Source organism: Ixodes scapularis, unplaced genomic scaffold (genome assembly GCF_016920785.2).
Source record: "Ixodes scapularis isolate PalLabHiFi unplaced genomic scaffold, ASM1692078v2 PGA_scaffold3__209_contigs__length_174095766, whole genome shotgun sequence".
Lineage (NCBI taxonomy): Eukaryota > Metazoa > Arthropoda > Arachnida > Ixodida > Ixodidae > Ixodes > Ixodes scapularis.
In genome coordinates, this window is record NW_024609868.1 from 90,111,419 (window position 1) to 90,175,515 (window position 64,097).

Genomic DNA, 64,097 nt, shown 5'->3' on the forward strand with positions numbered 1-64,097 from the left:
GGTCTGCAACAAAGATTTATTCTGCATCGTGCGTGGGTTTTGAGGTTTGGCGAAAGGAAGAAATGTCGCAACCATTTGCTCAATAGCAGACGACACGGAAATATAGAGGTGAGCCGCCAGTGTAGAAGGAACTCTGTGTTGGCCACGGCGCCCATCACAGTTTGCAGAACAATTCCACAGGCTGCCTTGACAGCAGCACGGGTCTTGCCTGTGGCGTTTCAACTTATTTTGGCTGTGATAGAGGCTGTTCCTCTATTTATGAGCGCTTCTTCCAAGAACCTGTAGGTTACGATTTCCGAGTTTTTGCTATTGACTTACCGGCGTCGTGTCGGTGTCCCGGGTAAGGGCCATTCATCTCCACGATGATGCCATTGGCACACATGATGCCCTGATACTTGATGGCGTGCACACGCTTGTGGCCAGAGAAATAAAGCCGCTGGTCCTCCGTGGGTCGGCAGATGGGGCGGGCCGTTCCATCAACGAAACCCCAGCAATTCTGAAGAGGTGCCCCCTTCGCGCGGACCGCCTGCAAAAGCAAAATCAACAACGCACTTGCATTTTTTTTTTCTTTTTTGTGTTTTTAATTTAACTTTACAATATGCTTACCTCGGAGAACTCGTCCAAGCTTGCACGGTTCAACCACGTGTGAGCTGACAGATCCGCGGTCAGCTGCCCGAACGTGGACGTCAAATGGTTTAGCACCACGGTCGTCGCACTTGAAAGTGTCGAAGAGTGGCGGCCAAACATGCCTTCCAGGTCGCAGAGGCGGTTGGGGTAGGAGAGTCTCCGCAGAAGAATACACAGAGCTTCCTGCCCGGGGATGGCGACGTTCTGGGCCGTCCTAATTGTATGAGGGACTCGCAGCGCGCTACACAGCTCCATTAAGTCCATCTGCTCAAAACGAAACTGATGGCGGAAAGCTTCACTATCTATGTTGAGCACATCCAAGTAGCCTCGCCCGGACCTAAACCTCCGCGGAACGGGGTACTCCATATCCAGAAAGGAGAGTTCTTCAATTTCGTCCCACCTCAAAACAGCTAAGGCCAAGGGATCCTCGAAAACACACGTCGCCATGGCTCAGGTTGGTCACTCGCTCGACTCGCTCACGCCCGTGCCACCCGTGCTTTCTATGGCTTCCCGTGACAAGCCACGGGGGGGGGGGGGGGGGGGGGGAGGGGAGGGGGGGGGGGATAAATTGGCTTGTCTTTAGTTGGCTAGATGTAGCTTGCTGCTGCATTTCTCTAATTTCTGCAACTTATAAAACTTAATTGATGTTTTTTTTCATTCTATTAAATGTAAGAACTGTTATTTTTCCTTCAGTGAAACATCTTTCTTTTATTTCGTTATTTTTCGTTTTGGAAATTGCAAATCGTTTCCACTAGGGAGTGCCCCAGGGCCTTAAGTGACCGTATCGGATGTATCGTCTTCAAAACGGTCTACTAAACGCTCATTCCTGTTCTGTGTATCGGTATCGTATGGTTATCGTATCGTTATAGGGTATCGTTATAGGAACGATCTACTAAAACTCTCTACTAGCTTGAGAAGCATTTGGGTAGGGGGCCCGTGTCCAATCGCTGGAACGACGACAAAAGCCGAGCCATAACAATGTCTGGAACTCGGCGCGTGTCCTGTGCTTTGCGAACCCCAGCGCGTGGCCATGATAATCATTGGCGGCATATAATCGGCTCCAGATTACGTGGCCGCTTGTTCTGGCAGCGAGCTGAAAGGGTGAAGGCTGCTCTTTTTTCTTAATTTTTTTTTTCTGTGACTTCTATTGCGTGGGGTGAAAAACGAACGTGTCTTTCATAGGTCATTAACGTAAGGGATCGGTTGTAAGTGGTATCTGCGCAAAGTACAAAAATTGTTGCATCGCCCTTTTAAGTGATTTGTTCGGCACACAAGCGTCAGTACAGGTTATGACTTTGTCAACATTGCCTGAATCCTATTCTAATTGTAGCATAAGATATCGAAGGTGTCTTCCCGGGCACAATGTCGGCCCATATCAAAATCGAACTGGGCGGTGTTTTTAAATACAATATTTAGCATTATTTCGCGCATTTAGTTCCCGGAAATTAGCAGCACATTCGGGAAGTTGAGTTGAGTGGTATTTTTTTTTTATAACTCGGCGGAAATTATCAAACCCGCGGCGTTTCTGTAACCATCGGTTCGAGACAGATTGTCTGTCGCTCGGTTAACAAGTGTTCATTCAACGCAGTAGCGCACTTCAACGACCCGCTGATCAATCTTGCCTTTTGCTACACCATTGTAAAATTTCGTTACGGGCTTGATTCATCGCGATATGTGTCATACGCCTTCCAACGATAAGAAGTGTTTCAGAATTGAACTGTAAAAAGTTGGTTATATTATATATTATTTTTGTTTTACAAGAAATTCCTGCCTCACTCTGAGCACCTATGCATTCAACCATAATAAGGTAAAAACGCAGCATGAGTAAACAACGGCCAAGGGGAGCACAGCGTCATGCACGAAGCCCGAGAAGCCCGGGCAATGGGCGCCTCGGAGTCGCGTCCAGCCGGCGCGTCGGCAAGCCGGCCGTGGCCATGGGGCAGGCGACGCGACGTGTAAGAAGGCACACGGCACACGGCGAATTCTACGAATCCCAACGAGCCAGTAAATTTATTGGAGTGAGACACGTGACAGCGTCTCCCAGGCGTTCATTCTAGATATAACCTGTCTCTATGCGACACTCTAATTGGCCCACTGAGTCGTAGCTTCCACAGTTTGCTAAGTCATACTGAAACGGGCTTATTCGTGTGCCCATACGCAACCAGCCAGGGATGGGCAGTATTTCAAGTACAAGTATTTGAAATACGTATTTCAAATACTTTGTGTATTTTGCATTTGTATTTAATTACAAATTGGGTAATGTATTTGATGTGTGTATTTAAATACCAAAACGTGGGTATTTCAAATACAATTGGAATTAAATACAATTTTGTGGGCGAAAATACATCCCTCAAATTTATTGTCACTGTCCAGAGCAGGAAGAAAACTACGTTCTGCACCGAATGCAGTGTCTGTCAATCAAGCACAAGCGTTTAGTGACTTTGTGATTATGGTGCTAGTCTAGGGCAAGAATAGTGACGAAAAACAAGAAAAAACCGGAAATGCCTCTCAGAGGAAAATGTAATCCTACGCCGAGAAACGCCAGCCAATCGTTTTCATGACGTCACGATTCCGTGGACCAATCGCGATCCTTTTGAAAAAAAAAAAAGAAAAGCCCAACATGGCTGCTGGCCTTAGCAACGCGACGCTAGTTTCTCGTGATAATTATTCTGCTTTTTTGCACCGTGTTTTACGTGCCCGAGGTTACGCCACGAAATCTTAATGGTATCGGCTTGCGTTTGAAGCAGTTTTTGCGCGACAACGTGAGAATCCAGCGACGCTATCGCCAACGAAAATTTCGAAGCGGGCGCGAGGCTTAGCACTGCTGAGAGGTATGTTAGACGGTATGTTAGACAGTATCTTGGACAGAAAACGAATTGGGAAGACGGTACATTGGACATGACTTTCTTTCTTTACTAAACAGCTATTTCGTTGACAAAAACGTATTCTAAATTATTTAAATGTCCTGAATGAATTAAATAGATATTGTAGTAGTTTAAGACACGTTTCCTGGAGGAAGAAAAAGCAACGTTGCTAGCGAACTACTTTCTCGACGGCGGACGCACTTCAGATGGGCGCAATGCGCTTGTGGCTGGAGCTAAAAGATTGTTCTTAGGTTGCATCCGACTATAGCTAAATAAGTGCCCGCGACAACCTGTGATGCTTTCCAGCCTTATTTCCATCCATATTTTTTCCTGGAACATTCTAAATGCGCGGGTCGTCCAGATTTTCGTAACCGGTGCGAGTTTCAACAATAAAAAATTCTCTAGCTCGTGCTGTGCGTCTTGGTCGTCTCGGTTCTTTGTTGGTCTATACCAAGATGTAATCAACAAAAAAAGCTGCTTGAAGCTCTGTACTTTTTGCACCTATTACGTCCAAGCTGATTACATTTTTTTGTGATTATATTTCTATTACGTTACTAGAGCCTCGCACACTAACTCCCGAGTGTGCGATGCAAAATTAAAATGAGATACCCAGAAATCCATTGCAGGTGTCCTGAAGTCGCTGACGCAAATTTTGAGGAATGTATTTGGAAAAGTATTTGGAGGGAGACCAAATACATTTGGTTGTATTTGTATCTTGTACTTCAATGCTTTTTTGGAAATGTAATTAGATTTGTAATTAAATACATTTTTGACGAAGTATTTTGTATTTGTATTTCGATACATATTTGCATGTATTTTGCCCATCCCTGCAACCAGCAATGCAGCATAGCACTACACATTGCGCCATCTAGCGACTGAAAAATAAAACAAATTGGGTAGGCCAGGGTGGCCCGGGTCGCGAGAACTGCGGGAGGGCGAATTTATAAACCACGTGTGAATGTGGCATTTCGGATCGGTGTGAGCCTTTTTGGAATTGTTCTTCATAAAAGTAAGTCTCAACTTCACGTCTCTATGACCTTTCCGGGTTCATGTGACATCTCGTCTAATCCTAGAGTTTCCCCCAATATAAACTTTGCTACTGCTGCGTGAAAGAATGCCACAGTCGCTAAAAGTGACTCAAGCGTCGAACTTTACCGCTTCCCTTCAAGATCTTGGGAGTGGATTACTGCAGTGCGATCACATCAAGTAAGTGAATTTTACTAGGGGTGGGCGTCGATTAAAACTTTTGAACCGATTAATCGACACCCTTTAGTCGATTAATTAAACGGTTTCGTTCATTCACAAACATAAGATTTTTTTTTCTGTTGTTGACATGTGATAACTGATAAATGGCGCAATGTACAATTTCGGATTTTAAATCAACTTTGATGTGTAGTTGAGTACAGTCAAAAGACACCCGCACTCGCAAATTACTACTTTACCTGCAGAGGCACGGGTTCCCTTGACATTTCTCCGGATATATAGAATACCTTCGATTGTTCACAATAGTCTCTGCTACGCTAAACGGACACTTGCACGGCTTTGATGATGCCGGGGCACGTACAACCCTCTCCCCTTGTTTACAGTTACAAATCTCACCCCTACCGTTTACTTTATGCCAATATTCCACCTAAAGGTTTGACTTTATACAGGTGTACTCGTTCACGCCTGCCTGGTGAAAGCGTTGAATGTTTACTTTTTTCTTTTTGTGGTCAACATTTAACTAACCGGTTAAAAAAAAAATTAATCGCGATTAAAGCATAAATTGATTGTTCAGTAGGTTAATCGATCAAATGCCCAGCCCTAAATTTTACATTATTTGTTGAAGTGAACAAAAATAGATGTGCAGACTTGGAAAGTGGTCTGACAAACTTGTTTTGCAGACAAACTCCTTTTGCAAAATAACATATTTATACAAGTTGTTTTACGAGTCTCTGAGACAGCCACATAGAGATATACAGTACGAAAAATCGGACCGATTGTTGCTTCGCTTTGACGTCGAGAATCAGGCGACCAGGTCTTCAAGCGAGATGCCCGTCGACCTGTTCCGGCACTCGTAGTTGTAAGCGTGCATTTGGTGGCGACCGCGCGCGCCGTTCGGTACGCGCGGTCGCAACCGTAACTTTTTAAACCTGCGAGTTTTCAAATAGTGGATTTTCATAGAACTTTTTTTTTCGGCTACCAAATTTAATGCTGAGTCTGTTGACAAAAGTGACGGCGTGCAGAAAACAGGATGCAAAAGTTTTCTTTAGAAAAAGCTCATGCGAAGCGTTAATATCCTCCTCACACGCACACTTTTTTGCCTATCGCATTTTTACACCAGGCTTGTGTACTGTTCTCTAGCATGCAGAATTTGTTTCTAATTACCCACATTTTATTGGAGTGTCGTGGGGGCGTCGGGAGAAGAAGAGGACGTTAGAGCGAGGCGCGAGCGGGGGCCAGCCGGCGAGGAAAGAGGAAGAGCGTGCTGCACGAGGCTGGGGCCGGGCAGGAACGATAAAGCCGTTCTGGCTGGCCTCGCTCATGGCGATCCCCGGAGCACTCCACCAGCGAGCTTCGGATCAGAACCGGCGGAAATGGCGAGGCCTGGCCCTATCGGCCTAGGCCATGACAGTGCAGGAGATGTTCCGCAGCGAAACTCTGGCTGTGATAGCCTGGAACAGCTAGCGTACGCAGCGCGTGGGAAGGACGATCCGCATGCGTGGACACGGACTGCGACTGCGAGCTATGAACGACAGGTGACAACTAGGGTCGGCGGGTCCGGACTGCCGGCTCTCGAAGACGGGCAACCGGGATGTACAGTAAACCCATTCGCTGCCTTCTCGTTGCGTTGTGTCACTTCCTGGGAGACGAGCGAGTCACAGACCGATTGGGCGGTGATTATTATAGAGCGACCCCGCAAGTGGTGAAGACAATTCAAACAGGTGTCCCAATGACAACTCTAGATTATGCTCTAAACACTTCGACTTATCAAGGCTCCCGATGGTCCTGAAGAACCGCATAAAAGAACCAGGGACATGGCGCGCACGTGCACACGGGGACTGCCGAAATCGGGGTCGCCGCCGCTCGCCACGGCTCGACGGGCAGACTGCCGCCCCATTAACAGACACCTCCGCTTGTGACGGTGAATGCAGCACTCTTGTGGCGCCGCCTGGCCATTGCCGGCTGGCTATCATGCACTTGCGTGATATCGCACAATGTGAAGGACCTCACTCGAAGCTTCGATCGATCATGACACCGCCTTTGGTGAACTTCCTAAGTGATGACTCACTTGCGAAAGGTACGGTGAGGTGCGCGGAAAGATAAAATTGCGGGTGCTGATTAGGGTCATGCGAGTCACTTAATTTTATCGCAGCCCTGCGAACGTTATAGTTGACGCAATCATAAAATTCTGTGCCCACTGGCACCAACTTGGCAACAGGAGCCGAAATCCACACGAGCCTTTCTATGCCACAGAGAGAGGAGCCCTAACCGTCTGGAGCGCTTCCCCAACTCCGACGTTACCGTGCCGCCTCGAGGCGCCATCAGTCCGTTGGCGTCTCGCCGTCTGCCGTGAAGCGAAGAGCGAACGCCGAGGAGAGACGAAAGCGAACACCCCCCCCCCCCTCCATACCTAACCCCATACCCCCTCTGCCCCCCACAGCTGGTTGAGACATTGCGGAGGGCGCTGGCAAGGAGGACCCTGCAAGAACAAGTACCTCCCTCCCTCCTCCGCCCTCCCCATGAACCGGCGCGTTTACATGGCGAAGGAGCAGGTGAGCGACACCCAAACCAACCCTGAAGGTGTGAACCCCACGCAGTAGTTGCAAAGCAAGAGTCTCCTTGCCCACTAAGACGGCCCGGGAGCTCACGTGACCAACCCAGCTAAGATAATACCAGCGCTCACCGCGACTCATCATGGCCATGGCCCTCAGACTCACGTCATCACGCAGACTAGTGCGATCACCGCACTCATATCCACCCTAAGACTCACGTCTTGATTCAGGCTCCTGCTCATGAGCCTCGAAACTCACAATCACACTCAAGAGACCTCAAAACTCACACTCACGAGTACTTCACTTAGAGCTCAAGCTCACACACACACTCAAGAGTTTTCAGAATTCACAATCGAACTCACGCTCATGAGTTCGCAGGTCCCACGCTCGCGCTCACACTCATGAGTTCTCAGAGCTCGCGATCACACTCACGATCAGACTCACGCTCATCAGTTCTCAAGACTCACACTCACACTCATGAGCAGTGGCGTACCAACTTGTTTTTGAGTGGGGGGGGAAACCGGACCCCCCTGTTCGCACATTTTTACTAGTAATGGGCCAAACTTTGCCGAATCAAAAATTCGACGCCGAATCTGGGGATTTGGCGTAGCAGACTTAACGTTGATATTTAGTTTTTCTGAAAAAAAAGGGCTTTATGTTTTTTTCTTAACTTAAATAAAACACGTAGTGCCTATTGACACAGTTATTACTAAATAAAATGATATTCTACAAGATAATTGTATCGGTGTCACTTTTGGTGTTTACTGCCAATTTTAGTGTCTGCTTGCAGAAAGTGGCGTGACAACGAGGTTGGGTAGTAGCCGGCGCAGTTACGAATCGCACTAGGAGAGCTTTGGTATTGAGGCTTAATCAGCGCACGAATGCAAGTGTGTTTACATTGTTAAAATAAAGGCAATCACTGCCTTCCGACTTCCCCTAGGAGCCACCGTTTTGTGCGCGAAAACGAATGCAACGTTTGGTGAGCCTCCACCAGAAAAGATAACAATATTGTAAATATGCATGTTTTCCGATTTGAGTCACTTGACGTCAGCTTTGCATGAAAGTGTGCGTTCCATATTCGCAACGTGCCGTCTTTAACCTTTATAATGACGGTCTTTGATGTTAGGAGACACACGGACGTTTAGTAAGATGTGAAGTGTTAGAAAGGTCGGATATGCAACGTCGATCATTATATGTTCTGTTTATTTTCATGCCGATATATGAAAATCGCGAAAAAACGCGAAATAAAAAGCAAGATTATTCTGTTTTGGCACAAACTACTTGTGAGTCGAAAACAGCCTTCTTTTAATAATAATAATAATAATAATAATAATAATAATAAAAATATTTTTATTTGCACGTACTGGAAGGGGTCCATGTGGCAATGTGTGGCGCTAGGCAGACAGGTCAAAACCCTTACGCAGAGTGCCTGCCAGCCCGCCACCACATGTGAAAAGCAAAACGGACATATATATGTACAGAATATACACACTACAGAAAGTACTTAAAAAGGAAAGAAAAGAAGGGGGAAATATGTATCACATTATGACGAGGATGCCACCTGCATCCAATACATCCTGGCCAGCTCTCGGGACTCTACCCGTTTGACAGCAGTGGGCTGCGAACACTGAAAGCACGAGGGAGAAATACCGGGTATTTCTCCACGGCACGCGCATCCCGCGACGAAAACGTCAGGCTTTGCGATGTGCAAAAGCCTCGCGTTTTCGTCTCGTGATGCGCGAGTGCCGGAGAGAACAAAGGGGTATTCACACGAGGGAGAAATCCCAGGGATTTCTGCACGGCATGCGCATCCCGTGACGAAAACGTCCGGCTTTGCGATGTGCAAAAGCCTCGCGTTTTCGTCTCGTGATGCGCGAGGGCCGGAGAGAACAAAGGGGTATTCACACGAGGGAGAAATCCCAGGGATTTCTGCACGGCATGCGCATCCCGCGACGAAAACGTCAGGCTTTGCGATGTGCAAAAGCCTCGCGTTTTCGTCTCGTGATGCGCGAGTGCCGGAGAGAACAAAGGGGTATTCACACGAGGGAGAAATCCCAGGGATTTCTGCACGGCATGCGCATCCCGCGACGAAAACGTCAGGCTTTGCGATGTGCAAAAGCCTCGCGTTTTCGTCTCGTGATGCGCGAGTGCCGGAGAGAACAAAGGGGTATTCACACGAGGGAGAAATCCCAGGGATTTCTGCACGGCATGCGCATCCCGTGACGAAAACGTCCGGCTTTGCGATGTGCAAAAGCCTCGCGTTTTCGTCTCGTGATGCGCAAGTGCCGGAGAGAACAAAGGGGTATTCACACGAGGGAGAAATCCCAGGGATTTCTGCACGGCATGCGCATCCCGTGACGAAAACGTCAGGCTTTGCAATAAGCAAAAGCCTCGCGTTTTCGTCTCGTGATGCGCGCGTGCCGGAGAGAACAAAGGGGTATTCACACGAGGGAGAAATCCCAGGGATTTCTCCACGGCACGAGCATCCCGCGACGAAAACGTCAGGCTTTGCGATGTGCAAAAGCCTCGCGTTTTCGTCTCGTGATGCGCGCGTGCCGGAGAGAATAAAGGGGTATTCACACGAGGGAGAAATCAAAGGGATTTCTCCACGGCACGCGCATCCCCCGACGAAAACGTCAGGCTTTGCGATGTGCAAAAGCCTCGCGTTTCCGTCTCGTGATGCGCGCGTGCCGGAGAGAATAAGGGGGTATTCACACGAGGGAGAAATCCCAGGGATTTCTACACGGCACGCGCATCCCGCGACGAAAACTTTAGGCTTTGCGATGTGCAAAAGCCTTGCGTTTTCGTCTCGTGATGCGCGCGTGCCGGAGAGAATAAAGGGGTATTCACACGAGGGAGAAATCCCGGGGATTTCTCCACGGCACGCGCATCCCGCGACGAAAACGTCAGGCTTTGCGATATGCAAAAACCTCGCGTTTTCGTCTCGCGATGCGCGAGTGCCGGAGAGAACAAAAGGGTATTCACATGAGGGAGAAATCCCAGGGATTTCTGCACGGCATGCGCATCCCGTGACGAAAACGTCAGGCTTTGCGATGTGCAAAAGCCTCGCGTTTTCGTCTCGTGATGCGCGAGTGCCGGAGAGAACAAAGGGGTATTCACACGAGGGAGAAATCCCAGGGATTTCTGCACGGCATGCGCATCCCGTGACGAAAACGTCAGGCTTTGCGATGTGCAAAAGCCTCGCGTTTTCGTCTTGTGATGCGCGAGTGCCGGAGAGAACAAAGGGGTATTCACACGAGGGAGAAATCCCAGGGATTTCTGCACGGCATGCGCATCCCGTGACGAAAACGTCAGGCTTTGCGATGTGCAAAAGCCTCGCGTTTTCGTCTCGTGATGCGCGAGTGCCGGAGAGAACAAAGGGGTATTCACACGAGGGAGAAATCCCAGGGATTTCTGCACGGCATGCGCATCCCGTGACGAAAACGTCCGGCTTTGCGATGTGCAAAAGCCTCGCGTTTTCGTCTCGTGACGCGCGAGTGCCGGAGAGAACAAAGGGGTATTCACACGAGGGAGAAATCCCAGGGATTTCTGCACGGCATGCGCATCCCGTGACGAAAACGTCCGGCTTTGCGATGTGCAAAAGCCTCGCGTTTTCGTCTCGTGATGCGCGAGTGCCGGAGAGAACGAAGGGGTATTCACACGAGGGAGAAATCCCAGGGATTTCTGCACGGCATGCGCATCCCGCGACGAAAACGTCAGGCTTTGCGATGTGCAAAAGCCTCGCGTTTTCGTCTCGTGATGCGCGAGTGCCGGAGAGAACAAAGGGGTATTCACACGAGCGAGAAATCCCAGGGATTTCTGCACTGCATGCGCATCCCGTGACGAAAACGTCAGGCTTTGCGATGTGCAAAAGCCTCGCGTTTTCGTCTCGTGATGCGCGCGTGCCGGAGAGAACAAAGGGGTATTCACACGAGGGAGAAATCCCAGGGATTTCTCCACGGCACGAGCATCCCGCGACGAAAACGTCAGGCTTTGCGATGTGCAAAAGCCTCGCGTTTTCGTCTCGTGATGCGCGCGTGCCGGAGAGAATAAAGGGGTATTCACACGAGGGAGAAATCAAAGGGATTTCTCCACGGCACGCGCATTCCCCGACGAAAACGTCAGGCTTTGCGATGTGCAAAAGCCTCGCGTTTCCGTCTCGTGATGCGCGCGTGCCGGAGAGAATAAGGGGGTATTCACACGAGGGAGAAATCCCAGGGATTTCTACACGGCACGCGCATCCCGCGACGAAAACTTTAGGCTTTGCGATGTGCAAAAGCCTTGCGTTTTCGTCTCGTGATGCGCGCGTGCCGGAGAGAATAAAGGGGTATTCACCCGAGGGAGAAATCCCGGGGATTTCTCCACGGCACGCGCATCCCGCGACGAAAACGTCAGGCTTTGCAATATGCAAAAACCTCGCGTTTTCGTCTCGCGATGCGCGAGTGCCGGAGAGAACAAAGGGGTATTCACACGAGGGAGAAATCCCAGGGATCTCTGCACGGCATGCGCATCCCGTGACGAAAACGTCAGGCTTTGCGATGTGAAAAAGCCTCGCGTTTTCGTCTCGTGATGCGCGAGTGCCGGAGAGAACAAAGGGGTATTCACACGAGGGAGCAATCCCAGGGATTTCTGCACGGCATGCGCATCCCGTGACGAAAACGTCAGGCTTTGCGATGTGCAAAAGCCTCGCGTTTTCGTCTTGTGATGCGCGAGTGCCGGAGAAAACAAAGGGGTATTCACACGAGGGAGAAATCCCAGGGATTTCTGCACGGCATGCGCATCCCGTGACGAAAACGTCAGGCTTTGCGATGTGCAAAAGCCTCGCGTTTTCGTCTCGTGATGCGCGCGTGCTGGAGAGAACAAAGGGGTATTCACACGAGGGAGAAATCCCAGGGATTTCTCCACGGCACGAGCATCCCGCGACGAAAACGTCAGGCTTTGCGATGTGCAAAAACCTCGCGTTTTCGTCTCGTGATGCGCGCGTGCCGGAGAGAATAAAGGGGTATTCACACGAGGGAGAAATTCCACGGATTTCTCCACGGCACGCGCATCCCCCGACGAAAACGTCAGGCTTTGCGATGTGCAAAAGCCTCGCGTTTCCGTCTCGTGATGCGCGCGTGCCGGAGAGAATAAGGGGGTATTCACACGAGGGAGAAATCCCAGGGATTTCTCCACGGCACGCGCATCCCGCGACGAAAACTTTAGGCTTTGCGATATGCAAAAGCCTCGCGTTTTCGTCTCGTGATGCGCGCGTGCCGGAGAGAATAAAAGGGTATTCACGCGAGGGAGAGAGAGATAGAGATTTTGGGGGTTTATGGCGCAATGACTACGAGGCCCATCTGCGCCAAACTAATTTTAGGCTTCATTGTACTATAAAACGGGTTTTACAAACGGATAACCAAGAAGCTAAAATTGGTGTGAAAGGCCAAAACTACCAAGAAATTCTATTACTCGTTCAAAAGAGACCACAGGATTCTCTCCCAGAAGGAGAGCAGGATGAAATGGGATATGATATTGAAAAACTTCAGGGAAATGAATGCGGCGCTTGGGCTCAAGGCCGGGGCACAACCACAAAATATGCAAAACATTGAGCCTATCATCACATTGATCGCAGACTGGTGGATCTTCTCCCGAAAGCAGATACCTATGGGTTACAAATGAGTGTCCGTTTCTCAAACGGCACAACAATGTTTCATGACGTCGGCTCTTGCATGAAGAGCTTTCCCAAATTCCCAAAGCTGGTTTGGTAACATGAAGCTTGTTATCGCACTCCATGTTTCATTCCAATTGCCAAGAATGAAGAATCGAGGACTTCACTAAGGGCTTAATATCTTGATAGGGTAAACAGGACAGAGAATGTGGAAGGTTACCGGCAGACCCTGCAAGCTTGTCGGCTTCTTCATTGCCTTGTATGCCAATCTGACTGGGTACCCAACAATATTTTATATTTTGACCTCCATGCAAAGCAGAGTTAAGTTTATATCGAATCTGTTGTATAAGCATATTTTAGTATCTTTAAGAGAGCAAACTGCAAGAATCACACTTTGAGAGTTAACAAACAGGACCGCCCTCAGTATTTTCCTATTGATAATGCAATCGATCGCCATTGATACCGCATAGAGCTCCGCAGTAAAAATGCTGGCAATACAGTCAAGTCGTTGAACCTTGGAGAAGTTTTCAGAATGCACAGCGCAACCGACAAAAGAGGAAGTCTTGGCACCATCTGTATAAACATGAAGATAACCATCATACTTAGTTTGCAGTTCACCAAATTCTCACTTAATTACAGCATGGGAAATGATATGCTTGTTGAACTTCGCGAGAGACCAGTCGGATTCAACTCGCTGTGCTTTCCAAGGTGGAATACCATTGACTTTCCTAACGAGGCCGACCTGGTCCGGAGGAAGGTGCAGAGAAGTGCGAAGATGTTCAACACGGAAGCATAACGGTGTCACAATGCTTGGTTTATTTTCAAAAAAGGCGAAAGAACCTTGACCCTGTAAATCAAGAGTACGTCGGATGCTGGGGGTCAGCCATATTTTTGTAAGCATAAGTTCGACTAAGATATGTTCAGGGACAGCTCATTGGATTCTGCATACAAACTGAGGACGGGCGACGTCCGGAAGGCTCCTATTGCCAGTCGCAAGCCGAGGTGGTGAACTGAGTCCAACATTTTAAGGGCAGAGGGCCCAGCCGATCCATACACTACTGCACCGTAGTCAAGACGGGATCGTACAAGGGCGTTGTATAACTGCAGGATACATTTTCTATCAGACCCCCAAAATTTGTGAGATAAAACTTCCAAAAGATTTGTGGACTGAAGGCATTTTTGCTTTAGCACTTTAAGGTGGGAAATAAAGTTAAGCTTTTATCAAATATTACGCCAAGAAATCTGTGCTCCTTTTTAACTGGGATAAGGGTTCCATTTAATTCCAGGGATGGATCCAAAGACAACCCGCGGCGCAAAGAAAAAGGCATACAGACCGTTTTTGAAGCAGAGATTCTGAACCCATTTTCGTCGGCCCACTTTGACAGTTTGTTTATGGCTAACTGAAACTGACGCTCACAACTGGAAAGGTTGCAAGAGGATGATGAGATCTGTATATCATCAGCATAGAGACAATATCTAATTGAAGGGGGCAGCAGTCGTGTAAGTGAATTCATTGCTAGTAAAAATGAAGTCACACTTAAAACGCTTCCTTGAGGGACTCCGTTTTCTTGAACAAAGGAATCAGATAGGACTGAACCTAGACGAACCTGAAAAGTCCTGTCCATCAGATATTACTTTGTGCATCGCAGCATACGGCCACGGATATTACAGGCATACAGGTTTCGGAGAATCCCATACCTCCACGCTGTGTCACATGCCCTTTCTAAGTCGAAAAAAACTGCAACACAATGCTGCCCGTTTACAAATGCTTCGTGTATCACAGTTTCCAAGCGCACTAAGTGGTCAAGGGTAGATCAACCTTGGCGGAATCCACACTGATTATTATCAAAGACCCTCTGGCTTTCTAACACGTATACCAGTCGGCTGTTTATAAGCCGTTCAAACGTTTTCCCGAGGCAGCTCGTTAGGGCAATTGGGCGATAACTAGATCGTTGTGAGGGGTCTTTATTGGGTTTTAGAAGGGGGATGATATGTGCATGTTTCTAAGCCTGAGGGAAACATGCTTTTTCCCACAAAAGATTGAAAAAGAGGAGAAGGTTTTCAAGGGATTCTGAAGAAAAGTGGCGAAGCATTTCATAGTGAATCTTATCGGGCCCAGGGGCAGAGAGTTTAGTTACATTAAGGGCCATCTCAAGCTCGCATCGCGTAAAAGGTTGGTTATAAGATGCTGAATTTTCTCCCGACATGACAAGTTTTTGTCGCTCCGCACAAGCTTTCAACTGTACAAAGGTAACACTGTAGTTGGCCGAACTAGATGCATTATAAAAAAAGTGCTCCCCGAGTATATTACCAATGTCTCTTAGTGATGAAGAAGGAGCATTAAACGCTGGAATAGCAAAGCACCTATCATCTCCATTTACTTTCCGATATCTGTCCCAGCTAGCCTCTTTAGCCGGGACAAAACTAGTTTGAGAAGAGAAGTACTTCATCCACGACTTCCGCTTTGCTTGCTTCCTAGTCCAACGAGCCTTAGCTTTTCGTCGCTTGAACTTTACAAGGTTGCGTGAAGTGGGGTATCTGCGAAATCGGCCCCACGCCCTATTCTGGTCTGTCCGGGTTGTGGCACACTACTCATTCCACCACGGTTTGCATTTTTTGGGTATATTACCAGATGTTTGTGGAATGGACTGCTGAGCAGCCCTTAGTATCTGCTGAGTAACATAAAGAGTAGCGTTCTCAGGGGACATAGAAGAAAGAACCGAAGGATCTAAAGTGGAGTGAAGATTAAAAAGCGTCCAGTCAGCCTTGTCTAACTTCCACCTAGGGACCCACTTTAAAAGATTAGGCAATGGAATGGTGCTCTCTAAAATAACTGGATAGTGATCACTTCCAAAGGGGTTATGAAGAACCTTCCAGGCAAAGCAAGGAAGTAATGAAGGTGAAGCAATAGAAAGGTCAATGGTTGTGAATGAGTTGTGTGCCGCGCTAAAAAAAGTTGGCTCTCTCCCGTTAAGAAGGTACAGCCCAGAAGACAATAAAAGACGTTCAATTACACCACCACGGGAGTCCTGATGGGTACTACCCCACATGGGATGATGAGCGTTAAAATCGCCTAAAATTGAAAAAAAAAGGATGAGGAAGCTGTCCTACAAGTCCCTGCAGCTCTTGAAGATTCAAAGGAACATTTGGTGGCAAGTATAAAGAGACCACTGTTATGAGGCGGTCCACGAGGAGACGCACTGCAACAGCTTCCAATGGCGTGCAGAGTGGGACTTGAGAGCAAGTGACTCCACTCTGCACAACCACTGCAACACCACCAGAAGGAGGGGAAGCGGGACGGTCTTTCCTAAAACCCTGATGATGTTTTAAAGTGTTAAAAATGTTGATTGAAGGTGGGTTTCTTGCAAAGCAAGAGCGATGGGCCGAAGCTCATCCATGAAATAGTTTACATCATCAATATTTCTTAAAATACCGCGACGGTTCCACGGCATATAATGTAACTTCGTCAACTATTAAAAAGTGTGTAAATATGTAAATATATAATGAGTGAAACATAGTAAAATAGATAAAACCATGGAGAGCCAACGAAAATTAAGAAGATATGGCCACAATACGGCTACTGACGGGGTCATCATTTCGGCGGTACTACAGGCTGTTTCTTTTTTGATCTGCGGGAGGGCGTCTCCCATTCCATGCCATCCTGGTCAGACCCAGGAGCGGACAGAGTGTCAACATCTGTTGGCACCTCCCCCTTTTGAGAAGTGTCCATTGGAGTAGATAGGGAGCTTGTCCGGCCTGGCCCACGGGGGGAGGGGGGGGGGGGGGGGGCAAGTTCTGGCCACGGCCGGCTGGAGGAGTGGTGGACGAACTGGGCAAAGAGTCACCCGAGCTCGTCTTGTCCCCTCCTTTCACAGGAGCTGCATGGGCTCCATGCTGCTCCTTTGGTAGGGGGGCCCTCTCCAGCGAGCAAGAGCCGAGAAACTCGCTCCTTCTCCCTAGAGAAGGGGACCTAGGAGAAGGGGAAGGCGCGGCTGCTGCCGGCCTGTCCTTGGATGGAGTGGCAGCACACGTGCTACCACCAGGGGCTGGGGGAAGCTGCTGCTGCCCCTGTTGGGGAGCTGGAGCACTTAGGTCGGCCACCAAGATCTCGGGAGAGACCTGGGTGGCCCTCGACTCCGAGCGTGGTGCTGGGCCCCTGCGCACCACGTCGGCAAAACTCCCCTTTGACACAAAGGAGAATCGCTTCTTAGCTTCTGAATACGATAGGTTCTCCTTCACTTTAATAGTAAGGACGTATTTTTCTTGTTTCCACGAGGGACAGGTACGGTAGTGAACAGGGTGTGGTCCACCGCAATTAACACAGTGGGCCACAGCCTCCTCACAAATGTCAGAAACATGGCTCAGACTGCCACACTTTGCACACGTCTCCTTCCCTCGGCAGCTGCGTGCTCCGTGACCAAAACGTTGGCAACGGAAGCACCGCTGGGGGTTGGGGACGTAAGGGCGAATGCGGCAGTTCAGGTATCCTGCCTTGACGGTCTCTGGGAGTGTGTGCTTTCCACAGGTCAGAATAACATGTTTCGAAGGAACCTGTTCACCATTTTTCCGAAACATGATACGTTTGACAGCGACAACGCCGGAACTTTTGAGTCCCTCGAGGAGTTCTTCACTTCTGTACAAAAAGTCATCCTCAGAGAAAACTCCACGAATGGTGTTAAGTGTGCGGTGAGGACTCACCGACACCTTTACGTCAACAATGGTGGTCAAGTTGAGGAGTGCTTCGCTTTGTTTGTTTTTTGTGTTTACCTCCACAAGGAGGGTCTCCAAAGTACAGTTTTTTGGCTTTGTAGGAAAACCCTACAAGGTGCTCTAGAACTTTGGCTACAATGAAGTGTGACATCCTTGCAACTTTCTTGTGTTCATCAAGAGAGTGAACAACAAAAAACTTTGTGAAAGATTCTATCTCGGGATCTTTGTCAATGGTTTTGTGTTCAAGGCAAAGCCTTTTAATGGCGTGCCTTGAACGGGGTTTAGAAGGGTGGGGCGCCATAGGAGGGCAAAAATGTTCAGAGTCCGCGGTGCACCGCCCACCACCGAGCCCAACAAGGGGTTAGGTAACGCACCATAACAAGAAGGGCTTGGCTGGAGACGTTACGCTAACAGTGCTGCCGGGAAACTATACCCAAGTGTGGGTCAAGACAGAGGTCTATTGCCACCCAAAGTTAGCCCTTGCCGCCATAGGGGGGTGAAAAAGGAGTAAGAGAAATGAGAGAGAAGTAAAAGAAACAGGAAAGGTAAAGATGAAACATTGGAGGGGATAGTAGAAGAAAAGGCGACTAGACTGAATCATCCTGGCCGGGCCTTACCAGGACTCCCGTCTACGAGAAGCGGGGGCCGAAGTGGTGTGTTGCCTCACCCGAGGGGCCCCGAAAGGTCCAAACCTACCCTGGGCTCGGCTCAACCACCAGGGTGCCCTTTTCCACGGACACGGGAAAGCCACGCACAGCCAGACGTGGGCGGGCGAACCCGCATGGCTCGGGGTCCGTGGTGACGTCACTCACCAAACACCTGCTTTCACAGGTGCCCCCTGTGGGGCACACGAGGGAGAAATCCCAGGGAGTTCTCCACGGCACGCGCATCCCGCGACGAAAACGTCAGGCTTTGCGATGTGCAAAAGCCTCGCGTTTCCGTCTCGTGATGCGCGCGTGCCGGAGAGAATAAAGGGGCATTCACGCGAGGGAGAAATTCCAGGGATTTCTCCACGGCACGCGCATCCCGCGACGAAAACGTCAGGCTTTGCGATGTGCAAAAGCCTCGCGTTTCCGTCTCGTGCTGCGCGCGTGCCGGAGAGAATAAAGGGGTATTCACACGAGGGAGAAATCCCAGGGATTTCTCCACGGCACGCGCACCCCGCGACGAGAGAGAAAAAACTTTATTGACTGAGGAAATGGGTCAAGTGGTATAAAGGTCATGGTGGTGGTGGTGGGCGAGGGGCCGAAGGCCCATCTCCTCCTGGACGTCTTCTCCTTTATTTAGGTTGGTGCTCCCGTGGTGGCCGTCGGCCGAGGCCTCCCAACGACCTCTTCCGCCCTTTTGACCAGGCGGACCTGAAGGTCCGGATCGGGGCTGCGAAGCGAGGCCTTTCACCTCTCCTCAGAAGGGATTTCGGGGAAGGGATCCTGGGGGCATGCCCAGATGATGTGGGCCAGGTTGGCATGGGCGCCACATAAGGGGCACGCCGGGGTTGGGTAAAGGCTGGGGTGGATATGGGTCATGGCGGCCGGGTTGGGGAAAACTCCCGTCTTGAGTTGGCGCCAGACATGCGATTCTTCTAAGCTAAGGGATTTGTCCGCCTGCGGATAAATTCTGCGGGAGAGGAGGTAGTAGGTGGTAATGTCATGATATCCAATCAGACGGTCCCGCGCGGACCGGGCTTCGTGATAGGGATACAGGCTCGGCCCAGCCCGGATAGTAAGTCTTCGGGCTAGGTCGTGGGCCGCCTCGTTCCCCTCGAGCCCAGAATGCGCAGGGGTCCAAATGAGTTGGACTTGGGATTGCGGGGGGTTTCTGCGCAAAAGTTTGAGTGCCGTTGCGGATATGCGTCCGGCGGCAAAATTCTGGAAACCGGTTTTAGAGTCGGTAATAATTGTAGGAGGGTAGGGTTGAGGTGTTAGGGCGCGCGCTTTTGCCGCTTCCTCCGCCATTTCCGGAATGGGCGTCCGGACTGTAATCAAATCTAGCGGGTTGTTGGAGTTGTTGAGAACTGCGACGGCTGTGATTGCCTCGTGGTGTCTCTACTCCGCTGCATCTACGTATACAACTCTTGGGTCGTTTTTGTAATTCTTGTGTACGGAGCGGGCTCGTTGTTCCCTCCGATCGGTGTGGTGAGTGGGGTGCATGTTGCGGGGGCGTGGTTTGGCTATAATGTGCGCGTGGATATCCTCGGGAATGGTTGTCGCGTCCTGATATAGGCTGTGGTGGCCTATTCTTAGGTCTCGGAGAATGTGTCTTCCTGTGGGGGTGCGGGTAAGGCGTTCGTATTGTCCCATTAGATGGGCTTCGACGAGTTCGCTGGCCTTCTTATGAAGGCCTAGCCCTTCGAGTCTGGCAGTGGACGTGCCTGTGGGAAGGCGTAGCGCCGCCTTATAAGCACGTCTTATGAGGATATCGATTTTGTCAGTTTCTGCCTTGGTTAGTTTAAAAGGTAACTGCAAAGAAAAAAAAGTTTTTTTTAAAACAGCCTAATTGGGACAAGCATGTCACAAAACAAATCTCCCGCGAAAAAAAAAAAAAAAAGATTTTGTTTAGCAATTTTTACGCCACAGGACGTAATTTAGTCGGAGCCACAACCTCTCCACATTTGAAACTCCCGCTCTTTCGACGCGCGCAGTGTGGCTAGAATACGTCACTCCGTGACGTAGAGCAGCCACTCCGTCACGTATAATACCAACTTTGTGGCGCGCGATTTGAAACGAACGAAATAGCCGCACACTAAAATCAGTCCCGCGCGATAAATATTGCTGTAAAAAATTTTGTTTTTGTTGGAAAAATTGTTCTGTCACATGCTTGTCCCATTTAGGCTGTTTAAAAATACACTTTTTTTCTTTGCAGTTACCCTTTAAAGGGATACTACAACGAAATTTCGGCGCTCATTTTTTGGTCTATATGTGTTCAAAGGAGCAGTATTACATGGAACATACCAATATCTTTTCAAAAAGGTCTCGAAAAGGAATTTTAAAACGAATTAAACGATTAGCAAAGAGCACCTGGTGGATGTCGCTAACGCCTCGTTTTTAATGCTCGTCTAGGAACCTTGACAGCTAGTGACGGAGGTTGTCTCGTCTCCGGCCACGACGAGAGAAGGGGGGAAGGAGGAACTCCCTTCTTCCCGAGAATTCCTTTTGTGTGTCGCAGAAGTCGCTATTGTCCCCCTAGAAGATTATAGAAGATTAACCCGTCACTCAAAATTCGTACAAAAGCAGCCGCTTCGGTGGCTGGAACGACAAGGCCATCCTCTCGACGTCAGCCTCGCCGTAGCTTTGCTCGTCTTGAGACGACCTACGTCACGATTGCGTTGGATGTCACGTGCTCTAAGCTGGGCCTTCTCCGAGCGCTTGCCAGAGTGAGCCGTTTATAACGAAAAATACAGCCACCAGGCTCAAAATACAAACGTGCGATTGTCATTTACGGGTATTGTGGATCATATTCAACCTATTTTCGAACACGACGGGAATATTTCAAATTTCGTTGAAGTATCCCTTTAAGGTAGGGGATCGAGTAGACCATTCTGCTCACGACGAAGGATTGGAGCAGGCGGACCCTGTCCTGCTCGGTCAGGCCAGCGTGTTTGTTGGTGACTCTCTTGAGCAGACCTATGGTTTGGTTCACGTTCCTTTCTATGGTCTGAAGAAACTTGTGATTGAGTCTGGTGGATTGTATCGGCAGCCCAAGGACTTTGAGGGACGGGACCTCCGGGATCTCACTCCCGTCAATGTGGAGTTTGATGTTGGAGGGGCGTTGTTTTTTTCTGATTCGGGGGAATGACGAGTAGCTCAGACTTAGCCGGAGAGCAGGCCAGGCCCGCCCTCTTTGCCTCCCCCACCACCACCTCTATGCCTCCCTGCAGCGTTTCTTCTATGTGGCCATCACTCCCCTGGTTAGTCCAGAGGGTGATATCGTCTGCATAGAGGCTGTGGTGGAGGTCTGGGATCTGTGAAAGTTTCTTGGGGATGTCTATGGATTGCCAGGTTGAAGAGTAATAGCGGGAGGACGGATCCTTGCGGAGTGCCTCGACTACCTAGTGGGAGCGTATCTGAGATGAGGTTGTCTAGATGTATGGCGGCTGTCCGGTTTGATAAGAAGTTACTAATGTAACTGTAGGTTTTCTCGCCCGGATTGACCGACCCTAGTCCCGACATTATGGCCTCGTGCGCGACGTTGTCATAGGCTTTAGTCAGGTCGAGGGTCAAGATCGCTTCCGTGTTTGGGCCGCTGGGGGGTTTGATGATTTGTTTTGAGAGTTGTAGGAGTATGTCCTGCGTTGAAAGACCGGTTCTGAAACCGATCATAGTGTGGGGGAATTGTTCCGTGTCGTTCATGTATGAGGTGAGTCGGGCTAGCATGACGTGTTCCATGAGTTTCCCTGAGCACGACGTAAGGAAGATGGGGCGGAGGTGTTCGATCGCGAGCGGTTTGTTTGTCTTGGGGATGAGGATTACTTTGGCATGTTTCCACGATTCCGGTAGTTCTCCCGTTCTCCAGCATGTGTTTAAGAAATCTGTGATTGCGGTGATGGAGAAATCGTCAAGCTTTCGTAGCGCCCGGTTTGAGATCTGGTCGGGACCCGGGGCCTAGCTGGACCTGAGTTTGCGAATGGACAGTCGCACCTCAGCTTCGGTTATGTCTCTGTCCATTTCGCTGTTGGTTTGTCCCGTGTATTGGGGTAGTGAGATCTTGGGTCCTATCGGAAGGTACCTGTCTCGTATTTGTGCTATGAGTTCGTCGTTCGAGCCTGAGTATGTTTGGAGGATTTTGGCCATGCGGTGTTTTTGTTCTGTCTTGTTCTCATCTGGGTCGAGCAGGTGTCTTAGTAGCTGCCAAGTCTTCTTCATTCCGAGGTTTCCCTGCATCTGGTCGCAAATCTGGCCCTACTGGTCGCGCGCGAGCGTGGTCGCGTGCGCGTCAATCTCCGTCTCCAGCCGGGCTAGCTTAAGCCGCAGTTTGCGGTTACTCTTGTTTCTACGCCATCGTTTTAGAATCCCCTGGTATGCCTGCCACAGGTGGCTGAGACGGGAGTCCACCGCGTCGGAAGGGATGTGGGGGTCTAGGTCTTTCGTAAATGTTTTTATGTCTGCGATGAGTTCTTGTGTCCACCTGTTGATGTCCGTAATGCATTCCGGGCTTTCGCGCTCGTCCGCGTGTTTAATGTTGGACTCCCGGAGCGCTCTGAGCTTATCCCAGTCGGTCAGTTTTTTTCTCTGTTTGAGTGTTTGAGTGAGTTTGTGTTTGGGTACCATCTCTGTCTCGATTATGAGGTGGTCGCTGCCCAGTGTATGGTCGGTCACCCTCCATCTCACCCCATTGGTGTGTAGGGATAGAGTGAGATCCGGGGTGCTGTCGCGTTGGGCGCTGTTGCCGATGCGTGTAGGAGTATTGATGCCTGTTTCTAGTGTGAAATGGTGTGTCTGGATTTATTCCCAGAGGTCTCTGTCCTTTGGCTCGCAGTTTGGATATCCCCAGGCCGTGTGAGGAGCGTTAAAATCTCCTACTATGAGCAGCGCGTGGGGGCCCACCTCCCTCGTCGTGAGCGAGAATAAGCGGTTGAATCGATGTACCCTGGATTTAGGAGCGCTGTAGATGTTTGGAATATATAGTCTGTTCGCTCCTTTTTTGCGTGGGAGGACAGTAATTAGATCGTGGGGGATGCTGAAGCTGTCGAACTGGCTCCTATAGGCCGGTATATTTCTGTGTACGAGAACCGCCGTTTTGAGGTCGGTCGCACTTTGAAAGGCTTTATAGCCGGGCAATTTAACAACTGTGTTTGTCTCCTGTAGTGCTATAATTTCCGGGGGGGGGGGGGGGGGGGAGGGGGGGGGCATCTAGGCTTTGGAGATACATGTATAAATTATGTTTTTTTTTTTAACGTTTATATCATTATGTGTTTCGGGTTGAGGTGTGTGATTGGTAGTGATACCGAGCCTGTTCATTATTTCTTGCATAAAGGTGAGTAGTTCCGATCTGTAGGAGTTCATTTCTGATCGGAAGGTTTCCATGCTGTTTTGCATCGTGGTCATGTTTTCGTGGAGTGCGACGTTGCCTCTCCCGATTGCAATTATTTTACGGTCTAGTTCTTGTTGCTGAAGGGATTCTCCTGCGGGGTTGGGGATTTGTACCCTGGTTACCGCAATTGCTCGTTTTTTGGGGGCGGGCGAGGTGGCCTCTTTATCGGGGATATTTGGTTGTGAGATTGCCGCGTTTTGACTGCGGATCCTATGGAAATCCTGTCTTAAGGCATTATTTTCTTGCCTAAGGGTGGCCATTTCGGCTCTGATGTTTGCTAATTCATCTGCTACATCTTTGGGGACGGAGGGGGGGGGGGGGGGGGTTGGGCCGAGGTGGAGGCGTGCGAGGCCCCGCCATCGAAGCTTACCGATTTGTCGATACCGGCGGTCTTCTGTGATGTCGCTGAGAGGGTGTTCCACCCTTTTTGGTTGGCTTTGGGTAAGAGCTTTGGTGCGGTTCGTTGTCGGTTGGTCGATGGGGATTTCTTCTGCCTCAATTGGGATCTCGTTTGGGCTATTTTCCTTATCAGGGTCTTGGACCTGGAACGGCCGCGTTCCTGCAGGGCGGGCCATTTCTGTTGGTTTTGAGGGTTCAGCGTGGTGTTTTCTTTTTCCATCTCTTTCTCCCTTCTCGGGCGGCGGGCATTGGGGGCGCAGCGGGCATGCTGCGGACCCTGTGAGGTGGGCTCCTTCGCACACGACGCACTTTGGCTCACACCGGGGCCCCTTAAGGTGCAACCCCACCCCTGGTTAGTGTGATTCTGAACCAACAGATGGCGGTGGGATCGCCTTCCAGGCCTGTACATCAATGCGAGAAATCGTGTGTGGTGGCGCTTCGATACAGTTGGATATTCTTTTATATCCAGAATTTGACATCCCTGGTCCCTTGCTTGGTTTTCTCTGCACGAGCTTTCTTTGGAACGCGCACGGCTGTGCCAGTTCTCGTGCAAGGGGGCCAGTTGCCACGCTCACGTCTCCATCAAATGTAGGCAGAACAAAACGCGAAAATCGTCCAGAGCCAAATGGCGAGAAACATGCACAACAAAACTACCGACGCGTTGAAAAATATAAAATTGCCTGTGCGCCGTTATCGGAAATTTCAGAGGCCAATGACACATATTACAATGGGATAAGATTTATACTGATACGAATGAAGGTGACGAGAGGACGAACAGTGAACTGAAAAATAAAGGTTTAATCGGCGAACTTGTTCCAAACAAAACGAAACAAAAATTAAACAAAGAGCGTGCGAGGCAGCAGAAAAGCAGGCGGCGATTCGGCAGCGTAACAAAGAGCGAGAGCGAGACTGACTCGATAAGGTTGCTGGCAGCTGCTTAATTAGGGTGCGTCACGTGACCATCTCGAAAGTTCGGCAAAGAAGGTTCGAGCGTCGCGCGTTCGGGGCGAGGATGAACTGGCACTTTCGAGGACAAGAAAACTAGGAGAAAGTTCCGTCTAGTGCAAGAATGAACGCGAATCTTCCAGAAGTTTGTGACCGAGCGTTACTTTCTCGGCTCTGCGGGCGGCAATTTGACGGGCAGGCCCTTTTATCGTGCATGTGTCTGGATCTTTGTGGATTTCCAGCAAAACGTGATGACGTCATAGTCCGGTTTCCAAAATTCTAGCTTGAGGAATTAACTACCTAAAAGAAAAGACTATTTTTTGGGCGGTCAGGTGTCTCCTGTAGGTAGCTGGGTGTTTAGTTTGACCCAAACCACGAGACTGGAAAACACAAAAAAATGACACTCAGGTTTAGATGCTGAGTTTGGCAAACCAAAAGTAGGACTGGTGCGGGGGTCATAATAAAAAATGCCGAGGTTAAAAATAAACTCACAGCAATAAAGAATAATTATTAATTTTAATACGAATTCGGTGATAAATGCAATGACTGACGAGGCAAAGACTCTGGGTCTGTTGATAGCTTTTGCACATAGTTTAAGCAACTTGCAGGGTGTCACAAAAGAAACAAATACAGGGTTTCTTTTTACCGCAAGAATAAACTAAGCATCGCCGAACGCTCATTCTCCGCCCATAGATAGCGCTAGAGGTACAACCAGACGTCAAAGTTTCAGCTCAATACGATACCTTCTTCAAAAATTATAAGTGATTTTCTGAAAAGTTCAATGAGAAAATAGCGGCCGACGGAGTTTTCGATTACATGGGGCTCTATGGCACCAGAAACGAAAAACAGGCCCAAAAATGGGCTCCCATTTTCCCATTGGAATTTTCAGAAAATCACTTATAACTTTTTAATAAGGTGTCCGTTCGGGATGAAACTTTGGCATCTGGTTGTGACCTAGCGCTACCTTTGGGCGGAGAATGAGCGTTAGGCAATGCGTAGTTTATTTTTACGGTAAAAAAAAAAAACAACCCTGTAAATTGTTTTTGTGACATCCTGTGCCAGTCCTAATTTGGTGATTCATGCGCGCAAGTAGTGGTGTGCAAAAATGAAAACGATGCAAACGGGTAGGCTTTGACGTTGTATAAAATATAGTGTAAGCACGCACATGGTACGCTGATTAAGAATGAAACAGCCCTACGTTTTACACTAGCGTTGAGCGTGTCGAAAGTTAAGGGTGTATCAAAAGCTAAAGCTTGTACACATATACACCAACTCAACTCTCCTACGTCACGCCGCGGTGGTGGCGCGCCGGACGCACTTCCGGTCTGGGGCGGTGGGCAGAAGTCGCCGTGCCAGACATGCATTCCTGTGTTCCTTTGGAAGAAGCGAGACAAAAAAACCTGCCTTCTCGTCAAAATGCTGCGATGGGGGCTTTACTGGCTTTACCAAGAGAGTCTGGAAAGGTTTGAAGATCAGTTTTCATATGTTTTTGCACCCTCCGTTCGTCCGAGAACGTGGATAGTAGCCGTGAAAAGGGCAAACCAGGCGCTGTCGAACTACGATTGCGTGTGCGGGCCACAATTTGTGGTCGCCAGATGTATTGCTTCGTTCCAACATGAACGAGAGAAAACCCCCGAGTTGTCTGGACCACCCACGGGTTCAGTGCGTCTTCAAATTCACACGGCGGCCTGATCGTTCGAACTTTCGTCTGCTCTTTCAAAGTTGTCTGCTTTTTGTCGTCTGCTCGTTCAAACAAAAGCGGCCCGTAGACCAAACTTTGACCCGGTGATTGCAATAAGAAGTAATTGCAGGCCTCAAAAGGCTTAAGTAAGCTCGGTGTAAACAGTAGATACAAGATGTTAATTATTGGTACCGGTGGCCATCACCGACTTGTTACGCTTGGTCTGTTCCCGCTTCCGATTTTCAGTATCGACGTCGATCATCGCCGCTACCTTTTACACTTCTGCAGCACGAGCGACGTCGCGACCGAAAATAGCTACAAGAATCTCATCATGGTTTTGGCGTCCATTCTGCAGCGTTCATACGAATGAATAGCCGCACGTCAAATTATTTACGGAAAGTTTAGCGGCGTAACGAGCCTTGATAATTTCGCTCAGGCGATTCAAGTGGTAAGACATTGCGATGAGGACGTAGAATCGACAACTCCAACGCGAAAAAGAGTATGCAGACTCACACAGACGCCGACAACTTGACATTCGAATGGTTTGTTGACGCGGGACGCGGTGCTTCTTGCCCGTACTCCATTGCGCGTGCGTTCGAACTGTCGTCTGCTCTTTCAAACTTGGTTGCTTTTTGTCGTCAGCTCGTTCAAACGACAGCGGCTCGTAAACCAAACGTTGACCCGGTAATTGCGATAAGAACTAAGTGCAGGCCTCAAAACACTTTTGAAGGTTGGTTGGGGTAAGTCGGCTAAGTGCAAACAGATACAAGAAGTTGTTGATCATTGTTACCAGTGGCCATCACCGACTTGTAATACCCGATTCTACTTGCGGTTTTCAGTATCGATGTCCACCATCTCAGCTACGGCCCACGCTTTTGCAGTCCGAGCGACGTCGCGACTGAAAATAGCGAGCAGAATCTCATCGTGGGAGTCAGGCTTTAGCGCCCATTCTGCGGCGTCCACGTGAAATGAATCGCCGCACGTCACATTATTCACGCAGAGTTTTGCCTCGATAGTTTTGCTGAAGCCGCTCAAGTAGTCAGACATTGTTAGGAGGACGTAGAATCAACAATTCCAACGCGAAAAAGAGCACGGGGACTCCCACCGACGCCAACAACAACGCAATTCAATGGTTTGTTTATGGGCGACGGCGGGCTTCTTGCCCACCATCCACCGCGCATGCGCGGCTCCGGTGGCGTCCGCTAGGGGCGCTCCGATTTGTTTGTAAACATGAGTTGGTGTATACTGCTCAGGCCATTGTGTTTGAATGCTCATAGTAATTTATTACCCTCAGATTTGGTGTAAGTTGTCTCCTGATTGCTTACAACAGAAAGAAGGAAACATTCTAACTCTGGGTTGGTAGAAAAACTCCACCTGCTGACGGCCACCAATCATCTCGGCGCCGATTATGAGTATTTACTGCACGCCAACGGTCACGTGCTTAAAACGAGTTTTTCCCACGTGATTTCATACGATCGCAATTGTTCTTGACAAACAACAATATTTAGTCAGGTAAGCGGTCATATGCGAAGCTTAGAATATTTTCTATTGCTTGTGACACACGTAACAAGTTGCGTAATTTTTTTTTTTTTTTTGAATCCGCGAAAAAGAATGTTCTTGGGTTACCTTGGTCTCTAATAATTCATGTAGCACACAAAAGAGCACGAACTGAATTGCTGTGAGGAACAAAGACAATAATGATAAACAAGCGTGTAATCACGCGAAAAATGAGGGCATTGCACTTATACAGAAGGCAAGCTTTGTTTCACTAAATACATTACCAATAAAGTATTTGGTTTTATCCTGCGAGTGAAGCGGAACATACAAGGGCGAGCATACTGTCCTGAACTACACTTCCGGTGAACAAGCGCACCATCCAAAGCACCGAGCTCGCTTTTATAGCGTTTGGGGCGCTCAAACCTTTCAAAACACAATTAAAATCAATTCTATTATTTAAATTATTTTTATTAAATGCGCCAATGCGTTTTTCTTTTTTTTTTTTACTTTTACTTTTACGTGCCATTTTCTTAGTTATATAATATTTTTCCAGAAGTCTGACAACTATAGTCTGTTTCATTATAAGTAAGAGCCACATAATCAAAGATGTAGACAAAAAAAAAAAAAGAACGCGAACACACATTAAAATGCGATGTAACGGCGCATTCAAAATTAGTCGTTAGTTTTTTAGAGAGCAGCAATTTCGTAGGACGACATTGTTTCCCGATGAAGGTTATAAAAAGTGCAGTGCAACTGTTAGCTCGGGGTCTTTAACGTGCATTACGCAGTATATGTGATACACGATCGCACGACGGTAGGATGCAGATGGGCGACTGAACCCAGGGTCCCTGCTAAAGCCCCTTATGAAGGCGTTTTTTACAAGTACCGCCAACCATCATTGTGAAAACGCGCAGGACACGTGCCACGAGCGGGCGCTCCGCCGCTATTTGCTTTCAAGGGCCAGTCATTATATACCCGTGCCCACGGTGCCCGTGCCACACGGGCAACTCGAATTCCATTTACAACGAATGACATTTGAAGGATCGGACAATCAGCGCGCGACACTCCGAGCGAGGGGCGTTCCACGCGCGACAGATCGCGAGCCGATTCGTTGATCACATGAATGTCATTCGTTGTAAATGACATTCGAGTTGCCCGTGTGGCACGCGTGCCACATGGGCAACTCGAATGTATTAGTGCTGCGTCCCCATTTCTGTCCAAGGGCCGGTCGAGACACGGGCCTCGTGCACTGGCACCTTCGAGGTTATTTGAAAGACCAACGCAAATACATCGAGGGGATTTAGTCCCTACACGCTCTGCAGCGGGAGCTCCGTGCTTTGAACGGAGCTCGCACTCAAGCATTTCTCCACGTGCTCTGATCTGCGGTGCTACAACACACTCGGCCAACGATCCCCCACCGCACTTGATTTATCCTGTGAGCTAGACCAAATGAGCTACACTTAGAGTATCGGCAATTTTTCCCCCGATATTGTTTTGGGCGCCGCCATGTTGGTGGTTAGTAACAAATCAAATGCAACTGCCGGTCGTCGTGATTCAAAAGTGCGACTACCTCAGCAATAGTTTCGGTGTCAGGAAGCTCACGTAATACTGCTTTGATTTGCCGCCAACTGTTTAAACATTTGTGGAGGACGGAAAAGCGTTTCTTCTGATTTCAGATAAAGCTTTAGATAACTGACAACCATCATTTTAAGCATCTATATCTGTATGAGGCGTAGCTTATTTAGTGGGTCTAGTTTAGCCCGACCGCATAGGCACAGAAAGAGAACGAACAGCTTAACTTCGCGCTCTTGGCGCTGCTTCAGTGGCTTCATCAGCCCGTAGCGTTGGTTGCGCTCCAAACTAAGGTAAAGCAAAGCAAATATTCAGATCTTAGGGTTTCACAAGCCAATCCAACAAAAAGCAATTAACACGCCCATATAAAAAAAAAATATTGCGGGTTTATTTTGACTAACCGTAGATCTTTTGACGTGCAACCGAAATCTCAAATTGCCCTCCGTCGGACTGCGGGCACCTCGGCCGATATTTAAACCCGACAAATATAGATTCATAGGCCAGCGGTTTGGCTGAGAGGAACTGAGACGTTTTAATGTCCTTGCCACTTATGAGCCACCGAGGTGGTTTTTGAAACAAAATACAGTCTAACCATTCCGACAAGCATAGTTTGATATCGTAAATGATTTATGCAAGTGATAAAAACATTAAAATGTTATAATTATAATGCAATTAAATGCAAAGGTGCAAGCGAGCTGGACAAGAATGACGAAAGTAATCCCTGGAGAAGGGGAACAAGAGGGACAAAGGACAAACATAAATCTCCAAACACAACTAGGTGACTGCTGAGCGACCGACCAGGCGGATTTTTTCGGTCGCTCACCAGTCACCTAGCTGTGTTTGGAGATTGATGTTTGTCCTTTGTCCCTCTTGTTCCCCTTCTCCAGGGATTACTTTCGTCATTAAAATGTTTTCGCATACGTGGCGGAATCTGAAATGGCAGAATGCATTTCATGGCGCCCATTTCATTTGGATCGCGTCGGGCATGTGTACCGACGAACAGTAGAACGCGTGCAAAAGTAGCTGTGGTGCACCCGCAGCCTCGCGCTTGTTGTTCTCACATCTCTGGCTCGCTCACTGCGGGCTTCCAGGCATCTGACACCCTGCCAACTGGCGCTTTTTCTGTCTTTCACGTGGCGTTCCAAGCGGCACACGGCGGCATATGCACATCAAGCTGTTCTTGAACACGTGTCGCCATCTGTACTTTATATTAAGAAACTACAATTCGCCGTAACTGAATGAGAAAAGTTTGAGGTCTTATAACATTCTTAACGTATAATATATCGATATGGAAGTTCTGGAAAATGTAATATCGAAGGATGCTTCATAATTTAATGTCTCGTTATTTTGATTAGTTGACGTGATTCCATTTTTATAGCGCCATAAAACATTACAATTTTAAACTTTATTTTTTATTTTAAAATATACATTATCTGTACAATTCGTTGCTTACTTTTTTATTTTATTACATCTAACCGAACGCTCACGTAAAATATCGTGGACGATGGGACGTTATATCTCGAGAAATATTTTGTTCAGTATTAGAGACTGTGGTCTATTAAAAACCAAATAATTAACTAACAACTAAACATAATCGTGATATCAAGACATTAAAGCATTGTTGAAACACTGCTCTTTAATTTGACACTAACTTTATAATTGTAAGATACATAGAAAAAAAGTTATAAGCCGTCGGAAAAGTACCAAAACGTCATGCACAGTGGGGTTGCACCTTAATGGGGTTGGCGATTCCGCATCTGGGACATCTGGTGGTCGGGTGCGGGCACACGTCCGGTCGGTGACCCCGCTGCCAGCATTGCGTGCAGGCCTCGGTCTTGTGCCGGAACGGCGTGCAGCGGTACGTGGTGTAGCCGTACCTGATCCAGAAAGGTACATTGTGTCCGTCGAATAATATTTGAGCGGCGTCCGTGCTGCCGAGCCGCTTGACCGACAGGGTGGGCAGGTCCGGGTTGAAGTCCACCACGTTTGGGTTATTTCTTCGGTGGTATCCTCTTCGGGAATTTTGAAAATGATTCCCATCACCGTGTTGGCAGGGGTCGAGACATGCGTGGAGATTTCATACTGCACTTTGTTGAGCACAAAGAATTTTATGCATGCGAATTTGCGGGCTCGCATGTGGTCGGGGGTACTGATCATGATGTATTTGGAATTTTGGTTAATACGAACTTGGTCTTGGGTACTTAGGGGGACTGGTGCGGATTTAGATATAATATTGGCGATGGTTGCCTGCGGTACTGAACCTAGGTCGAGGCCCCCTCTCGGTCGTAGCACGATTTCGATGTCGGTCTCCGGCAGGCGCTCCATCGGTGGGGCTCGACGCAGCGGCCGGCTTTTTCGGGGAATCGGTGGGATGATCTCCGGCGCCGTGTTGGGGTTTCCGGTGTTTACGGTACTCTTGAGGGACAGGGTTCGTTTCTTGCGCAGGATTTCAGTCCATTCCTCGCTGTGAAAGTCCTCGGCGGGGATCTCGTCGACTTCGACGACGACTTCCATCACTTCGGAGTCGATTCTAGGAATAGCGGCTAAGCCTGGCCCTAGCGTGGTCGGCGGGACATAGGCGATAAAGTCTCGAAGCAAAAGCAGAGAGATCGAGCGAGCCGATCTCTCGGCGGACGTGCAGCGGCGGGCCGACGGAGGGAAGCGATGTTTATGTTGTGGTAGGAGTCGCTACTATTAGGTTGTATATATATGAGAGAGTAAAGAGGCAGACGAAGTTACTTGTTTCGTTCCACCCGGACCAGGCGCGTGTGTGTGTTCGTCCCTCTCTGGCCTCGACGGTCGCCGGTCTCTACATGGTGTCAGAAGTGGGCGGCTAGCGCCTTTTCTCTTTTCAAGCGCCAGCACCAGCCTCGGAGGAGACCGCCATGGCCGAAAGGGAGGGCGCCGCCGCCGGTCCGGGAGCGTTGCCAGTCGGTGCGCTCAATCTACGAGCACCGCCCCAGTTTGACTTTAGCAACCCCGGAAAATGGAAACAGTGGCATCAGCAGTTTGATGACTACGTGTACGCGTCAGGACTCTACGCCGCCAGCGACAAAGTCCGTGTTCGGACCCTACTATACTCCATGGGGCCGCAAGCGCGGGACGTTCTGACTTCGTTACACGTCGACGATTCAGACTTCGACAACTACGATCTCATCGCTGAGAAGTTCAACGCGTACTTCGTTCACCCAGTGAATGAGCTCTACGAGAGCGCACGCTTCCACAGACGGTTGCAGCAAGCGGGTGAGTCAGCTGACTCCTTTTTTACGACGCTCAGCAACATGGCAAAAAAATGTAACTACCCGTCGCGAGAAGTCGAGGAGCGGCTCATTCGCGACCGTTTTGTGGTGGGCTTGCGAGACACAAAGCTGTCGGACAGGCTGTGGCGAAACACGAAGCTTACGTTGGACGAAGCGCTCATTCACGTTCGCCAATACGAGGACGCAGAGAGGGAACGGAAGCTGCGGGACTCGTTGGCATCTACAGCCATGGCAGCTTCAGCAGAAGCGAAAGCGTTAAACATTGACGGAGCAAAAGTTGCGAAGAACCGCCTGCCAAGGCCGAAGCAAGCAAGCGGTGACGCAGCGAGGGCATCTTCATGCGGCTTTTGCGGACGTTCTCCGCATCCGCGCTCAGAGTGCCCTGCTAACCGTGCGCAATGCAACAAGTGCCACAAGAAGGGCCACTTCGCAGCTGTCTGCCTCGCCAAGAATAAGTTGGCTTCGCTGGGGCTTGGTGCCGTCCGTTGTCCGTCCAAGGCTAGAGCAAAGTTTGTAGACGTGAAGGTCAACGACGTACTGCTGAGCTTCAAGGTTGATAGCGGAGCGGAGGTCACCGTCGTCCCCAGTACGTTTTCGGGGATACCAGCTCGCCTGGAGCCCCCAGAAGGGGAGTTGACAGGACCCGCCGGTCAACCGTTGGACGTGCTAGGAACGTTCGTGGCGGCCTTGGAATGGAAAACCAAGCGCGTCAAGCAGAAGCTCTACGTTGTGCGTTCGCAAGTTGTTCTCTTGTTGGGATTTCCGGCAATTCAGGCGTTGGGCGTGGTCAAGTTTGTGGATCACCTTCCGGAGTCTTCTGCCGAAAACAGTCCTACTGAGCTCGACGGGACTTTGTCAACACAGCTCTTTCAGGGACTCGGAGAACTTCGAGAGCAGTACACAATTCGTCTTCAGCAGAACGTGGTACCGTACTCGCTGCACGTTCCGCGAAGGGTCCCCATCCCACTACGCGATGTCGTAAAGTCTGAACTAGACAAGATGGAGGCCCAAGGGGTAATCCGAAGAGTAACCAAACCGACACCGTGGTGCGCAGGCATGGTAGTGGTGCCGAAAGCTTCGGGAAGCTACCGCATATGCGTGGACCTGACTCGACTGAACCGGGCAGTGCTTCGTGAACGTCACATCCTGCCGACAGTGGATCAAGTGCTTGGACTTCTGGGCGAGGCGCGAGTCTTCTCCAAGCTTGACGCCACGTCAAGTTTTCACCAAGTGAAGCTGTCAAATGAGTCCCAGGAACTTACAACGTTCACTACCCCGTTCGGACGGCTCTGCTTTTGTCGGTTGCCTTTCGGGATTACCTCTGCGCCGGAATATTTTCAACGCCAGATGTCGTACATTCTGGAGGGCCAAGATGGAGTTGTCAATATGATTGATGATATTCTCGTTTTTGGCCGAGATGTTGTGGAACACGACAAGCGTCTCACAGAGGTTCTCGACCGCTTAAAGAAAGCAGGTCTAACTCTGAACAGGTCCAAGTGCAAGTTTGGCGTCACCAGTGTAAAGTTCCTTGGCGTGGTCGTCAGCCAGAATGGCATTATGCCAGACCCTGAGAGGGTGGAGGCTGTACAGCACATGGAGCCACCGGTCGACGTCGGAGGTGTCCGTAGACTGCTAGGCATGGTCAACCACGTAGGTAGGTTTTTGCCACATCTGTCTGCCGTCACGGCACCTATTCGAGAATTGCTGAGCAAGAAGAGTGCGTGGGTCTGGGGACCAAACCAGCAGGCTGCCTTCCTCAAGTTGAAGACTATGCTCTCTTCAGACATTTGTATGGCTTGTTACAATCCGGAGCACCCGACCATAGTGTCTGCTGACTCCAGCTCTTTCGGTCTTGGTGCAGTCCTGCTCCAGGATCAACCGTCTGGCGAGCGTCGGGCGGTGGCTTTTGCTTCACGGTCACTTAGTGCGACCGAGCAGAGGTACAGCCAGACCGAAAAGGTGACTTTGGCAGTCACATGGGCCGTGTGTCGCTTCGATGAGTACGTCCGGGGACTGCGGTTTACAGTGGAAACCGATCACCAGCCCTTGACTGCGTTGCTTGGCGACATGGACGTAGACCTTCTTCCTCCACGAGTTCAGCGACTGAGGATAAAGTTGATGCGGTATCAGTACCAGATTTTATACGTTCCTGGGAAGCTCCTGGCAACGGCCGACACCCTGTCCCGAGCGCCGTTGAGCCGAACAGCTCCATCAACCTGCGACAGCCTAGAGCTGTACGTCCAGAGCGTGGTTCATGCAATCCAAGAAGGTGCGCCCGTCAGCCTCGAGGTGGTCCGTCGACAACAGTCAACAGATGGCGAGTGCACAGCACTGGCAAAGTTCTGTGACCAAGGTTGGCCTCAGAGGACCAAGGTTCCGTGTCACCTAATGAAGTACTGGAACTACCGCGGGGAACTAACCGTTTGTGACGGTGTGCTTCTCAAAGGAGGACGCCTCGTTATTCCTGCATTGCTGCGACCTGAGGTCCTGCAGGCCATTCACGAGGGACACCAAGGAGTCAACCGATGCAAGGCACGGGCTCGAGACTCGGTGTGGTGGCCCAGTATCGGCGATCAAATCAAAACCATGGTCGAGAAATGCGAGCGCTGCGCATCGACGAGGGTACAGCGGGCTGAACCTCTCATGACGTCGCCTCCAACAGAGCTACCTTGGCAACAGGTGGGAGTCGATTTATTCCACATAAACGGCCAAGATTTTCTACTGATGGTGGACTATCACTCACGATATCCTGAAGTAATGACACTGCGAACCACGTCAAGTCAAGCCGTGATTTCTGCAGTAAAAATGTCATGGCGCGTTTCGGGATCCCTGAGGTACTTCGAAGTGACAACGGACCACAGTTTGCCTCCCACGACTTCGCCAGATTCGCGGAAGACTACGGATTTAAGCACGTCACTAGCAGTCCTGGATTTCCGCAGTCAAACGGAGAAGCGGAGCGTACAGTCCGGACAGTGAAGGACCTTTTGGTTAAAGGCGACGATCCGTTCTTGTCACTTCTCGTCTATAGAGATACTCCTGGCGTCTTGGGTTTTAGCCCTGCTCAGCTGCTGATGGGTCGACAGCTCCGGACTCAAGTACCCAAGGCTGCCGAGAAACTCCAGCCGGCATGGCCGAAGTCACAGGTCTTTCTGGAGCGGGACAGCGCGGCGAAGCGACGCCAAGCTTCCGACTTCGACCGTCGTCATGGAGTGCGCGAGCTCAGGGAACTTTCACCTGGCGAAGATGTGTGGGTGACCGACGCACAGTGCCCTGCTCAAGTGCTTAGCCGAGCGCAACGCCCACGCTCTTATGTCGTCGAAACTCTGCGGGGTGTATTGCAGAGAAATCGGCGACACCTGGTTCCTTTCGGGAGCCAACCTACGGAGCCTGTTCCCGGCCTGCCAGCTCCGGTTCTGCCGGTTCCTGCGGCCGATGGAGCCAATGGCCTCCAGCTTCTGAACAACGAAGCCTGGTTACAACTCCCTCTCCGCAGCCTTCTGCCGAGGAAGCTCCCGCAGAGCCAAGGGCAAGTCCGAGAGCTGATGCAAGTCAGGCACCAGCGAATGTGTGGATCCACACTCCTCGACGCACGAGATCTGGCCGTCGAGTAGTAGCTCCAAAGAGACTGAACTTGTAGTGAGGTAGTATGTCCTGATGTGTTCATCCACGAGTGATGTTTCTGAGAATGGGGGATGTTGTGGTAGGAGTCGCTACTATTAGGTTGTATATATATGAGAGAGTAAAGAGGCAGACGAAGTTACTTGTTTCGTTCCACCCGGACCAGGCGCGTGTGTGTGTTCGTTCCTCTCTGGCCTCGACGGTCGCCGGTCTCTACAGTTTACACCAGGATCAGGTTCAGTTCTCCGGGGTTCGCGGAGCCCGGAGAAGACGTCCGTTCTCGTCTGAGGTTTGCAGCATTCTCCTCCCGCGACGAAAATGTCAGGCTTTGCGATGTGCAAAAGCCTCGCGTTTTCGTCTCGTGATGCGCGCGTGCCGGAGAGGATAAAGGGGTATTCACACGAGGGAGAAATCCCGGGGATTTCTCCACGGCACGCGCATCCCGCGACGAAAACGTCAGGCTTTGCGATGTTCAAAAGCCTCGCGTTTTCGTCTCGTGACCGCTGGTTCTACTAAGCTGTGCGATGGTAATCGCATGACCGCACGGCGTCCACTTGCAATCCATGGCCCCGTCGCGTTCGCGCGCGTGCGCAGACATTTGCCGAATTTTTGCTGAATCTTTGCCAAAGTTTTCTTCAAGATTTCGGCATGGTGCCGGCCGAACTTTGCGGAATCTGAACTTCGGCAGATTCGGTCCATCACTAATTTTTATGGCGCAGACGATTGACCCCCTAGCAACGACGCTCACGCCGTATTGGCTGCTTGGCAACGCGCGGGAACTTAAATTTCGGATTCGGACGGCGCGTGTAACACCTAATGTCCCTGATCAAGAAAGGTAGCGACACCTTAACCCTCCTCCTCTGACGCGCACACCTTTTATTTTTGTGTTTTGCTCTTTTAGACCCACGCGTCGATTGTAGCGCCGCCTGAATCGCTCCAAGGTATCAGACGGCCTTGTATACTTGAGTCGGAGCACAGTCAAAGGCTGAAAGACACGCAAAATACATACACACAGGCTCAAAAACGCACTGTCACGGTCTACCAGCCTCGAAGAATGTGCTCAAAGAAAGACTATGAAAGCCGTGACGTTACACAGTCGGCGTTATTTGATTGGCGTCATGAGCTCATATAGCATGCACTGCACTCTGACAGCATACGAATTCCTTCTCCCTCCTTGTGCCTCATGCACACTCTTACTGTTATATTTTGCTCTTTCGCGCTCGCGCGTCAACGGTAGCGCCGCCTGGATCACTCCAGGATAGCAGGCGGCACTATTCAAATGATGCCGCTACTTTTCCGTATACAGGGGCTTTAGTAACACCGCCTGCGTTCACGCCGCTTCGCGGCGGCAGTATGCGGCTACTAATTACAATACTATTAACCCACTTAGCCCCCACCCACCTCCCACCCCTTTTACACGCCGCTTGGCGGCGTCCAGCCGGCAACCCAAGCCCCGCTGTGTCCCATGAACTTCCGTAAATAGAGTGCCATACCATTTAGTTCAGCGAAGTTTCGTCCACAGCATTCGTTTTTTTTTTTTTTTTTTTTTTTTTTTACTTTTTTTTTTTAGTGTTAATTACGAAAAAGAAATGTCGTAAATATCGCCAAATGCCTCGACACAACAAAATGTTCGAGAAAAGATAAAAGAAGAAGTAAGCCCACGCCGTGAATCGAACCGGGGTCCCCTACGTATGAGGCAGATATCTTACCACTAAGGTACACGCTACCGCTTCGGAAACTCGCGTTGCAACCGCTCCACGAACCATCCAATCCGGCGTGAGCGCCGTTGCTCTAATGTGTACGGCCTGCGCGTTAAAAATATGCCTCCGCGGGTCTGGGGGCGGTGCCCTTGGTATTCCTTGGCCACCGCCGGCCAGCGTTTGCCCTGCTCTATAGCGGCGGTTTCAGGAAGGGAGGAGGAGGAGGAAAACGTTTATTGGAACATGAGGGATGATGCTGATGATGACGGAAGTGGAGCCTTAGCGGGGAGGGTTCCTCATTCCAGGATCCCTAGAAGCTGGCCAGCAAGTTTGGCCCTTTCGAGCAGCCTAAGCTGCTCTCCGGGGTCCCTGCTCCGCAGCAGCCTCTCCCAGCCGGCTTGGCCTTTTTCTTCGTCTTGGAGCTTGGGAAGCTCGTCGTTATTCGTACATTCCCACGTGGAGTGGTAGAGTGTCGCTCGGGAGCCGCACCAGGGGCAGCTGTCGTCTTCGTACCTGTCCGGATCCACGTGTCTGGCCAGCACCTTGTTCGGGAAGTTGCCCGCCTGGAGTCTCCTCCATACACACTTAAAATTTTTACACCCTTATTCGTGTAAATGGCTCGTCCTCTGGCTAACGCCTTTATTCGTGTAAGGGTGTTAGCCGCCGGAGGTGGTGAAAATCGTGTTAACTGCTAACACCCTAAAAACAATATGGCGGCCAGTATGCGACAGGCGATACGAGCCTGGCGAGCCGTACGCGGCTTCTCGCCGGAGCAAGAGCATACGGCTCGCACGCTCGTTTGGTGTCATCTGTAGGCGCAAAAAACTTTCCAAACATCTCTATGTCCAAGCGCCAACACCGCAAATAATACGAGTAAGGCCGAAACCGCTGGAGACTGAACAGCCGAGACTGTCGCCGAAGTCTCGCTCGGCCTGCTCAATGCCGGTCGCATTTTCATCGCATCAGAAGCGCTTATAAAGAAGGGATAGCTTTACAAAACACTGACAGGCTGGCTTTATTGAACAAAACGCCCACTTGCCGTGGACAAGTTGACAACGAATCGCTCCGACACCCTCTGTCGACAGCGGCTAGGAGGTATCGCACTCGCGCTCCGTGCGGCTCTCGATTAACTATTGCCTGTGCTCACCTCTGTTACGTGCGTTATCCACTCATGAACGTTTGTGCGTGAACAGCGGCATTCAGCACCTAGAACACGCGCTGGGGAAGCCGCCTAACCTCCTTTTGTTGCAATCAGGCAGCATAACACGGCGACACAGCTGACACAGCTGCCAGCGGAACCGAATAACTCGGAGCGATCAACACGACGGATGGACTAATGGCATCCAGCCCTCTAATAGTTATAGATCACCAACCGCCACACTTTTCAAATTGGGCGGCGACAACCCCCATCTAGCGACGAAAACAAAAAGTGATAAACATTTGAAAAAAGAAAACAGCAGTTTTTTGCTGCCCACCGCGCGGTTACATTCACTCACGACATCGACATACATACAACACTGTACATACACACGCGCATACAAGCACTGATCAATAACACACACAACAAACAGTACATACAACCTACTTATACAAACTGACAACTGCCCCGAGCGGTATATATGCCCTCCTATTTTGCGCATCGGTTAGCCCAGTGACCACGCTAGTCTTAATCAAGATATGAAAAGATTACGCCAATTTTATTTTTCAATAATATTTTTTCTGCACTTGTCTTAGGTAGGTACACATATCCCTTAATAACTTCTTACAGCATAATGTATTATAATGATACGCGCCTAACTTCTAGTAACTCAACGTGAGTGACGAGAAAAAAAAAATCGTGTGAATTCTGTCTGGCAACCACACTCGCGGCGTGGTTGCTATGGCGACGCTGTCGGTACGCGCGCCGGCAGCCGTCCAGCTGGTTCGGCCGTTCGGCTGGTTCGGCTACGGCCGAGTGCGCGAGTCCACGGTGAACGCCGCGAACGCAATCGAGAAAACAAAGCGTCGACTAATGAAGCTGTACGTAATCGAGTTTCCGCCCGTTCGCTGCCGAATTCTTCGTAGTCTTCTTCCGCCCGTTCGAAAGGGAACAGCCTACCAGTACGATTACCGCCGTGGCTTCAGTGGCTTCATCTTCGGAGGGAACTGTCAACTGAATTAGTTCCAAAACGCGGGTGCATCAGGCAGCGCAACGTGGCGCGGTCCACGCACATAGTCGGTAAGTAAACAAAACACTCAATGCCGTTCCATTCTTTTTTTTTTTCTTTTTTTTTATTTACGGGGGCGCGCGGTGTTTCTGGGTGGCTCAAGGTATGGGAAAGCAACCGGAAAAATCGGCGCCTGATCGACCATGGGGTGAAAATTTCAAGGCGTATCGTACGCAAACGACAGCGTTTGCCAGCGGAAGACTCGGTCGTCCGTGGCGAACGCATTTTTAGTATTTTTAAGAATGTTCTAGCTGCAAAAGAAAGGAGCGCCTTAAAATTTCACAAGGTAAAATACACTGCTGAGGAAACGACGCCCCTTTGCGTGCAGGCGCCGATTTTTCCGGCAGAGTTTAGCGCGCTGTGAAATGCAGTGTGCATTTAGGGAGAGTTTTGGCATAATATAATGTTGCTCATTGGAAATAAAAAAAAGAAATGCTGGCATCATATATGTTTACACACTCTTAGTCATTTTTGGAATCTTAAGTACCCTTTTTGTGGCAGGTATTGGACGCCAGCATATTTTACGTAGGAACGAAGAGTGGAATCCGGCCAATTCCCTTCCACATTAACATCAAATGAGTGCTGTGAAAGCAAAGAAGAAAGTGAGTGTGAAACAGTTCCTGCAGTAGTAAGTGCCAGAAACAAGAAAAGTGCCCCGAAGTGGAAAATATACTCCCTTGAAAAGGATCCAAAAGAAATAGAGGTTATCAGGTATTAGCCCCGAGAGCGAACACAAGCGTCGCTGCGGTCGCCGCGCCCTGATTGGGTGAGGTGTACCGTGACGTCAGCGCGAGTACCCCGCTCCGCGATCTCGCATCTGGTCGCTTCCCAGCACCGATTTCCTGGTTTGGCGTTGTGTGCCGCAAGCTCTTCGAGGAGCCGGACTTCGTTTACCCGGTGTACAAGACGTTGAGTTAGGCCGATATTAACGTGCTTCCGTACATTTTATAAGCCTGCTTGTCCCTTTTACCTTTAAAATTGGGTTACAAATCCCGAAAACTATCGGCGGAGGCAATTACGCCGATGAACCTCCCCGTCCGTCCTTAAGCCCGAACCACATAGGGCGTATTTGCGACGTATTTACGGGCGTTTTGGCGGGCGTAATCCCGACGTACAGCGGGCGTCGGGACGAGCGCTTCCTCGGTCGGCGTAAATACGAACGTATTCGGAGATCTGACCAGGATAGATCTCGACGCCTCGACGTATTTTGACGCTGCGTATCCGGAAGCGTTCGACGCGGCGCCGACCAATCAGCTCGCGAGTTGACAGCCGGAAGTAGCTTCGAACAGCCGAGGCGCCGAACTGAGTCGAGGTGCACCGGAGAGTAGGCCTCGCTGGTTTGTTGTTTTTGTTCACCTGCTACTGTAATGGCTCCTGCGATCTGCAACGAAAGGCTAATACGGGAAGTATTCGCGAGGCCGTGCCTTTGGCAGGTTAAGTCAAAAGACTATAAAGATACGAACAAAAAAAAACTGCTGTGGGTGGAGATCGCAGAGCTCATGCTGCCGGGAGACCCAACGGACGGTATGTATGCTTTCATCCTTGGTCTATTCAGTGTATTGTAAAGCGTGTAAATAACTGTCTTGCTTTCGAAGAGACACGGGCGCTTGGGTTATTTGGTGTCATGGTTTGCACGAGCACTCCCACTCGGAAAGCATTTTATGAAGCCATCATGCCTGTGCCTCGCGCAACCCGAGTTCGCGGGGTGGGCCGGGGATGGGAATTGTTTCGTTGCGTAGCAGTCCCGGCGACACCACTTTCGCAAACGCGGAAAGCCCGCGCCTGATATCATGCTGAGCTCTCGCGCAAGTATTGTCGAAAGCTACGCCCTGACATTTTGTTGAGCATTGAATTATTTTAATTGTAACTTCCTCACTACGCGTCCCTGCATGAAATCCTTGTCTGTATGTGGAACAGCCTACAGTGTAGAACAAATGCGCGTTTGGCAGCTGCCGTTTTAACTGGTGGTATTTTGTAAATTTTTATCTTGCTTAAGAAAGTGGAAAAGTAAAATATGTAGGGGGAAAAAAAGTTTGATACAAAGCACAAGTGGAAACCAAGCCTGTTTAAAGTTTCGAGAAAAAAAAAAGGGTGGAGTTGCATTTAAAATTTGTTTCTTTCTTTCTAGAATCAATTTTCTGCATACTGCTATACATAACTTGTGATATGAGTAACTATGTCCTACCTTACTTTATGAACTCTTGATTTCCCTCAGTGAGCCTCATTCTTGTGCAAAGACGTTGGAAATCGTTGAGGGATCGATTCACTCGGTACGTGGCCGAGCTGGCAAAGCAGCAGAAGAGCGGTGCTGGTGCAGAAGACACCATACCCGATGTCACGCTGCCGTACTTTGAGCAGATGCTGTTCCTCAAGGACACCGTCGCCCATCGCCAGTACGTGTATTTTACATTTCTGGAGTTCTGCCTAGAGGCGGCATACAGAGATATATCGAGGCCTCCCATGCGCATTTTTAAGGAATGCTGCTGAAACAAGGGTAGTTACATATACTCAGCAACCCAGTACAAAAAACATTCCCTGGAATACTTTTCTGCAGGACCTCTGGAAATATGGTGGTGCCCGTGGTGGACGAAGGGCGAGGCACACAACAAGACTGTGCAGAGGACCTGCTGGAGCGCATTGCCGACCTCTACGAAGCACCGGATCCAAGAGGATGTGTGGACGCGGTGCTCGTAGAGGACGTGCAGTGCGCAGACAGCCCTGCGTGCACCTCCAGTGCTGCCAATGGGACCTCTTCAGAATGTGTCGAGGTGCCAGCGAGCCCCAGCACTGCTCCCAACCCACGAAAAAGAGCAGCGAGCTTTTGTGGTGCGCAAAGCAAACCCCCACCCCCCAAAAAAAAAGTGCAGGATGCAGTCGCGGAAGAACTTGAAGACATTAATGCTAGACTAAAAAGATTCCAAGGGATAGACTCGCATGAATACTTCCTGCTGTCACTGGCTGACCCAATGCGGCAAGTGGACCCCTCACGGGTCCTAGACTTGCGAGTAGCGTTTTTGAAGCTGCTAAAAGAATACATGCCAGGAGCTCCAAACAATGGCTAAAAGCTTTTTTTTCTTCTTTTTTTTTTGTGATGTCTAGGAAAGAAAGTAATTGACATAAGCTTATGTTAAGTATTTTTCCTATGTTTTAACCTTTTTTTTTCTACGTTTTTAACATTTTCTACCTCATGTTTAGTGTTTTCTCCAATATTCTTCATACAACTGTGTGCAAATTCTGGTGTGTGCCATATATTCTGGGTTATAGTGCATATACTATACATGCCTAAAAGTTGAAAAGTTAGCCAGTGCAGACTATATAAATTTTTTTCTAGATTGTCCACTGTGACAAGACATGGGATTTTATGACTAACAAAGTATATTCATGTTGTTTTATGTACGATACAAGCTTCTTCGTAAGCTAATACAGCAGGGATTTGTGAAGGGGTGCTGGGTACAATACTTTTAATGTGCTAGCCCTGGTACATGAGCTGACCTTGGATGATTTTTACATTTGGATTAGGCGCTGAGTGTGGACTATATCCCAGAAAATATGGTAATGTTGTTTTTTTTCGTTGGGGGGGGGGGGGGGGGGGGTAAGGTCTTAGCAAGCTGCATTTTGGTGGCCGTTTGCTTGTATACTTTTACCATTTAAATAGCAATAAAGAAAGTGAAGCACAGAATTTTCTTTATTTTACAGAACAAACAGGAGGATCCTTAAAACTAGAAAGGACAAGACATGGTCCAGTTCCGAGGGCAAAGTGGAGCAAAGACTGCAGACTATACAGAACTCACTAAAAATACATTCAACAGCTTTAATAATACCTGGAAATGTAGCTAACAAAAGTAAGAAATGTTACAGGTGCGAAAATAAATTGACATAAAGAGGCGAGAAAAATTTTAACATAGGTTTCGTTTCACAATGCTGAGCACACCAAAATCGTCAATCACTAGCTAAAACAGTTGTAAAACAAGATTTGCGTCGATGCTTGCACAGTGGAATCTGCCTGGTGTCAACTATACTCGACAAAACTTGGGCAGAGCATTACAACAAAAAAATGTGCAGGTTTAATGAGCCATTCCAGTTAAGACTTCGAAAGAGTTCCAGTGATGAAAGTGCTGCGCCCTTTTGCACCATAATCAAAAGTCTGCTACATCTTGCGCTGCAGTGACATTTTTGCTAAGAATTTTGCCAAACCTGCACAATAATAAGCAAAGCAAAAAAGAAAAAGTTTATTGCTTAGTTATTAATCAGGAAAGTAGGAGGCAAGGAAAAAAGTCTGCTACAGAACCTGCTACAAAAGGTTGAATGCCAATTTCATCACTGGAGCTCTTAACGATTCTTTCACCAAATCTGGAACATGGCTTTACTTCATCATTGCACCTTTCTGCACGAGACCTCTTTGGATTTTTCCTTTGTCTACGCCAGGCAACTTCCACTGCCACTTAACCTCCCCTGGTGGACTAGAGAAGTAGTGGGTGTATACTTCTCTAGCTGCCCCAGCCTCATCTGAGAAGTTGCGAGAAAACGTCGGCTGCATCGAGAAGAGCAGCTTCTTCGAAGCCTCCGACGTTTCCGCTCTCCAAGACCCTTCTGTGGTGTTCCCGAAACAATCGTCCTTATCTGCATAGCCTTCGGGATGCTCGCGGTGTTCCAGGAGGTAGTTATGCAACACGCACGTGGCCTTGACGACGTAATCCACATTTTGTGGAATCAGGTTGATTGTTCGCAACAGGATCCTCCACCGAGCCGCCATTATGCCGAAGGCATTTTCAGCGCACCTTCTGTGGGGAGGAAGAATGAATGTGGACAGATTTTGTAATTCATGTTGTCACAGTTGTTGCTACATCTAATGTAAGCTAGCCAACTAGTTATCTGGGCATACCTTCCTCGGCTGAGCCTGTAGTTGAATACCCGCTTCTCCCCGGTCAGGTCCTTGGCGGGATATGGCCGCAGAAAATCGGGCCTCAGCTGAAACGCTTCGTCCCCGACGAAGACGTGAGGGGCCAGTCGAGGATCCTGGCACCGGGGGAGCTTGCCCAGGTCGGGGAGGTTGAGGGTGCCGTTCTCGAGGGCTTGCCCAAAATCGGACGCCTTAAAGACTCCCCCATCGCTCTGCCGTCCCTCGGCCCCAACGTCGATTAAAATGAAGCGGTAGCCACTGTCGACGACCGCCATCAGCACTATGGAGAAGGTGTGCTAAAAAGAGAGGTGTTGTGGTTAACAAGACTACTCATGATAACATTACACAAAGTATCACATGTTTAACTTTCAGGGTGCCGAAAATACACATGAACCAACTAGCCCAGATTGCCATTCTAATATCACATGTTTGCCTAACTTCTGCTTGGAGATAGTCAACTGAATAATGTTTATACATTCATCATTATTTGCAGCTGCAAAGCCACAATCATTTTCAGATATCATCAAGCTAACCATTCCTTTAGTATTTCTTATTCCAATGCCAACTCGTGCACCAATTAACTCTAAAGCGTGGTTTCAAACCTTTAGCAGAAGCTACAAGTGCGAGCTCCATGCTTTCAGCGTCGCTGCCAAGCACGCTCGCTCGTGCGGTACAAGCACTGTTGAGGGCCACATGCTCGCGCTTGTAGCATCTGCTGCGTCTGGACGCTGAAGCAAAGTATAGGACAAATTATACTAAATTTCAGCCCTTAAGTACATGCTGCATTTGTGCCCATTTTGTTATATTCATAAAAAGCAAAACATGGAAGAAAGCACTGTTGTATTCATGCCGTCTATGCTAAATGCTATTCTTCTGGAAACTTTTCCGGCAGTTGCAATTTTCTTAATAGACTGCTATATCGCAACCTCACTAAGAATATGAGTAGACAATGCATGCTTCAAATTTATTTATGTATTTGTTCTATAAAACAAAATGACAAATACACATGCAAAACGTCTTAGGCCCCAACTACACGGACTGTTTTTTATGTGCTTCACCAGTGTCAATGTCTCAGCATTAGCATGCACCTGATGTGAGATAAGGCAGTGTACTGGTGCTGGACAAGAAAGGTTCTTTAGTACTTACAAGCTTTAAAGGGGTACTTCAACGAAATTTGAAATATTCCCGTCGTGTTCAAAAATAGGTTGAATATGATCCACAATATCCGTAAATGACAATCGCACGTTTGCATTTTGATCCTGGTGGCTGTATTTTTCGTTATAAACGGCCCACTCTGGCAAGCGCTCGGACAAGGCCCAGCTTAGAGCACGTGACATCCAACGCAATCGTGACGTAGGTCGTCTCAAGACGAGCAAAGCTACGGCGAGGCTGACGTCGAGAGGATGGCCTAGTCGTTCCAGCCACCGAAGCGGCTGCCTTTGTACGAATTTTGAGTGACGGGTTAATCTTCTATAATCTTCTAGGGGGACAATAGCGACTTCTGCGACACACAAGAGGGATTCTCGGGAAGAGGGGAGTTCGTCCTTCCCCCCTTCTATCGTCGTGGCCGGAGACGAGACAACCTCCGTCACTAGCTGTCAAGGTTCCTAGACGAGCATTACAAACGAGGCGTTAGCGACATCCACCAGGTGCTCCTTTTCGTTTAATTTGTTTTAAAATTCCTTTTCGACACTTTTTTTAACAAGATATTGGTATGTTCCATGTGATACTGCTCTTTTGAACACATACAGACCAAAAAATGAGCGCCGAAATTTCGTTGTAGTATCTCTTTAAGGTTTAATGTTGCAGTACAGAAGCTGTACCCCCAATCTCAAAACATTCATAACTTGCTGCATAGGCCACACAGAGACTGACTCGGAAGTTCCAGCAGTTGTACTTAGCCTTACTTCTGCCATGCACCAATCTCCAATTAGTCTCTGCACAGCAAGCCACTTCCGGTGCCAACACCGAAATCTGGCCGGGACAGACATCGGCACATTGCATGAAGAATGCCATGTGGTTGTGGCTTTAGGCATTCCTCAGCAAATTTCCTGTTACTTTTATACAAACTACACAAAATTTGGGCCGTTAGAATTGCTACAGGTTTGTGGTCACCTTCAGTTTCATGTTGATTCTTTGTTGTCTTACATTAATTTTGCGAAGCATTATTCACTATAATCCGTTTCACGATAAGATGGATTGCAGTAAAACTATAAGCACTTTAGCCAATCAAGTGGTCTGTGTATGTGAGGTGCCTTCACTAGGCGTGTATCCCTCTAGCCAGATAGGAGGTCACATGGCAAGCTTGAACTCTGTATTGACTTCGGTGACTTGCAGCATCGGCTGTAATCCATTCTAAGCTGAACAGGCTATGACAGTGGTCCCAGGGGTCAAAAAGCATGTACCCACGTGGTATAATCTGCATAAGGGTTTCATAAAAGCTATGGAAAATTCACAGCACAACTGTCAAGCCTGAATTCTGATCATTTACAAACTACCAAGCTATATCTAAGACATGGTGACAAGGACCAGAGACATACCTTGTAGTTGTAATAGGTGCTGCCAGAGTCCTTGGGGCAGGTTATCGCAACATGCTTCCCGTCCACTGCTCCAAGGCAGTTCGGGAACTGCCACCTCCGCGAGAAGCCGTTTCCCACTTCGACCCATTCAGCCTCCGTGGGGGGCTGTATAATAGACAACATTTATTTATAAATTTACAAATCAGGCTATGGCTTACCAACAAAACAAATTTTATTCACTATTATTAAGGGTGGAAGAGGAATTGGCAGTGGAAGTGTGTTACAATACTTGTATGGCAGGCTTTTACGTTATGAATTCAATCCTACTGTTACCAGTCCACTATCACTACCGGTTACAACTGTCACATCACCTTGTATTAATGTTTACAACACCGAGCAGATTTACCCCATACACCCTTTAAGTTTACAAGATTTTAGATGGCTATAATTATTTTGAAGCCTAATTACCATGTCGACGGCATGGATAGCCTTGACAGGGTCTGGAGGCAATAGTCGGTCAAATGTGACGACTGCTGTTCAACATGCAGACAGCTGTTTGAATGTGAAAATGCACTGAACGTGAACCGGGTGGGTCGGACCACATGGTGGTGCTCCCGAGTTAATGTTGGAACAATACAATCAAATGTTATGACAAGAAGACTCCTTAAATTCACTTTAAGTGCATGCTGCGCAGGCGATGATGGTCTGATGGAGACTTGTTTTCTTTTTTCACGGCATCTATCAACATTCTCGGTAAGATCGGGCAGGCAGGAGACACATGAAAACTGATCATGACGCCTTTCCTAGATCTTTCAGTGCAGCCCCAGTCTACACAATACCGCAAAACCTTGGGAAGGAAAGTTTCTAGCAAGAAAACATAGCAATGCGCGGCCCGCATGCAATTTTCTGCTCACACCTTGAACTGGAAGTGCGCCCCAAGCACCACTGCTGTGGCATGACGTAAGATAGTTGAGTTGGTGTGTAGAGAGTAGACACAAAGGGAGCCACAAACCTTCAGGCTCTGAAGCCACAAACCTTCAGGCTCTGCCTTGATTAAAGAGGATAGGTACCTTTTCACTACATTCCTTTGTCACCACTCTCACCACACTCTGTCCCAGAGCTTCAACCTACCAAGGTGCATAAGGGCGCACTGCACAGGATCACTTTTTTGACCGTTCCATCCATTAAGTGGCTAGTCGTATGCAGGATTAAGGTTTCTGTACTGACACGTCGCCAGGGATTACGAAAACAAAACCAACTGATGGCCGGATGACAAGACTTTGTGCACCAATTTTCCAAACGTTCTGATGTGCTAGATTTGGTGTTCCAGATGAACTGTTATAGTTTTGTGAATTGTATGCAGAGCAATAAAACATGTGGAGAAACTGTCTCACAGTGAGATATGGAGCCAGAAACCAAAAAACCACCCCTCAATTCCCGTTTTTCACTTGATAAACAAAAACACTTTCCTCCTTTCTGCGAGGACTAGCTAATGGTAAATTCCGCTCGCAGGTCTCGAGTGCTCCAAAAGCGCTCCCATTTGGAGCGCTCATATTCTGCTCGCAGATCTGACTCGAGTTGGTCATCTTCCGCTCGTAGATCTCTGGCAGCGCCCGCTCCACGGAGCGCACCAAACCCCACCGAACTTGCTCTGCAGGATTTCACAGATCTCTGCGGAAGTTGACAGAGTGGCCCACGTGATTTTCGTCTAAATCGGCAGTGCGCATGCGCGGCGAGGTTGGAGAGGTCGGCGGCACCGGCGGGCCGGACCAGTCGGGTCATAGAGTTGGATTTGTGTGGGTGCGTCGTTTGTTTACGCGGGATTGTGACAGCTCGAGCGCTTCTACCTCGCGTAGATCAGGGATACAAAGCCAGGACTGTGGAGCGTGGTAAATCGTAAGGGCTGACATCTGTGATCGTGAAAGGAAGATCGACAGAAAAGCCGGAGGGAGACGCAAGGTTAGGCCTGTTCATTCTGCAGCCAATGATTGTTTACCTTTTTACACTGGATTCCGCCGGCGTTTTACTGTGAAATAAAGCAAAAAGTGATTAGGCAACAACCGCACAAGTGATGGTTTGTTACCTCTGTGTTTATTAAAGTCGTACCAGAAATCTGAATTGCACCGCTGGCAATCGCTGTCCGTGCCCTGCCACTCCGAGGCGGCCGAAAGGTTCGTGACGGTGCCGAACGCGGACGTCTTTGTTATTTGTGACGTGGGCGCCATGTACGTATATTTTCGCCCGATCTATGTCGCGTGTTATTTCTGCAACTAAGCAGTGACAGTCGTCACTGGCCGTCGGAAAGATCAGTCGGCTGAAGCGTTGGTGGGCTTGTCAAGTTTGAGCAGCGGCCATTTTGAACGGCGGAGGGGGAAGCGGTGGGGAGGGGTGTGGGGGAGGTCGCTCCAAAAATGCAAGTTTATCTTCCCCTTGTCGATTCGTAGCGGGTTTCACGAAGCGGAATTTTGCCTCCCTTGCGGATTTTGGAAAGCGCTCCGGATCTACGAGTGGAATTCACCATAAGAAACATGATCCTACCAGGAGAAGAGAGAGAAGTGTGAAAGGGAACCAAGAGAAGCCTACAGGAAAAGGGTTTTCCTCGTGGCAGATAATTCTGTAGGTCTGCCTTGAAAGCCGCATTGCAAGCCAAGATGAGGGGCAACAGTGCAGCAATGCACCGAGGTGCTTGCCAGGACTCACGGGAGGCAATGTGTGGATGGCATGTGAACTACAATTTGTCTATAGCCTACAGATCAGAGTCTGTAGGTTATGGACACCTCCAGCGGTGTAGACTTTCCATTTTCCCGGGAGGGGCAGGCTGAGTTCTCCTTGGGGGGGGGGGGTGCTGTGCATTTCCTTCAAGACAGAACTGGAAGCTAACGAAAGCACGCTGGAATTCCATTTCTCATGTATTTTGTCAATAAAGGCAACGTGGGTGTTATTTTGTTCACATGTTGCTACTAGAAGCTCGTTACATGGCACGTAAACAGCGTCTTGGTAAGGATCACGGCCCGGGCCCGGGGGGGGGGGGCTCTGTCCCCCCGAATTCACCAGGGGGGGCACGAGCCCCAATGCCCCCCCGTAGTCTACACCTATGATCTCCTAACAAATTAAATTTGTCACATCATACAACCAGTATTAAAAATAAAGTGCTCACCTTCATGTAAATGGGGCACAGTCTGGCCCAGAGGGCGCGGCAGGTCTCGTGAACAGCCAGCCGAGCTGTTTCCAGCCCGACCCTGTACGCCAAGGCCACGTCCTTCACATCTTGACCGGATGCAAGGTAGCTGAAGTAAAGAACATATTCAATTACCGGATGCAGTTAATGCACATATTTTTTAAGTGTTCTTTGTAATTCATATCATTAATATTCAGAGCAAAAGGCAATGCTACTGCTATAGCATACTTCTGTGGTTAGAAAAAAGCAAATTCATAATCCCGACATGGGGGGAAAAGTAGTTTTCTACTTGCATTTAGTATGTTTATGCTCCGACGTCGACAAACCTAACATCCGACGACGTGAAACGACGTTCGTCGTCCACTTCGCCACGCCGCGTTGCGAAAGGAATTGTCAACCGTGTTTATAGTCTGGCGTCGTTCAAAGCGCTCCAACGAATTGCTTCACATTGCGCATGCGCGTCTCCATGGCGATTGCGTGGTTTGGTCTCGCTGGTGGCGAATTTCCGCTTCCGTTCGCAAGATACAGCGCTGCCCGGCTGCCCTTCAACGGTGATGATGAGCAGTTAAATGTGTCAAAAGCTGCGATTCGCGGCAGTTGATATCTCTGCACTGTGGTATGCTTAAAAACGAGGAAATAATGAAGATAACTTGCATAGAAACACATTTCTAACGAAAGTCATACGTGGTCAGCGAAAGAAGAACAATATTAGCCGGTCATGGTGTCGACCAACATCAACAAAAGAGAAGTAGATGGTGGTTCGGAGCAACCACCTCATGACTAGCCTTTTGCGTCGAAAACTCACGGATATGACGCCAAAATGGGAAGCCGATGTTCGTCGAAAAGCTTCAAGCGCGTCCGCGGTGTCGTTACGCCTACACATTTTTTGGCTCCGAGACAGGTGTACGTCGACGCGCCGGCTCACTCCATCGAGCAAATGGAATCAACAGAATGACATAGGCAAACTGTGCACCAACACAAGCATATCTAACTCACCAGCGGCTACACTCCATGACACAAGCACGAACGGCAGGCAGACGAATACACAACTCCGCCTGACCGATGCCCGACTGGAGCAACGACGGGAGCACGGCAATCACAGGAGTTGGCGTGAAGGCTTCTGGGTAACGACCGTCGCCAGCCGACGCCGCAATTCGAGCAGAGCCTACCTTGTCGAAAGCTTCGTCAACGGTTGCCGAGGCGCGCTGCGTTACGTTGCATTGCGTTCGACTGTTGTCGAAGTATAGAAGCTCCTTTCATAGCAACGTGACGCGACGAGGTCAGGCGCACGCGCCCGTCAACGTTACATTGGAGTATAAACAAGAGCTCAAACGACACCGCAGACTTGGTCAAGAGAACAGGCTGTCTGCCTCTGAAGAACCATTGCAATTCACGCCTCAGTAGGAAACTACACATACCTCAGAGTGATGGCAAGTCGCTCTTCCGATGCCAGAGGCTCACGTATGCAGTGCATGCGCTGCAAATCTGCCTGCACCAGCTCATGCAGCATGTCGAAGGTAGCTGGGCTCATCCGATAAAACTTCTTGAAGAACTGGTGGTCTCCTTGTCTCATCAGCTTCATCTGAGCAAGAAGGAAAACCTTGTAATTAGCTTGCCTGGTCAATATACAGCTTGTTTTGGGAGAAAAGAGAACCATGTTTTTCTGACAGTAAATTTAGACTACATCACCGAACAGTGTCTCTGTCCAAATGTGGCGCAAACGTTTTCAACCAGATGCCCGATTTTCATTATTTTTAATTATGGACATGAATGGCGTCTTTTACTGAGAACCTTGTCTATTTTCTCAATGAAGGTTTACAAAAATCGCAAACTTGTTTTAAATCAGAGAACGGAAAGATCTGAAACTTCGGCATCTGGTCCCAACTGTTACAATACTCTACTTCAGTTGGCCAAAATAAGCGCCATAGCGACACAAAATATTATTTAACTGTACATGCAAAGTACAGGAAAAACAGTCTGATTTTTCTTGATTTACTCAGGTGAGCCAATCTTTCCACAATTTTAGTGAAAGCTTCCACCACCTTCAGGAACCTCTGTAGTAAATCCTAGAGCGATACGATTTAAGAACCCGATTTGTGCGGACAGTCTAAAGTGGGATCGAAGCGATCTCCGCCGCCGCCTTTGGCATGAATCGTATCGTTTGGAGTATCGATTTCGGGGGTGTCGGAAGTCTACTAAAAGTCTATATTTATAAGCTCTTCTACTTACGGCAGTGTGGTAGAGCCCTTCCTCCTTCCTTTTGAGAAAAATCGGGCGAACCCAACAGGTCCGCTCGCTCCGGTTCCTCTTTTCTCGCATTAATCGTAGCAACGCTACCTTCTTTCGTAGCAGAAGCACTTGTAGCTCGCGCTCCATCCTTGCGGAGTCCGGTAAAAAAACACAATGCACAACGGACAGAAAAAGGAAAATACTGGAAATAACTAAAAACAAAAGTACGAGGAACAAAGCTGAGCACCAGGAGACAAGCAGCAGACCGCCAAAACTAGCAGAACGGCGCGCCACTGCGCAGGCGCGTGGTGTATTTAATGATGATGATAACAAATTCGGCACGTCAATACTGAGAGAGACAAAATATGTTGGCACGTAATAGCATTGAAGTATATTTATGCGTTAAATAACAAGTTAATACAAAAGGATAACTGAGTTTAAATCAAGTTTCGGGTTTGATGTACTCTTATTTTTCAAGCTACAGGTTGGCAACACCGCGCTATACGACGAGGAGACGCCGACGGAAAGCGCCGTATGTGGGTCGGCGACCTTCCCCTCTTCCTTCCTACGAAAAAAACGTCCGCTAGACGCCACGATTACGCCCGCTAAAACGCGCGTAAACTCGTTGAGAATACGCCCTATGTGGTTCGGGCTTCACGATGCAAGGCAATCTTGAGAGGGGTCGGTGAAGCGGTTACGCAAGTGTTTCAGACGCTGGAATTCTGTTCCTTGCATGTTCATGATTTAGGACGATATTACATCCCGCTTTCAAGGCATCTAAAGCGGCCTTTATATCGTGGGCCTTTCGGTGGTCGGCAAATTAGCTCGCGACCCCGACTCTGCGCTGCCACTCTGCATGCGCTGGTTTGCAGATGTTTTAAAGGCCCTGCGTCTGATGATCTTTGAAGTGCTCATGGAACAGGGTTGTTTTACATAAATGTAGCTTCTTCCTGAATCAATTATATAGTTTATACGCGTATGCAGGCATATTTCTTAGAGGATTCGCAATAACTGGAAATTAGTTTGTATGGTAGCAGCAAAAACGGCCGAATTTCCCCCAGTTGTCTCTATGATATGTAGTAAACTGCCCAAAATATGCACAGCAATAGTGCCGTAATTTGGAATGTTTATACTTTTTCCTGACATTCTTTATTTGGTATTCGGAAAATACACCGTTTAGTCTGAATTGTCCTTTCCATTTAAGAGTCACTGCCGCAGGTCCCCAAAAGCTTCCTCAGCCTCCAAACTCCCTGCAACTGGACTCTCTGACAACAGAGGAAAACAGGAGTAAAAGCAAGCATTCGAACGTCTGTCTAGTGGTAGATGCAGCACTGGTAGCAGAAAATGTGGAACCTGTTAAGGGCGACAGTCTGCGTGAGAAAAGCTTCTGGTACTTTAGCTTCAGGACAATTCGATTTAAGTAAAATCTCAATTTTAGGGCTTAATGGACTTATAATGAGCTAGACACCATAACTTACATTTGTTATATATTACTTGAGGATTGATATAAACAAGTCCACAGATACCACCCCTGTAGTCCATTGAAATACTATCCGAATCCAGCAAAGGTAAAGTGCGAGCAATGTATATAATAAATGTTCCTTGTTTGTTTTTTTACTTTGCCCCTGCACTTGGGCTGTCTTACTTGTGATTCTCTCCCCATGGTCGAGACTGTATTTAGCACGTAGCTCGAGCAGCATGCAGCTTTTCTGCTTCGGCGATCTTGTTTAAACACGGAGATACAAAAAAAAAATAGTATACATAATTTGCCAATTCATTCGGACCATCAGCAGCGTTTATTGTGCGAGATGTAAATCTGTAGTGATGCCCCTGCAATTGTGGCCATATCTCTTTATTTTCACATACCAGCTGTGGTTCATGCGTTGCCTGGCCTGTCAGCCATGCTTAAAGTGTTGCTTGAAGTTTCGCCTGTAGCGACAGGCCATACCTCAATAAAGGCACATATAAAAATTTACACTTCCTACGAAAAACACGCCAAAAAAAAAATTAAATAGAAACGAGCGCGCCGACAGCTAGCGTCGTCACAGCCTCCACAGGGCGAGCGGGGCGAGTCCGGGAAAAATTCTCTCCTCGCCGTGACGTCACCCCGGTTCGCCGTAAGGGGGCGCCAGGCGAACTTCTCGGGGCTAATACCGCCGAGCGTCACAGACCTGGACACTCCATTTCAGTTTTTTAAATGCCCATGCCCTGATGAGCTGTTTACAGCGATATTTGAGGGGACCATCCTGTATTGAACTCAATGCCACCATGAACACCATTTTCGGGTTCTGGTCACACCTCCACGCAGGATGTCCTGCTTCAGATCAAGGATATCCTTGACAGAATCTCCTGTACGACAACGCGGGCGGTCCTGGCCCTGGATATAAAGGGCGCCTTTGACAACGTCAGTCACACGCTGGTGTTCGAGAACTTGGCCTCAACTGGGTGCGGGCCCCGGATGTATGATTATGTGCGGGACTTCCTGAGCAACTGGATGGCCACCATCGGAATCGAGTCCATCCCCACAAGCACCATCCCGATACCGAGCAAGGGCAACCGGCAAGGCTCGGTCCTGTCACCCACCTTGTTACCTGGCGATGTGCAAGCCGCCTCCTCTACTGGAACGGATTCCCCGGATGAAGCATACACTCTATGCCACTCTATGTGGACGACCTGACGATTTGGGCTACGTCGGGATCGGACAGCGGGAGGCAAGACTTCCTCGAAGAAGTCATTGAGACGGTGCAGAACTACCTCGAGGCCGGCAACCTCCAGCGCGCCCCCGATAAGTCTCAGCTGTTGCTCCTCCGCGCGGGCAAGCCAATTCCCGAAGAAGAAGAAGGCGGACATCCGCCTCACGTTAAAGGATGGTACCCCCGTGCCGGTGGTGAAGCGGGTTCGGATACTGGGGCCTTCACCTCCAGCGGGACGGCGGAGCCAAGTACACGGTCGACCGACTCGTCAAGACAACCACGCAAGTCATGCGCATGGTGAGAAGGATAACGAGTCACAGACACGGGCTCTAGGAGTCGGACCTGATCCGGCTGACCCAACCACTCGTCGTGAGCCACATCGCCTGCGCAAATCCGTATCTCAACCTGACCTGCTGTCGAGAGGTAAGGGCAAGATGGATGTGATTATTCGCAAGGGGTACTAGCTGGCACTGGGGGTGCCGCCGTACGCGTCGAACGCCAAGCTCCGGCTGGTAAGTGTAAACAACACCTTCCAGGAACTCATCAACATGCACCTAGCCAGTCAGTGGGAGCACCTGGCCCTCACACTGAGTGGGCGGCATGCCCCGAGCTCGCTCGGCATCCCCATCCCCGCATCGCAATGCGAGGCTATCCAGCTGCTGCTGGCCCTTTGGGACAAGATCCAGGTGGCACCAATCCCGTGAAAGCTGAACCCATCTTTGCATCCAGGTCGCTGGATGGCTCCCGGTCCCTTGATTCCGCTTGGTCCCGTCGTGTAGCATAGGGCCCCTGGTAGCAATCGGTTGCTAGCCCAGCATTTAAGCATACTCCAGCCTTTTTGTATGTAAAGCAAAACAATTACTGCAACTGAATACTTCTTACCTGACAATAATCGTAGTTTGCACTGCTCAATGCCCTTCTGTTTTATCTAAAATACCGCAACTAAGTACTCCGAGTACTGGTCGGAGCACTGCGGTGCAGGTGAAGTTTCTACTTCACCTGTTGCCCTTCTGTTTTATCTAAAGTACCGCAACTAAGTACTCCGAGTACCGGTCGGAGCTCTGCGGTGCCAGGTGAAGTTTCTGCTTATAAAAAAGTGTCTGCCCAAAAGCTTGCTTCGGTACCACGAGCTGCAACAGGAAGCCTGATGCAGAGGCTTTAAGAGCAAGCTCCATGCTTTGAATGTTGCTAAGCATGCGCGCTTGTGCAGTGCAACTGTCGTTCAGGACAACGTGCTCATTCTTGGCATTTCAGTTTCACTTGCACTTAAAGGGATGTTGAACCGAAATCTGGATTCCATAAAACACGGCGGCAAAAGCGTGTAACAAGATGCTACAAACACCAAAACATCACTCATACAGCGATATTTCGAATGGATGACCTTACTTTTAAAAATAGGAGGCGCATTTGACAGATTTGTTTGTCTTGTTTCTCCGAGAAGGAAAGGGAACGACCTCGCGTCTTCTCCGCCTCGCCGCCTTGAGGGGGCGAAGCAGAGAGGACAAAACGAGATATCTTGACGTCACGCGCCTCATCGGCCTCGTTCAATCTCAACCTCTTTCTCCAAAAATACGGCCGTCCATTCGAGATATCGCCTTGTGACTACGAGTAGTGTTTTAGGGATTGTAGCGTCCCGCCTACGGCTTCTGCATCGTTTTCTGAAATCCAAATTTCGGTTCACCAGCCCTTTAAAGGGAAACGGAGTGTGGCAGCGATTAGATGATTTCTTGTGTCAGCCGGAGTTGCCTACCATTACCACTGTAGGGCAGCAAAGGCTACAGGCATGCAAGAGCGACTTTGAGAAGCGCTTTCGCAGAACAAGAGCTTGCGATAGAGCGTGTACTAGCTCGCACTTGTCGCCTTCGACCGCGCTGTCACCCTGGCAAGCCTTCGGCAACACCTTCAGAATGCCCGCATTCTTCAAGAAAGCCACAATGTTATGAATATACCACAACAATGCCTGGCTTTTATTTTTTTCTAAAAAAGAGCATTTATGAAACTTTGAAAATGCAGCAGTGCACGCTCATTACCTTCGGTACTGCTTAGTACGTGCTCACTCACGCTCACCTTATCCAGGCTGAAAAGCTTGTGCTCGGACGGGGCGTATTGAACACTGGTGGTGTCTTTTGACTGAAGTAATATACAAAATATGAACAGGAGTGATAAAGAAACACAACATTTAATGCCGGTCATCTCCACTTTTAAAAAGTATCTCAACGTGAGATTAATTTGACATTTCGTAGCAAGGGTGATGAATTCCAGACAGGGTGACACAAACCGTTTTGATAAAAACGTAAAAACAAAATGTAACTACTCCATACAGGTGCCTAATAGTTTGATGACTAGGAAACAACACGGAGGACTAGAGAAATGTGATGAATATAAATGAATAAAGCTGGTCATGAATTGAAGCATACTTAGGTATGTGAGCCACACAACTTGCAGCTGCCATCTCAAGAAAAACAAACAAAGCCTTTAATGATTTCGAAAATCGGAACAATCCTGGCAGGAGTTTCACAGACTTTGGCGATTGCACTATGTGATCAGCAATCAGGCTACAGGTGTTTTTGTGATTGTATTAATCACCTTGATTGCAACTGGCCGTAGCTGTGAGTAGATTAGAATAAGACAAAGCCTCTCAAGAAGGCAGCTCCTATTGTACGCCTTCTGGCCATGGGCGAAGCCGAAAAGCCAGTAGGCCGCCATGACCACAGTAAAGCTTTCGAAAAGCCAAATGGTTCCCTCCTGCATATTAAAGCAGAATTGATTCAGTCAGAGAATAATAAAGGCCGCACTGATGAGTATGATTTTAAGCATGAAATGCTTCTAGCTCCCGGCCACCAAACTGATGACATATCTTTTCGGGAACTAATGCCAAAAATCACTTCAAAACATCCCAGGTTTCGAAGTTGACTTTTGCGTTGGTTTTCTTATTTGAAACCGGCTTTGAAACCTACTGGGTCTCGAAGTCAGTTTTGGATCAGAAACGTGTACACTAGCAGGGTTCAAAATTTGCTGTCAAAATTTTGTTTCCTTGAGACAAGGAAAACAAAAAGGAACATACACACCACCGTCTCAAAACCAGCACAGCATACAGCTGTCATTTATTTCCACAAGTCATCTTCCTTGTCATCCCACACGCTACACATGCTATGGAACCTATTCCTATACACACTATGAAACCTATTAATTCCGAACTACAGCTTTAAAAAAATTATCCAACATTCAAATTACTTTTTTGTATGACATCTCACTACCGAATTCTAAACCAAGAGCGCATCATTCGTTTAAACCGTTTGAAGCAATCGCCTGACGAGGAGCCCGTTGTCGTCACGCTTTGACGGCGCACTTTAGTTCACCTTTCTGCCGCCGTCTTGGGGGGGGGTCTCAGGCATTGTCCCCGCGCAAATATTACCACAACTGTTTAATTGATTGGTGCGGCACACAAACTTCTGTTCGGGCTGGAACTTGGTCAACAGTGTCTGAGATGAGCCCGACGCCCATTTCAGACATCAAATAAAATTTCGAAATTGCTTTTATAATCTCTTTAAGAGTTTGAATGCAGGCGTCTGGAATTCGCAAAATTTAGTGGCCGCGATTATGTCCTCTGTGACCGATTTGCAAAAATAAATGGTTTTACAGTAATGATCCAGATAGTGATTTATTGGGAATTAACCAGTGCTGTTAATAACATGCTCTGTATTGTCCGCTCTGCTGGTGTTTTTTCTGCCGTCATTGCATCCACGCAGTTTGAAAGTGCACTGCTTTATGCGACAGGTGGCACGCACACACCGTGGCACTCCACTTCATAGCGTGGCATGTGGTGGCAGCAAAAGGCTCTGCCAAAAACATGCTAAGCACAGCATTTGTGGCGGCAGAAAAGATACAAGGCTATTATCTTGTTCCCGAGAGTATAGTATGTTGCAGGTTAAGACGGTACGGTGAGGGGAAGAAGCTCAGTCTACACTCTTTCCACTTTAGCAGAAAGGATGCTATAGAGAAAAGAAGGAAACTGCCAATCGTGGCAGGCAAACCCTTTTTGGACTGGCAGAAGTGATGGGAGACGCCAGGCAGTGTAAAAAAAGGGGAAGGGGGTGGACTGCAAACGTGTTTACCAGTAATAAAAAGGGGGAAGAGTGAAAGGAGGTATTCTTCTGTAGATTCCTCTTTCTCCCGGAGCTGTGAATGTGCCATGGCCGGACTGGGCTCAACTCAATGCCCCAAATCATATATATAAAAAAAAAATTATTGCCGGCAGAGTTTTGCGGACTCCTAAAATGCCTTTACGGAGAGGTTCCACAAACCCTCTTTCCAGATCCGTTGGCCTAGATTGCGGGCATGGGCATCTGCAGTACGTTTTGCAGGAAAAGGAGGGGGAGGGGGGCAAACCTTGTTTTCTTTCAAAGTTATAGGTTTGAAAGCTACACCCCTTCAGAATAATCCCCCCCCCCCCCCCCCCTTTTCCGCCACTTTGCTGACGCCCATGATTGTGGGCACCTCATCACTTACAAAATGTTTCCTAGGACCCATGTGTAGAAAGTAGGAGCCACCATTCAAGCCCCTGTCATGACTACAGTGCAGACATATCACAATAGCAGGGAAGAACAATAAATAATAATGGACACTCTGACCGGAAACAATATTGGTACAGTTTCAGACTCGCCACTCAGCTTGCCAGCTGAGCCAGGCTAGAAAAACGAAATTGGCAAAGTGAATGAGTTGCGAGTATAAAGATGCAACAACAAAACCCTACTGGAGTTCTTAGAAAATGTTGGGGCCTTCTTGTCAATGGAAAAGGCACTCAGTAATTAAATCCAATACTCTTTCGGATAGTGAGATTGGCAGTAATGGAAGTGCTGCGCCATTTGCGCCAAATTGCGCCGTGAGCGAAAGTCTGCTACATCTTGCGCCAAGGTGCCATTTTGGCTAAGAATTGCGCCACACCTGCGCCTAAATGGTGAAAACGAAAAATTTATATCTTTTTTTTTGGTTGACCCTAATCTTTAAAGAAGTAGGAAGAAAGAAAAACGGTAGAAATATGTATTTCACAGCGTCTGTACTTCCCGTTGTTTCATCTGAGGTCAGAACACAGTCGAAGGCTCGAACACATACAACACGAACACACATAGAAAAAGTGCAAGTCACGGGGCATTCGCTGCATTTGATTGGTTTAATCGACGAGGGAAAAGTTACAAGAAGACGGTCGAATGTGTCTATGTCGCGCTTTGACGTTCTTTGGTTGATCCCATTGGCTCGTAGCGTCGGCTGCGCTTTAAATTAAGGTGAAATGAAGTTTTAAGATTGCTCTTCCACCGCGCTGGCCGGATGATGCGCTGGCGGCTTGATCGCCGACATCCTCTAAACTTTCAGACGATGTCGGCGATGTGAGGAGCCAAAAGTCGCGAGAAAACATTGCAAAATAGGTGGATAGCGGCTTCTGCGATAAGACAGAACCAGGCTCTTGTACTCCTGGTGAGATCACTTGATTACCTCTGCCGTATGCTTTCGCGGCGCCTCTCACCAGTCCACGCGCGTCGAGCTTCACCGCCTTGCGCCGGAGTGCTAGGAGTAGCGGCTGACATGGGTGAGCGTTTGGTTTAGCAATACACGTAAATTATGGTCAGTGCCATTGCAGGTCCACATTCTTTGGTATCGATTATATATGATCTCGTTTTCAAATGCTGCGTTGAGAAAGAAAAAAAAAAATATGCGGTGCTTTATTTGAATAAATGTAAGTGCAAGAGTAAATTTGTATAATATTTGTGTTTTTCTTTTTTTCAGTTTATAATATTTAAGTCTTGAGTTTGGTAACGATAAAATTTGGTAGGGGCGTTTTACCGATAGACGTGTTAGCGATTATGTTGGTTTTTGGTGGCATTTTACAGACATTATACATACAGGCCAAATAAATTATCGGGTGTAAAAGTAGGAGGGAGGCTTTACCCAAACTGAAGTGTGATTCATTTTCTTCAATTTTTTTAGTACCAATCATAAATGGAACTTACTCTGACCAGATCCCTATTTCTAAAACGAAAGCTCTGCGTACCTTTTGCGCCCTATTTGTTTCTATTACAAAGGGTAACAAGTAATATGCTCCAGTATGAAAGAGAAACCCTCAGCCATTATCAAATATAAACTCATTTAGCGATGCAATAAATTTTTTTTTTCAACGGATATGTTAACAGACGTTGGCATCTGCTCCAAAAGCGACAGTGGCTGCTCCAAACGAATATTTTGCCTGCTACAGAACCTGCTCCAAAACGTCAAATGCAGCTTCCATCACTGGATTGGTATCGTGGTAAGGTGGGTGCTTGTCCCAAGCTCTTGTTTTAGCACCAGTGGGTGTCAAGTTACACACAGCCAGAAAACAAATCAGCATAGCCAAACGAAGCACAGGACAATTGCATCCGTAAAATAGCCGATGTTCCATATTTCAATTAGTTTTTGATCTCACTCTGCGCAGCACACAATTCATAGCAGACGATTGTCCCTTTTTGGCTCTGTTCGCAGAGCCAAAAAGGGACAATCGACGAACAAGTCTGTTCGTCAAACGACGAACAGACTTGCCAGTCTGTTCGTCGTTTTGTTTCTGTCAGAGAATGATACCTACCTAGTAGCAAACAAACTCATTATTATTCCCTCATGTTAGCAGACGATGCGTCTGGTAGCAGTATTTTATAGCGAGTTCGCTTCACACGCACTGGCACCGTTCGAGTTCTCTCCCAGAATGCATCGCACTCGCAGAGTGTTGCACTGAGAACTGGACTCAAACGAATTCGCCAAATGCACCAAGTGCGGAAGACTGATGCTGCCGCCATCTATGTTGTAGAAAGAATACCGACCTCAAACCGAAACTGGCGCCTTGCTGTTCGGAATGATGGGTGGGAATGCGAGAGTACAGTCGCTACCAACGTTTATCTACAAACGTTGGTCGCTGCAGCCTGTAGTTTATAGTTGCAATGACTTCAAGCAACTCGGCTGTCATAGGGATAGTTACAGACGGCGTAAATTTCCGCAACCAGCTGTCTACAAAGCAGCTGGTTGCGATCCTTCAATTCTCATAACCGTTTACACTGAAGAAAATGGATGATGCTGTCCGAGCAGAAGCTTGATCCATTTCAGCATGGCATTATGCGTGGACCACTGAAAGGGTACGCCTTAAAACTAGTCTGCTGGAATACCCAGCAAAACTTTTCGATTTCGATCGTCATTACAGGTGGATCAGATATTAGCTTTGGTGAGGGCGTCGAGAACGAGAGTTTTCTCGAACAAAATATGACGGGGCAAGTTAGCTGAAGTAGGTAAATGTTAAACATGATGATGTTGCCCAAGCCTCGGGTAAGATCACTAAATTTAGCTTTCTCTGATGCTTATTGGGCAGTCAAAGTTTCTGCTGGGGCAGTTTTGTCGACAAATGTTCAATTTTTCACCCGCACAAGTTGGTGATAAATATCTCGGGGGCCGCTGATGCATTTGTTCTGAGCATTTCTTTACACACTGGTATATTTCAGCGTTTTTACGGCAACAGAGCGACTTAAAACCTCCAAATAAAGCATGGTTTGTCAACTGCTTCCTTCATGAAATAGGAGACGCTCACAGTTCAAGCTCGCGTTTGATTCCGTTGCCCGCGGGACGCAATTTCTATCAGGAAATCGACTTTTTTTCCTTTCAGTTCTGCGACACATCGTAGCAGACAAACTTTCGTCATCTGCTCCAGCACCTTGCCGGCCTAGCCGGAGCGAGGCACGACGGGATTGCATTTTGGCGCAATCTCGATTTTCTCGGTGCAGCGAGTGCATGCACGCGTGGGGTGTCAGCAATGAAACGAACTCGGAGAGTGCAACCACTTGTGGAGTGCCGGCTGAAACGAACCCGCTCCACGCTGCGGGTGCCGTGAAACAAACTCGCTAATACTTCTTCAGTGCAAGCCGGTTGAGACCTCAATGACCAAAATCGGGCTCTCGGTGAGATGGAATGGCAAACTGAGAATGATTTCATGACCAGGGGCCAAACAAATAACAGGTGCATTGTATGGTGAGAGTATTAGCACCGAGAAGTTTGGG

General features: G+C 48.7%; 3 protein-coding genes across 4 annotated transcripts; 1 reads left to right on the forward strand and 2 right to left on the reverse strand.

Annotated features, from left to right (window-relative positions):
• Positions 1-218: 218 nt before the first annotated feature.
• LOC120844163 lies at positions 219-1,086 on the reverse strand. The gene is made up of 3 exons (XM_040215798.3): positions 607-1,086; positions 381-526; positions 219-279 (listed from the first exon to the last, which is right to left on the reverse strand). Exons 1-3 carry the CDS (start codon positions 1,072-1,074, stop codon positions 219-221), a joined length of 675 nt encoding a protein of 224 aa, XP_040071732.2. The 5' UTR covers positions 1,075-1,086.
• Positions 1,087-41,345: 40,259 nt separating this feature from the next.
• On the forward strand, positions 41,346-44,409 carry LOC115314535. 2 transcript variants are annotated; one of them, XM_029973685.4, is made up of 4 exons: positions 41,346-42,039; positions 42,731-42,908; positions 43,070-43,341; positions 44,212-44,409. In XM_029973685.4, exons 1-4 carry the CDS (start codon positions 41,883-41,885, stop codon positions 44,307-44,309), a joined length of 705 nt encoding a protein of 234 aa, XP_029829545.1. In that variant the 5' UTR covers positions 41,346-41,882; the 3' UTR covers positions 44,310-44,409. The 2 variants fall into 2 exon arrangements, with proteins under 2 accessions (XP_029829545.1, XP_029829544.1); XM_029973684.4 differs by lacking the exon at positions 44,212-44,409 and having other exon boundaries at positions 41,563-42,039; positions 43,070-43,855.
• Positions 44,410-44,430: 21 nt separating this feature from the next.
• On the reverse strand, positions 44,431-53,731 carry LOC115314533 (protein ANTAGONIST OF LIKE HETEROCHROMATIN PROTEIN 1). Its single transcript, XM_029973682.4, has 6 exons — positions 53,342-53,731; positions 52,531-52,694; positions 51,092-51,221; positions 47,956-48,099; positions 45,398-45,711; positions 44,431-45,296 (listed from the first exon to the last, which is right to left on the reverse strand). The coding sequence occupies exons 1-6, from the start codon at positions 53,486-53,488 to the stop codon at positions 44,879-44,881; spliced, it is 1,317 nt and encodes a 438-aa protein (XP_029829542.3). The 5' UTR covers positions 53,489-53,731; the 3' UTR covers positions 44,431-44,878.
• Positions 53,732-64,097: the final 10,366 nt, after the last annotated feature.

Coding starts and splice junctions, on each gene's coding strand:
- LOC120844163 (XM_040215798.3), bottom strand. CDS start 1,074: ATGGCGACGTGTGTTTTCGAGGATCCCTTGGCCTTAGCTGTTTTGAGG. Junction 527..606: donor GCTTGGACGAGTTCTCCGAG/GTAAGCATATTG, acceptor TTGCTTTTGCAG/GCGGTCCGCGCGAAGGGGGC. Junction 280..380: donor ATCAAGTATCAGGGCATCAT/GTGTGCCAATGG, acceptor CGTAACCTACAG/GTTCTTGGAAGAAGCGCTCA.
- LOC115314535 (XM_029973684.4), top strand. CDS start 41,883: ATGGCTCCTGCGATCTGCAACGAAAGGCTAATACGGGAAGTATTCGCG. Junction 42,040..42,730: donor GCCGGGAGACCCAACGGACG/GTATGTATGCTT, acceptor GATTTCCCTCAG/TGAGCCTCATTCTTGTGCAA. Junction 42,909..43,069: donor GACACCGTCGCCCATCGCCA/GTACGTGTATTT, acceptor ACTTTTCTGCAG/GACCTCTGGAAATATGGTGG.
- LOC115314533 (XM_029973682.4), bottom strand. CDS start 53,488: ATGGAGCGCGAGCTACAAGTGCTTCTGCTACGAAAGAAGGTAGCGTTG. Junction 52,695..53,341: donor AAGGGCTCTACCACACTGCC/GTAAGTAGAAGA, acceptor CTTCTTGCTCAG/ATGAAGCTGATGAGACAAGG. Junction 51,222..52,530: donor CGACTTGCCATCACTCTGAG/GTATGTGTAGTT, acceptor TCTTTACTTCAG/CTACCTTGCATCCGGTCAAG.